The following is a 72089-nucleotide window of genomic DNA, read 5'->3' as shown; positions in this document are numbered from 1 at the left end:
AAACCAAAACGTCAATCTTTTCAGCTTCCTAGACGTCGGTTTCTGGAGCAACCGACGCCCCATTTCATTTTAAATAGACCACGGACTCTTCTCAAAATTCAGTTTCAATCTCGTCTTCATCTCTTCTCCTTTTTCTCTGCTTCTCCTCTACTGTTTATCTCTTGCTGCATTGCGATGTCGTTTCTCATAAAATCATTGTCTTCGTCCTCTCCTTTTTCTCTCTTTCATCCCAAGTGCGTGGTTTTTTTTTATGCTACCCGTTTAAACTTTCTTTTGTTTTTTATCGATTATCTTGCCGTTGAACTGATTAAAATTTGTTTTCTTTTATGTTGTGTTTTAGTGCAATTTTGATCCTCTCTTTGGGTAACATAGTGTAACATTCTCCATTTACTGGTTTCCTCAGAAGAAGAGTGGCGATCTTTTGAGTTCTCTAGTTCTTCCGACCCAAAACGGAACTTGGGTCCTTGTCTACTTCTCGACACCGTAATTTTTTTCTGTTGCGGTTGAATAATGGGAAGTAGCCATGGACCCAGGTTCGGTTTTGGGTTGAAAGAGCTAAAGGATTCAAAAGACGCAAGCTTTTTTTGTGGGGAAACCAGCGAGAGGAGAGTGTTATACAATGCTACCGAAAGCCTGGATCAAAACTGCACTGAAACACAAAATTGTTGTTAGACGTCGGTTAAAGCCATTTCCGACGTCTATAACAACATAGTCGTCGGTTAGTGTCATTTTAAACCTCTTTATATATTCATGTTGACGTCGGTTTAATCATAGATGGACGTCTATACAGAGTAATTAGACGTCGGTGTGTGTTTAAGCAGACGTCTATAACGTCGGTGGATATCTGTAACCGACGTTGAGTTGGACGTCGGTTCTGAGGAATTCCGACGTCACCCGTTCAGACGTCGGATGTGAAAGCGACGTTAAAAGCCCAAATTAACCGACGTTAAATAGCGTTTTTGCACTAGTGAATGGGAAAGAATGAAAAAATAAGGGGCTAATTGTGTTGAACTTTTTTTACTTGTTTTCCTATATTTAATTTGTTCTAAGGTTTTAAAAACAATAATTTGTATGAACATAAAGTAGTTGAATAGGCTCACTATTTTAGGAGTAGATTTATCAATTTGACCTTACTCACATGGTTTGGTCCTAACCCACATGGATTAAGGCTAGAAAAACTCACAAGGTAAAAAAAAACAATTGAAAAAAATTAATGGAGCTAAAATATCCACAAAAGCCTCGTGGGTCAAGGTTAGCCCACAGACTTTCTTTTCATAAGAAATATTCATTTTGAATATAAGAAAAAATACAATTAACTCTTAATCTTTTGCAAATCTAAGTACTTTTAGTTTGTCAAATAGTTATATACAAACATTTTAATTAGACTAACTTAAACTTTGTAAGAGGTGTCAATAAATTTGGTTACTTCTTATATAGAAAAATTACGCAACAACATAAGACGTTAAAAATCCTTGAGTGGCTAAATATATTAAATTTTTTTTTACTCACTACACATATTTTTAAAGTATATAAGATGGTCATTTAATTTGTTCTGCGAAAAAATAATCTAGATATGAATCAAAACTAAATAAAACATCTCAAGTTAAAAGTTTAAAATAATGAATTTATGAATAACTATTTTATGTAATTTTTTATTATATGTTGTTTTTTTTTATTGTATGACTTCAATTTATATTTAAACTCTACCAATTATTTATTTCTTTTTAATAATCAATATATATATATATATATATATATATATATAATATATATATATATATATAATATATATTAATTATAAAAAAAATAGGGTGAATTTATTAAAATTAATTCAATCTTCTCAAATTTAAACTAGATTTCATGTTCTTCTCGAGACTTTATCACAATATACTACCTACTGCTCATTAAGTACTATAAAATTTTATTCTTCAATAAATTGATAAAATTAATAAATAGATTATAATCATTAACTTTATTAAAATATAAATTATATATTTTGTTAATAACATAATAATGAGTATGATATAAAATTACTGATTTAAATATAATAAAGTTACTACATATTAAGCTATCTAATAAAATATATAATATGTTTAAATGAATGATTTATTTTTACATATTAGACTATTTAATAAAATATATAATATGTACAAATGATATTATTTCTAAGAGTTAATTAAGTATTGTAATAAGATCAAATTTATCTTAAATCTAACTCTAACTAGTTTGTGAGGAATTTTGGGATTGTGTGTTTGTTTTGACTCCCACTCGACGAAACTTCGTAAGAGTGGGCTTTTTCAAACGTGAGTTAGAATTAATCCATGAGTTATGAGTCAAATTGATAACTCTACTAGAAAACATTGAACAAATAAGTGGGTAACTATGTTGAGCTTTTTATACAACTTTTCTTTAATTTACTCCATTTTAACAACAATAGTTTTCTCTAGGTTTATTACCATTAGATAATGAACACATTTTCTACAAATTGAAATGAATTTCATTTAAATTTCAAATACAACTTTACATGTTGTACCTCATTAATATGTTCCAATAAATAGTAACGTACTTGTAACAAATAAATTTAAGTCTTAAAGTATTTTTTTCCTTTCCATAAGTAAATCTTTGATTAAGATGCAAAAGTTTGGAAACTGAGACAGAAAACATTACTATGAAAGCGCATTCATGGTCCTATCAACCAGATAACTCCCTGAATCCCAGCCCATCCATACCCCTAACATCTGTAACTCAATCATTCGCAATAATAGTAAAATAAAAACTATACTATGAAAAGATAACAAATTTCCGTTAGCGTTATATATTTGAATTTTTTTTCTTTTACATCAATTTAGAACTGATAAACTAATTGATTACAAAATTATAAGAAAATAAATTAATTTTATACATATCATAAAAATTACTCTTCTTTTTCCATTGATCGAACACTTTTATAAAACATTAGAGGTAACTAAATCCCAACATAAGAGGAACATTCCTTCTATTATTAATTATCTTTATTACTACAATAAAAAAAAGTGTAGTTGTCACAAGTTTTCAACACTAAAAAACTTCAAATTATCACTGTGATGAAGTAGCTAGTCACAATATAATCCAAAAATCTACCAATATTAATTTTTAATCATTTGTTACAAACATTAAAACTTAATCATAAAATTTAGTAATTACCTTGTCATAATATATTTCCTAAGATATTTATGATGGATTGATTCTGATTACAAACTCGTAACAATTTCTTGAGACATAATTAGTGTTGTTGCTATTAATTGGTATTTCATATTGACCGTTGGTCTAATTTCAAAGTTTATTTTAGCATTTCATATGAAACTTGATAAAGTTAAATGAAGAATTGCACTAGTCTTAAAAATAAGAAAGAATCTTAAAGATAATAAAAGCAAATTAAAAAAAGGCTTAAATAAAATGAGTGTTTTTTTTTTTAAGATAAACTTCACATCTTATTTTTATTCACTGACCATATCTTAACACACAAGTAACATAAAAAAAAAAAAAAAAGGGACAAGGACAACGGTGAAATGTGATATATAAACACTTAAATTATTAGAATTTAAGGTTTGATGAAATAGGAAGAGGATTGTAGGAAATGGGAACTAAGACCAGATCCGTTTTCCTAATTGGGATGGCTCCCAAAGCTTTAGTCATTTCCAAGTCTTTCTTGTTTCCATATGGAAGTTCCCAATTAAAATAGTAAAGTAGTTGTGCAAGACAAATTTCAATTATATTTATCCCAAAAGACATTCCAGGACAAATTCTCCTTCCAGCACCAAAGGGTATGAATTGATGATGGGACCCTTTAAAATCAATTGCACTGTTTGTTGGAACAATTTTCCAATAACTTAGGGAAACAAGATAAACAATAATGTAGACTTGATATATTCTTCTAGGCGTGAATACACACTTTCCTAAAAGTAATATTTCGTCCCTTATAAGAGTGGAGGAGATCACGAAATCCGCTTTTGAGATACAAAGAAGAACAACAACGATGATACTCACTCTTAGTATTACCGTTAAACAAGAATATGATTCTCAAGAATTGATTTGTGTGTTAAGAGAATGACTGAATGAATTTCAGTAGAGCACAGGATCCCTTTATATAGATGTTGATCACGCATCAATCCAAGAGATATCAGATTCTGATTAGTTGCATTTCTTCATGAAATATTGTAAGTTTTCATGAATAGCAACTCTTCATGAATAATTGTAATTCTTCATGAATGCTAACTCTTCATGAATGCTTGTAACTTTTCATGAATGGTAACTCTTCATTAATAATTGTAACTCTTCATGAATGGTAACTTTTCATGAATAATTGTAACTCTTCAAGAATCTGAAAATTGTCTCTAATACTCTTAAATTCCAACAATCCTCCGCCATTTGAGAGTATTGTATAATTACATAACACAAAAATCAATTTAATAATTGCAATCTTACACATAAATGAAAGTGTACATAGACTTGAACTTTCACTTAGTAGAATACACATTTCAGGAATTCGTATTTTATTGGTGTCGCAACGATTGAATCAACATAATACATCATGAATTCTTGAAGATACTCTACATATAAGATAAATTACATATTCTTGTTATACTTGACTCAATAGGGTCATGCGTCCATATCTATTCATAAGTGCAACGAAGTCATGCCCCCTTGACTTCTTGAAGCGGCCAAACTTCGCACTTACATAGGTTGATTTCTTAGGTAAACATGTTCCTATGACAAAACATAAATTCAAGAAATCAATTAAGAATTAGTCAACCTCCTAAGCATCATAGATCTAAAGCACTCTTGAAATAATTATATGTGCTTTCAATCATCAAATAAGAGATTTAATCTTATTGAACTTAAGACTTAATGTCATATTAAGTGTTAAGTTAAGATTCTCTTACTTGTGATTAATCGTGGGCTTCATTCCTATTCCAATTGTCATTCTGGAAATGGAATCTTTAGTCAATGCCTTAGTAAATCCATCAGCTAAATTAAACTTTGTTCGTACGAAATCTACTGTAATAACTCCATCTTTGATGAGTCCTTGGACATAACTATGTCTCACACCAATATGTCTTGATTTTCCATTGTATACTTGACTATAAGCCTTTGCCAATGTTGCAGCATTGTCACAATGTATTGCTATTGGTGATATTGGTTTTGGTAACAATGGAATTTCGAACATGAGATTCCTCAACCATTCGGCTTCCTTTCCTGCCGAGGCTAGAGCTATAAACTCAGAAGCCATAGTGGAATCTGTAATGCAAGTTTGTTTCTTGGACAACCAAGAAATCACACCTCCCCCCACGAGGAAAATCCAACCACTAGTTGAAGAATGATCTTCTGCATATGTAATCCAACTTGCATCAGAATATCCTTCCAAAACTGAAGGATAACCACTATATGTTAATCCATAAGTAATAGTTTTCTTTAAATACTTAAGTACTCGATGTACTGCTTGCCAATGTGATAGACTAGGGTTACTAGTATATCTACTCAATTTGCTTACTGCAAAAGCAATATCTGGCCTTGTACTTGTCATTGCATACATTAAACATCCTATTACCCTTGCATATTCCAGTTGTGAAACTGCTTTACCACCATTAGGTAATATCTTTAAACTAGGGTCCATATGAGTTGAAGCAAGAGAGCATTCATAATTGTTGAATTTCTTGAGTACTTTCTCAATGTAATGAGATTGAGACAAAATTAATTTCTCAATTTCTCTCTTAATCTTTATACCCAGTATAACATCTTCTTCTCCCATATCCTTCATAGAGAAATAAGATGATAGAAATGTTTTGGTCAAATTAACTTGATCTAAATTTGTTCCAAAAATTAGCATATCATCAACATATAAGCAGATTATGACATCATCACCGTTGTCATCAAATTTGCTATACACACACTTGTCTAAGTTATTTATCTTGAAACCATTTGATAACACAACATGATCAAACTTTTGGTGCCATTGTTTTGGCACTTGTTTCAACCCATACAAGGATTTAATCAATTTGCATACCTTGTGTTCTTGGTTTTTCATAACAAAACCTTCTGGTTGTGTCATATAAACTTCTTCTAATTCTCCATTCAAGAACGTTGTCTTGACATCCATTTGATGAATTACAAGTTTATGAATTGCTGCAAGAGCAATCAATAGCCTTATAGTGGAGATTCTAGCCATTGGTGCATATGTATCGAAATAATCGATTCCTAGTTTTTGTCTAAAACCTTGTGCCACTAAATGTGCCTTGAACTTATCAATAGTTCCATCAGCCTTCATTTTCCTTTTGAAAATCCATTTACATCCTATTGGCTTACACTTAGGAGGTAAGTTAACTAAGATCCGTGTGTTATTTCCCAGGATAGATTCCATCTCATCATTAATTGCTTCTTTCCAAAAAGCTGCATCTTGAGACCTTATGGCCTCTTGATATGTCAATGGATCTTCTTCTATATTATAACAATATGAGAACTTTGTTAAGATATCATCTCTTGTACCTTCAACTGAGGGACAAAAAATATACTTTATTTTGTACACGCGTATTTTTAAAAATATTAATTAGTTTTTACCTTCAATAAATTGAGGTACATCCTTTTCTAAGTGATATGTTTAAGTTTAAATCAACATTAACGATATCCTATTGAATAAATTATGGAGATATGCCAACGTATGAACTATATATTAGATATATTACCACGTTTTGCATTAGTGATAGAATATGTATTTACGGTGAAGTCAACACACCCTTACGTTCATGGTTTGATCGTTGACCTTAGCATGTTGTTTTGTTCGTTCACCTTAGTATGTTTTGTTCGTTGATCCTTACGCATTAACAAAGCAATGGTTTGAATCAGTTATTGTTGCTGAGTCATTATAGTTGGAAAAATTATATTTAAGTTGAACGAGACAGTAAAATTATATTTAAGTCAGAATGAAAAAAAAGAAAAAAAAAAAATATATATATATATATATATATATATATATATATATATATATATATATATATATTTCAAAATTGGCTTTAAGTTTTGGATAAGCAAACCCATGAACTATATTACGAGGTTTTACATTACTTAGTGATAGAATATGTACTTAGGGTGAAGTCAACACACCCTTAGATACATGGTTTGTTCGTTGACTTTAGGCATGATGATTTGTTCATTGGCTTGTTCATTAATTAGTGTATTTTGGAGAATGATTGGCTCTATTATTGTTCTCAATATATCTTACTAAATTCAGAACTTCTTTTTCTCTTATTGATCGAAATGATCTCACACGTCCGATGCTTAGAAGCTCTTGTGAGCATATTCTTCTTAGGCACAAGCTTTGTTCGTTGGCTTGTTCATTTACGAAACAATGGTTTGGATCAATTATTGTTGCTGTGAGTCATTAAAAAAGCAAAAAACAAAAACAGAAAAAAGAAAAAACTTTGAGCTCTGATGTGAAGATCAGAAGAGTGTCCATCACAGTAAACAGTTGAAATTATAGTTGGAGATTAATGAAAGATAATTTAAAAAATAAAAAAAATAAATAAAAAAAAAAAAAAACTTTGACGTCTGAACTCGACCTTCAGAGCTTTTCTTTACCATTTTGTTTCTTCCAATCTCAGTCTCTCGTCGCGCAGAGCACTTTTCGGTCTCATTCCATAGCATAGAACACACCGCGCTCCACGCCGCGCACTCTAGTCGGAGCATCCACGCCATTGGTACGCCTCCACGTCATCTCTGGTGGCCGTCGAGGATTGTGAGCTTCTGATCATCGATCTCGGCCGCTTAGAGGATAGAGACGAGACTGTGAGGGAAGAGTGCAAGTCGCACATTGCTACGGGATTGGGGTTTCTTTCAGGGGTCTCTCGCAGGTACGTCTCTTCACTCTGTATAAATTTGTATAACCTTCTTTGCAGTAAATGACATTTTGATGCTTTAGTTAGTGGAAAAGAGATCAACCCGTGGAAGTTTGGCATACCAAATGCTTCATTTTCTTTTCTGCACATTATGTGAAGCTGTAATTTATCTCATTTATAATCCTTTCACGTTTTCACTCTCAATTCCTTTTGTATAGTTGTTGGCCAATATTCCCTAATTACTTGTCATGGCCTTCTTTGAAGATTCTCACCTCTCAAATATGGTTGTAAATTATTCTTTTATGTTGAAAACATAATTTGAAACTTCTAACAGCAAACTAAGCACACGCATTGGCTTAAGTGGGTGGGAACCTGTACCAAAGCTTACTTTTCAAATTTTGACAATTAATTTGCCTTTTTCAAATAACAATTGTTTATTTGCTACTGGAGAGAAAAGCTAACTTCTGATGTAGTTTACTATTAATACCTTGAAATGAAACATCAAAAACTAATATATGTTTTATTGTTCTTGTTTGGTAACTTTGCAGTATGCTTTTAATATGCGTTGGTACCAAACAAACAAGCTAAATTTATATTTAGGTATTTAATCTTAACTAGTACTATAATCGAGATGTTGTTTTCCTACTGCTTTTAATCTTTTAACTATAGTACTGTCTGCACATTAAATGAGCTATGACAAACTCAATGAGAGCTCAAGTGCATGAGTTGTGACACCACTTTCAGTTTCAGAAATCTGTGCAGTAGTATGAATTTTGTGTGTCATTAGCAATTAAATTGGTGAATTGGATCTGTGTTTGAATGATTCAAATTGAGCTAGTACTTGATGTACACCATATAAGCACTGAATTGTTTCTACAAAAGGCTTGATAGCATCATTGGAAAGCTCACATTGCATCCAAATATGCAGTTGGCCGAACTGCATTGCTTTGCTTAGTCCATTGTTTTATTTTTAATTCTGTTTCAGTATCTAGATCATTACTGAACATCCTTGATTTAATTCCAGTGTGTTCAATAAGTTTTAAATGCTGTATATGGATACATTTCAGTGTCCAAAGGTCATTTGAATCTGTGCACTAAAATTTGGTTGGTTAAGTTACTCATTTTACTGCATAAAAAGGATTGAACTGGTCAAAATTTGTTATCATAAGTTTCTGCATCAAATTTCAATATCAACAAGTCTGTTTTGACTAATTAAACTTGGATATGCAAGATTTATATTTGTCTGTTGTGGTGAGAAGATGACCAGCTGAATCAGAGAGGAGCATTGGTTGTGACTGCAGTTTTGAAGAGAGTACTGTCTGTCATGTTGTAAAGATGCATGACGACGAAATTTCCACATTCAGTTATCTAAATCCAGAAGTAGTCTCAAATTTCTAATATATCACATTACTTGGACATTAATTCAGATATTACCTTTTCTAATATGTTCAAACACTAATAGCTTTTAGCTATAAAAATTAATAGATTCAAGGATACTTTTATTGAGGGTCAAAAAATTATTTTATTTATATTTGATTCATACAAATAATATGATAAGTTTAACAGATACGATAGATGATGATAATCTCCTAAATGACTCAAACAATAATTTATGAAGATAAACGGTATGTTTAACCCAATTAATTTTCTTAAAAAAATGAGTTTGTAAATTAAACTTTAGAACCCTTTATATATTCTCATCTCTTTGTATGATGTGAGATCACAACTTTAATTAACCTTGAAAATTCATCATTTTTTCTATATTTGTAAGAATTTACATTAATTTAATAATTAATATAAATATAAAGTATCCAAAACAACTAATATAAATAAAATGGAAAGGAAAGTTGGACTAAAAAGCCTTCTCAATGTTTGTATAATTTTTATTTTAGAAAATCATAATGTTAATCCATTTTTATTTCTATTATTTAATCTTAATACGACTGTAAAATTAAGTTAATTAAAATATAAGAATAAATATATGTAAAATTTGACATGTTTTATCTGTTTTGACGTTTAAAATTATTCTTGACATTAACTATTAAATAATGTTGGATTATTATTAGAACACACATTCAAACACCTAATTTTGTCATCACATTTTAATAGGTTTTAGTAGAGATTTACAATAAATCCATATCCAATTCAATGAATTAGTGATACAAGCCTATGAACTATATTAGATATTCATAATTTTGCATTCCGACTATTTGTTTTGTATCTTATTTTAGCTGGATATATGTAATGAAATCAAAGGATTGAATCATAAAAGTAATAAAGGATTTTTCCTGAAATCAATATCAGAATTTGAAGAGAAATTTTGACAATTCAAATGATTTATAGCAAGATCAAGAAATAAAATAATAAAAAAACAAATCTCTTCAAGACTCATTATGATATCAGAAGCTAGAAATTCCAAAAATATGAAGATCATAGCTTATAGTTTACTTATAGAATAGTTTTGAGTTATTTTGAATGGTTATAATTTTTTTTTACGTCTTGTAAGTTCATTGGGCGAACAAATTGTCATTGCGCAAGCAAGTTTTTCTAGTTTTGTAGATTAAAAAATTCGTTAGGCGAGCTACGCATTGCTAGGAAAGCATTCTCTCGGAGAGTTGTCTGTCGTTGGGCAAGCTTTACTTCTTTATTGTGTTTTCAGTTTTTATTTTGTATTTTTAGACTTTGGATTTTTTTAAGTTTTTAATTTTATTTATACATTTCTTAAAGACAATTGTAACACTAGTACAAAAATCATATTTTATGACGTATAAAAACGAATTATGACATACATAGTTTTGTACGTTATAATAGGTCTACATATTTTATGACGTAACAAAAATTTACGTAATAATAGTCTGAACATATTATGACGCAATTTCTAAAATCAGTCGATTTTTATTATATGAATATTGGAGAAAATTGTTCCGAATTGATATTGAGTAAAATTATCTATGTTCACATTCATTAGAGTTATTTCTTTTTTTATCATAATTTGTTAGATTTTATTGTCGTTTTTTATGAATGTCAACTTAAAATTTGTGTTGCTCCGAAGAAGAAGAAAGAATGTCAAGAAGAAAGAATGTCAAGAAGTCTATAAAAAAATGAAATGATTTTAGAAACTGCGTCATAATATGTTCAGGCTATCATGACGTAAATTTTTGCTACATCATAAAATGTGTAGACCTATTATTAGAGCTGTCAACATTTTTTATGGCCCCAAGGCCAACCCTGGCCTGTTTTTCAATTAGCCCATTATTTTTGACCCACCTTAGAGGAGGCTTTTCTGAAGCCCCTGGCCCCCACAGCCCCAGAAAATGGGTTGGGATTCAATTAGGGTCGGGTCAGCCCTAACCCCCAAATATTTCACTTTACTCTAAAGTCTCGTAGCCCCATCAAGCTATCCTTTTTCGAGATTGACTTATTCTCTGATCAAGCACTTGCTTAAGAGCTAGCAACCGCAACATAGGTCGACGTCAGACGGCAGTACAAAGTCGACGACGACGGCGCATGGTGGACGACATCACAAAGTAGAGAAAGGATACAAGCGGTAGCACACACTAAACGACAACATACAGTGAACGGCAACACACAGTGAACGACACTTGACGGCAGCGGTGGTACAAGCGGCGAAGAAGAATCAAGGTTAACTTCTTTCAAATACTTTTCATGTTTTTTCTAAGATTGTTGTAACCCAGTTCATCAATGATTCATAAGCTACCAAATCAATTCTCGAGACCCCTGAAGAAAATGCTATCCAATGTATTCTTAGAGAAAGGTTAAGGGCTTATTTGTTTATTGTTGAAGGAAAGTATGTAAAAAATTGTATGTATGCGTAGCATTCTTCATTTGCAACTTTAGTGCTTGGATATTAGGAAAGCAAGTGTGAAGAGGGATTAATTGAAGGCCTATTATTAGTTGCCCCTTTAGGATTTTGGTGAAAAAAATGGACCCACCAGCTATTTGTCCTTCATCTCTGCATTAAATCTTCTATGTGCTTCCTTTTCCACCATCTTAAGGACTTATTTGCATCACAATATGTAAACCATTTTAAGGGTAATTTTTGTTTATACATTATGCAGTGAATGAACACATAAGTAGAGTTTTCTTACTTCTTACAGTGATCACATAATTTACTTTACCTTGCTTTCGGCTGACACTGTTTCTTTGCAAGCTGAACTCAACATGTCCATAGTTTGCTTCGGATCCACTATTATTAAGCTTATTTATGCTTTCCTTTGCAGCATGTACCCTTGATGAATACCTGAATTTACTTAGGCTATTCATGATAGATGTTAAAATCAGAGGAATGGAGAATTAAGAATGAAACAGGCTTTTTATTGCTCCAGCTCAAAATACAATGACTAGAATTCTCTGCTAGTTCATTTTAGGAAACAGGCTTCTATCTGAATCATGTGTCTCATGCTTGTCTTGCCTTGCACGNCTAATATTCCAAAGTCAGCTTTGCTAGATACATTAATGCAATCTCATGTAGTTTGGAGGAATTGCGTCCTATACAATATATTATAAAGCATAGACTCTTCTTGATAGTGAAAAGTTTCAAATCACGGTTGTGATTGCTGTTTTGTTTGATCCTTGATGTTATGTTAAATTGCAAAGAAATGTGGCTTAGCTGTGGTGACTTTGGACCTTTCAAGCATGTGCTTGACATCGTATTTATCGTTGGATTCTGCGATGTGAGTGTGATTATAATTCTAATTGTGTTTTAAATGGTGGTTGTGTGTCTGCATATATAGGNTTAAGTGTGAACNGAGCCTGNGTTAATGTAGGCTTTGTGAAATGTTGATATTTGATAACACGTTTANTAGTGTGTGTNTAGGTTATTGGAGTTGATGGTATGGNTCTTGGTTTTNTTGAATGAACAGGCTGTGAGTGCAATCGCTTTTCCCTCTGGTTCAGATAAGCTGTATACTGGAAGCACTGACGAGACAGCAAGGATTTGGGACTGCCAGTCTNGAAAGGTGGTAACTATCAGTGTTTTGCTTTGTTTTGTAATGCCAATTGACTCAATTTTAAATTTACATACAACTTCTCTTTTCCCGTAGTTGTGAATAATAGATATAGAACATGGTGCCTGAGAGATATCTCTCAGAAGATCTAATTATTTATATAAATTAAGGGTCTGAACCAGAAGTACAAAAGGTAGACTACTCGTCAGTTATAATCAACAGGAATTTATGAAAGAGTTAACAATTTAGGGAATTTGTATATTCTCATAATCAATTTAGGGTAGTGTTTTTTGTACACTTAAGAAGTATAAAAACAAAGTTAATTATAGAACTAATAGACAATTTTTTTTAATACGAATATGAATATAAATTCCTTTCAGTACTGGCAGAAGTTTTATTCTGCCTTTTGTTTATTCTGCCTTTTGTTTTGGTTTTTGGTTTTTTTTTTTTGTTTTATTGAACTCTTGCTGTCTGCATTCTTTGTATTGAATGAGTGGGAAATTCTTTTTTATTTCTGATTAAGATAGCATTCCTTTTTTTTTCGTTTGAATTTATAAGCATCTNGTGTGTTTAGCTAAAAGATGAGCTATATATATTTATAAATTTATTTTTAGTTTTATAGGACTTACATTAATTTTTCATTTATCTATGCAGCTGTGTGCAATAGTTTTTAGATATGGACCACCTTAAGAGTAATCCCTTAACTTTGGTTGATGATCTTGCATCTGAAACTCCTGGTCCATCTGATAGTGCTACCACTAATAAAAAAGAAGTCTCAAATGTTTGGAATTTTTTCACAAAAATAGGAAAAGATGAGGATGGCATTGAAAAGGTTGCATGCAAGTATTGTGGCAATAATTACAAGGTTGGGAAACACCCTGTTACTAAAAATAATTATGGAACTTCACATATAAGTCGGCATGTAAATGTATGTAAAAGTATTTCAAACTTAGATGTGGATCTTTACCAAGAAGGAAAGTTTGGGACCCAAAAAATCAATCAAAAAGTTCATCGGAAGTTACTTGCAAGAGCCATAATCAAACATAGTCTTCCTTATAATTTTGTTGAATATGAAGGAATTAGAGAATGGATAAAGTACATCAATCCTAATNTTGATATGAAATGTAGGAACACTACAGTTTCAGATGTTGAAAAGGAATACCTTGAACAGAAGGATAAAGTTAAGCAAATAATGTCTAGGATTCCTAATAGAATTTGTTTAACCTNTNATGTTTGGACTGCAGTTACTTCTGAGGGATATATTTGCCTAACTGCACACTTTGTTGATGAAAATTGGAAATTAACAAGTAAGATTCTTAACTTTTGTNGAATGAAACCACCACATACAGGTGCTGAACTAGAAAGTGTGGTGTTTGATTGCCTAAAACAATGGGGTATTGATAAGAAAATTTTCTCAATTACCTTGGACAATGCTTCTGCCAATAATANTTTNCAAGACATTCTAAAANGCCATCTTCGAGTTCATAGAAATTTATTATGTGATGGTGAGTTTTTCCATGTACGATGTTGTGCTCATACTCTTAATTTGATAGTTCAAGATGGTTTAAAGGTGATTAACAAAGCACTCCATAGTATTAGAGAGAGTATTAAGTATGTGAGATCGTCAGATGGAAGAACTCTCAAATTCAAAGAATGTGTTAATGATCTTGGCATAAATACAAGCATGGGTTTAAGGTTAGATGTGACTACAAGATGGAATTCAACCTATTTAATGCTTGAAAGTGAAATCAAATATAAGGAAGCTTTTCTAATGCTCAAAGTGGTTGATAGAAATTATAAATATTGTCCATCTTTTGAGGAATGGGATAGGGGAGAAAAAATATGTCAATTCTTAGAACCATTTTATGAGACTACAAACATGATGTCTGGTTCATCTTATCCCACTTCAAACTTGTATTTTATGCAAATATGGAANATTCAACTTATCATTGAAGAGAATTTGTTGAATGAAGATGTGACCTTAAAGGATATGGCTATGAGTATGAAAGAAAAGTTTCAAAAGTATTGGAAGGAGTATAGTATTGGGTTAGCTTTTCGAGCTATTCTTGATCCACGACTAAAGGTTGATTTTATAACATATTGTTATAAAAAATTGGATCCTCTAACCTATGCAGAGAAAACAAAGAAAGTGTTAGAGAAGTTCAAGAGGTTATTTGAAGAATATGTAAAGAACTTTTCTACCTCTAGTGTTTCTCTTTCCCAATCACCTACTGAATCCATCTTGATGTCTCAGTCCAATACTNAAGGGAAAAAGTTTAAGAGATCAAGGATTATTTCGGTAAGCATTTTATTCCTAGTGTTCATTTTTTTTANAATTTTTCTAGTTTTGTTTTGATAATTAATATGTAATGCATTGTAGGATTTTAAAATGTATAAAAATGAATCAAAATCTATCATTGGAAGGAACGAGATAGATGCTTATTTAGATGAACCAGCAGTAGATGATGATGAAGACAATGAAGATTTTGATGTGCTCAAATATTGGAAGACTAATGAGAAAAAATTTGCCATATTGTCTAAAATGGCTCGAGATGTGTTTAGTATTCCCATCACTACAGTGGCATCAGAGTCAGCTTTCAGCAAAGGTGGGCGTGTACTTTCAAAATACAGAAGCTCCATCCTTCCTGAGCATGTGCAAATGTTGATTTGTACTCAAAATTGGCTATATGGATTTGCTGAAAATCCTAGCGGTGAGTGTATGTTATTATTTTTAAAATTACTTTACATTAAATTATTAATTATAGACTAGTTGTTTGATTGTATTTCAATTTCTTGTGATAGATGAAATTGTTGAAGATATTTTTGGTCATGAGAGAATTGATGAGTCTAAAGTTGTAGAAGATGTTGAAAGTCTTCAACATTAATGTTGAAGATATTTTTGGTCATCAGTGATCTGTATTCATTTGGTAAAGACAACGTAAGTTTAAACCTGTTGTTGATTTGTCATGCAGATTTTGAAACCAGCTTTTACAATAATCGTTGATCATGACATGAGATGCCTTTTGTTGTTGATTCGTGGCACACATAGTATCAAAGATACTCTAACAGCTGTTACAGGAAATGTGGTACCATTCCATCACACTGTTGTTCACCAAGGTGGGGTTAGAGATTTGGTTTTAGGTTATGCCCACTGTGGAATGGTTGTTGTTGCTAGATGGATTTCAAAGCTTGCAACTCCTTGTCTCCTTGAAGCACTTGGCCACTACCCTGATTATAAAGTCAAGGTAAAGATATTGATTTTTTTTATAATGTTCCATGCCCTTTGACTAAATAATCCTTCTAACACGGTTCCCTGTTAAACCATAACATCATTTAAATTTTATGAATATCATTCAAACATGCATGGCTAGCAGATTGTACTCATCACGTCATGGTTTTTCTTCCTTGTCTTCATTAATCTTGAATTTACAACAAAAGTTTTTATTAAATAGTTAGTAGATGTTTCTATTGTTTCTTGTATAAGTTTTAAAATTCATATTATGTAGATTGTTGGGCACTCTTTGGGTGGAGGTATTGCAGCAATTCTAACTTATGTGTTGAGAGAGAGAAAGGAACTGTCTGTCGCTGCATGTGTTACATTTGCTCCAGGTCAGTGTATCACGTTGTGTCAATATGATTCTTCAATTTATTTTCAAAGCGAGAGGGCAGTATTCTGGAGCACTTTGGAATTAATACTGGTTCATCATAATTAAATATCTTAATGTCATTAATTTTTTTTAAATAAATTGTTTGTTTGCAGATATTCAGTAAAAAAGTTCATGCTTGTTGTTGATTGCCTTAGTTGCTTTGCTTTATTTTTGAATTTTTTTTTCTGTGTCTTGTTATGCTCGAAAATAGAAAGTTGATGCCATCCTTTTACCATCGATTGTGTCCTTTTTGTTTCTATTTTAAAATGCTTCCTGCTTTGCATGTTTACTTTGTTCTTGATTCATAATAGGTTATATAGTTTTGCAACAAATTATTCTCAATCAGTGTTTATGTTAATGTGGTGGGGGCAACAGGACACAGGACAGGGGGATACTTAGCTTTATTACACTTTTGGTTCAGTTTATTATGGAAAAATACACACTCTTTGTTTAGGATTTAATAGGTTTATTTTATGGTTATGTTGGATCAGTTTTAAGGGGGCGTTGTGAACAGTATATGCGAATTTGTAATTCTATATGAGTTTACTATAAACTTTCTCTGGGTAGCTGATAAAGGGGATGAATTAAGTATGATTTGGCTATATGGTTTTGGAAAGGAAACAAATGGGGTAGTGATCTGGTTATGTTTTTTTCCACTAATTTTACTTAAACTGTACATTTATTTTTCCTTTGTTCTGTAGCTTTTTGGTATCATCCACCTTTCTTGCTTGTGTTTATTCTAGTTGCTGGTTTAGTTTATCTAAATTTAAATGACATTCTCATCATGCACAGGACCAAAGCATCTTTGCCAGGATTTANTGTTTATCTAAAAATCGCAGTGCCAGTTGGAGCAACAGAATGGAAAAGTTGGAGTGAGTTTGGGAATGAGATTGTTGAGAGGGAGAAGATAGCTCCTCTGATAACAATTTGAAAGATGTAATTCATGAAATGATTGAGTGTGTTATTACATTTGTTAAGCTTTAGTGTTTCCTTTGGTGTTGTTGTCTACTGTGTAGTTATTATATTGTTAAGTTTTAGTGTTTCCTTTAGAGGTTATTTACATTTGATTGTTTTAGAAATTTGGTAAAAAGAAAGGCCCACGGGCTGGCCCTAACCCATAGGGCTTTGGGGGTTTCTGGCCCTGTGGGCTTTTCCAATAAAATATTTTTTGGCCCTGTGGGCTTTCTTGGCCCCAACCCACATGGGCTAGGGCCAGGGTCTATCAAGTGGGCCAATTTGACAGCTCTACCTATTATAACGTACAAAAGTATGTACGTCATAGCTCGTTTTTGTACGTCATAAAATATGATTTTTGTACTAGTGTAAACACATTTAGGTAGTCATTTATGAAATTTGTTTTCATTTAAAAGAAGATTCTTTTAGTTCTTGTTATAAAACATAGGTTCTTATTAAAAATTGAGATCTCTATGGTGAATCTTTCTAAATTTATCAATTTGTTAGTTTGTGGTGTTTATTGATTGGTGATTTCGACAAGTGTACCGAATTGTTCAAACAATAGAAAATCGTAAGGCCAAATATAGTTTTCTCAAGAGACTCGTAAAACTATAAAATTATGCAATTAACAACTCAATTAGACTCAAGAACAACACATCAAATTTTCAAACAAGCACAAAGAAGATAAAATTACAAATAATTACAAGGTTGGACTTTGGTAGTGAATTAAGAATGGAGAAAGGTTAGCAAGGTTGGACTAAGGTTAGGTTTCACCACTTTCACTCTTGTGCATAAAAAAATTATCTCCTCTTCATCAATTACTAATGTCAACCATCAAAACTTATCTAGCCCTAATTCCTTAGGTGAAAGAGCCTAGATCTCCTATTAACAATCAACCTCATGATCAATTAATAATAAAACCAGCATTAAGAACTAAGATCTTAAGATAACCAATGAATCATGTTTCGTCCTACAATCCATGCCCACTGGGCCTCTTGTTTCAAATCTAGATCACAAGATACATTCCCACACCCCATGAATCCGTAAATTAAGCCATGAACGTTCCCATTACAGAAAGCATTAAGTTTGGAAACAAGAAACTAGCAATTGAAAGAACATGCATATATATAATCAAACCCTTTAACAAATACACAAGAATTCAATAGTTACATCTATTCATAACAAGATGAATTCAATTCTCAATTTCCATGGAAGAACCTAAAGCTTACAAACATAGATCGAAGAAAAAGGAGACTCAAGGAGGAGAAAAGGATGTTCCCACGTGCCCCAAGCCCTCCATGAGCTCTTGAAGTGAAGTCGTGCCTCCACACCTTCGTCCTTGAACTTTTGGTAGCATTTTGTCTTCTAAAACTCCCCATGAACTTCGTTCATGACACTTTTAATGAGAAATCATTTAGTGCCAAGTCATTGGGCGAGTCACTACAGCTCGCTGGGCGAATGCCCAAAAGTGTGGCTCCCTAGGCAAGCAAAAATCCATTAGCTAGGCGAGTAGCCAAAACTTGTTACTCGTTGGGCGAGCTATTCCACTTGTTGGGCGAGTAACTATTCACTATTCATCTGGCATTGTTCACGCATTGACCAGAACTGTTCACGTGTTAGCTAGCACTGTTTGTTGATAGGTGGAGCTATACCCACCTAAATATCTATGTTTTTTAAGATGAACAAAAGAATATTTTATGGTTTCTTGCACAACAAATGGCATAACAATTGCTTTATATTAATCATGTTTGTGCTTGAGATGTTTGATGTATGTATTCATCATGTGTAAATGAATCATAAGCTTATATAATCTGTTAAATACACTTTATATAAACTGTTAAATTTCTCTAGATATCAATATATGTTTAACAGGGGAAAAACAATTGTGTAGTAATCGATTACATTAGTTGTATAATCGATTAAAACACGTTAAGCCAACATGTGTTTGATAAGTGCAATGATATGTTTGGAATAGAAATTGATTTCAATATTTGCTTAAGTGTTGAACATAACCGATTACATAAGTTTCCTAATCGGTTAAATTGTTTATCTTGTGAAAATCAATTTCATTTAAAGCCTTAACTCTCTATAATAGTCATTTGAATTTGTTGTTGTCTTGTATGAATTACATAATCGATTGCATGCGCTGTTTAATCTGTTAAATCTTAAACAGATGCAAAACTGTTAAAGCAGAAGGAAAAGGTTAATAAATTACATTATTTACGTAATCAATTAAAGTGCGTCAGGATTCAAAATTCCTATAAATAATTGTCTTGCGCACTGTTTCAATACAATCTTATGAACTATCAATTTCATAACTAACATTTTGGTTGAGTATTGATTGCAGTAGTGTCTATGAATAGTCTTGGAAAATCAAATATCACATTTTGGTTAATCATCAAGGTTCTTGCAAGAAAGCTGAGCCGAAAGAGTTCTGATCAATTCTGCACTGCTAGTGTACTATTGTGAAGATCAGCTTCAACATTTCCAATCATAGGATTGTGTTCCTGTTCGATTTAGACAAGAGGAGAGAACAATGGTGTTCTTCATTGAGAGTTGGGATTGCTCTCTGTTTTTGTAAGATTGTGAGGGTGTTCACATCTTGTTGTTGTAAGTGATATTGAGTGGGTAAGGAGAGTGCATTGAGAGGGGATATCTCTGTATTCTTGCTTGTATACTCTATCATTAAAGTGGAATTCCTTCAACTATAAGGTTGTTGAACGAAGACTGGGTGTAGGCTTGGCCGAACCGGTATATATCATTGTGTTGATTTTTCTCTCCTTTCTCTTTTATTGTTGATTCATTATACTTGTTTATTGATTTCAAGAAAACTCAAATATTTTGAAAAGCTTTTGAAAAGAACAATTTTTTAAGCAAAATCCACTACACAATTTCTTCTTTTTGAGTAATGTTCCAGTATGGGGTCGAGTCAATTAATCCCTACACAATTTCCCTATGCGGTCGGTCGTTATTCCTCGCATCCACCTTGAATCTTGTTCTCCTGTTGTCAGTCGTCCTCTCCTTCGTCTTCTTCAGTTCAAATCCGTTAGGGAGGGTACCTGCCAAAGGTCCTCTGATGCTAAAGTCAGTACAATATTCGTTCGGTAATTCACAAGTTGTATTAAATGTGTAATTAATGAACCTGCCTACCTCTTACCTTTGACCTATATTTATAGGGCTGGTCATGGGCCTTGGATTAAGGAAACCTTAATCAGGGCCCAATAACCTCTTAATCTCCTTTTATCTTAATTGCATTTGGTAACCTACCTGGCATGACCGTCTCGTCTGTTGTGGCCACCCAGTCTTCCTAATGTTTGGAAACTGTTCGTACCGGACGGACGAGGTATCCCGATACAAGTAAGATTGGGAGAGAAGGAAGTTACAATTAACATGTTATAATTACTTCAAGTTTTTCTTGCTTGAAGTGAAAGTTCTGAGGCTAAAGTAACCTATTTACTCTGATAGATTTGTGACAGCATTTTTGTAACAGTTATAATTAAAGTAACAAAAAAAAATCATTAATTACTCGTATAATTTGTGATGTCTTTTAGTGAAAAATCTTAGCATCATATAATATAGTTATTATCGACTTGAATCACTAATATCATATAATATAGTTATTATCCTTAGTTTAAATTAGGTTTTATGATTGTGTTCTGCATTCTGCTTCCTTTCCTCATATTGCATCCGCGTGCCTGCTTGCCTCTTTGCATTTCCAAGGAAGATATTCAAAAATTTTCTCTCGACTAGGACACACACTGTAATATACTTCTAAAATCTCTTCCAGTTACCTCTTTTCAGTAGGGTTTTGGGTTTGGGATGAAATCAATTTTTGAGTTTGGTTTTCTTAGGGGTTTAGGTTACTTTGTGTGTTTGGGGGTTTCATAATGCCTGGAATATTTCCTTTGCAGCTGTAAAACTAGAAGAAACAGAGAATCAGTTGGGGGTTTTGTAGAGAAGAAACTCTTCTAGATCTTTTCTTTGGTCGAATTTGGACCACCCCTCAAAGAAATGTTCAATCTTGTTTAGATTTTAGTGGCGGGTTTCGCAATTGAAGCCCTGCAAGTTTAATAGCAGCTAGATTTTAACATGGGTACAATATGAGTCTATTCTGAGTTCAAAAATGGACAGTCTCCGAATTTTTCTGTTTTGTTTTGTTTTGGACTAAAATTTATGTTGATTCAGTACAACTTTGCTCATTTTTCACTATGAAAATTTCATGTCTGGTATTGTAGGTATGTGCTGAAGAAAATTCGCTTGTCCAAACAAGCTGACAAATCCAAAGTGACAGCACAACAAGAGGTTATTTCTTTCAATGCATATATTCAGTGTCTGCCAGCCGATTATTTATTTGGTGGTATTATTTTCTCATATAATTTTACTTTCTATCCAATTGATATGACTTGCTAATTTTTCGTGCAAATTATTAACATTGTTGTTTTTGGTTCTGCCTTTAACTTTTGTTGTTTCTTTTTTGAAATGGTTTTTAATTTGTCCCGTAACCAAAGAATACATAGTAATAATGATAGACCCATTTCTTACTTTCTTTTAATTTTTTAGTCTTCCATGTCGTTCAACTGAAACTAGTTAATTTTTTTTTTCTTTTTATCGACAAATGTTAATTGTTAGTAACTTGTGTTTCTCAATATCTTTTTCTATTTGTCATGATAATTTATGAACATGTCACAGTTGGTTATACTTCGTTTCTGCTATGCATAAACCGGTCATCTGAATGGAAGTAGCATACCTTGTGCACAGAATCAAAAAGCCTAGAAACGTACTAGTAGACTCAAATTAAATTTGGTTTCATTTTATGGAGTGTTGTAGGGCCTCTTCTACTGTTCTAGATGCACCTGATAGCTAAACTAAATTACCCTTATATTGTGGAGTACAAAGATGCTTGGGTGGAGAAGGTAAGATACAATCGTTCTTTCTTTTCCTTTCGTTTTCAGTTTTGAATTTTCAATTGCACTTTCTTATATTGCTAAAAAATAAGTTTGGAGTTCAATAGAATTTATAAGCTTAATTAAATGTTGATGAATCCTTACAAATGTTATTTTTATGTTACGAAGGAGGATTACATATGCATTATAACCGGCTATTGCGAAGGGGTTGACATGTAAGTATGGTTATATCTATTAGCAGCACAAATTGTTTCAAGCATAAATTAAGGATCTGACCTATTCATTATAATACCATGGTTATATCTATTAGCAGCACAAAATGTTTTAAGTATTATTTAGATTTTTTTTACAATTTAATTTGGATTTTTTTTATTTAAAAACTTATAAAATAATTTTTTTTAAATATTTGCGGGTTGAAAACAGGTATCTGCGGATCGAAAAAATCCACAAAATTTTTAAGACGGGTATCCAACGAATAGCGGGTCGAGTTGCAGGTTAGAGTTGTCAAAACGGGTAACCCAGTCCGACCCGGCCCGGCCCACCACGGGTTGGTCATTTAGTGAGCCAACCCAACCCAGCTCATTTATTAGCGAGCCAGAAAAACTTGAACCCGGACCAACCCACCACGGGTTGGTGGGTAAACGGGTTGGTTCACTAACCCATTTAATTACATTTTTTTAAAATAAAAAAAAATACAAACTTTCTGTAATTTAAATTTAAACAAATTTCACTCCCAAAAAATTATGTTAAAGACAATTCAAAATAATAATAAAAAGTACAATATAATCCAAATGTCATCCAAAAACAAACACAAAAAACATACAAATAAGTTTCTTATATTCATCATTTTTTGTTCCTTATTCAACAACATCAACAAAAAATTAATAGTTTAATCTGTAACATAATTTCTCAAATTCAAAGATATCAAAAAGAGTTTGTTCAAATAATATATACTCAAATTGTTTAAATAAAATGAATAAAATCTGATACAAGCATGTCAGAACATGAAAAAAATCATTCAATGTCTTCAAATCCCCCAGAACAAGAAACAAATTCGCAAACCCCTATTTTTGTCATTATAGGGTTTTTGAAAAAAAAAAACAAAAAGAGAAGTTAGAAAACAAAAATGTGGAGAAAAGAGAAGCAAAAAGGAAGAGTGTTTTACCTGCTCCTCCTTGAAGAATTTGAGTGAAGTGAGAGTGAGAGCACCGTCAGATGAGAGCAAGTACCGTGACAGTGATTTGTGAGAGCAGAGATTACTTCTTTGGTATACATAGTGATTGAAAAAAGTATTTTATTTTTTAGGGTTTCATAAATAAAATAATAAATTAAAAAAATAAAATTATGTAGGTGGGTTGGTGGGCCAACCCGGCTCACCACGGGTTCAACCCGCATGAGCCGGGTCTAAATGAGCCGGGTTGAAATCTGACCCGCATATAGGTGGGTTGTATTTTTCAAACCCAATCCGGGCCAAACCCGTGACGGACGGGGTTGGCCCGCGGGTTGTGACCCATTTTGACGGCTCTATTGCAGGTAGACACTATTCGTACCTGACCCGACTTGACCCATTTCCATTCCTATATACTTCAATATTTTTATAACAATTGTTATGATGAACTAGTTAGGAACAATAATTGATTTCATTTTAAGATTCATTAATATTATTTACTAATTATTACTTTTCATAAACTTTAGAATTTTGTCATAGGTGAAAGTTTGTCAGAGAGATTATTGTTGTAAATTCATCACAATTGTTTTAGTCATAATTAAGTTGTTTTGGTATTAATTGGTATTCCATAATTGTTATTTGTCTACTTCCCAAAATTTATACTAACATTACATATAACACTTGACAAGGTTAAATAAAGAAGTTTACTAGTCATTTTATAAAGATGATAAATACATGAGAGAATAATAAAATTTCACATTAAAATACAACAAATGAAACAAGGAGATCAAGGTTCTAATATAGAGCATATTTTCTGTAAAGATAAACTTCACATCTTATTCCACTGTCGCACAATACCTTTAACACACAAGTTATATAAAAAAAAAAAACGAACAACGACAACGGTGAAATATGATATAAAAACCGTAATCACACAATTTATTGTACAAAAACATTTTTTTCGCACATTATAATGACTAAAATTTAATTAAGGTTTGATGAAATAGGAAGAGGATTATGAGAAACGGGAACTAAGACTAGATCTGTTTTCCTTCTTGAGAAGGCTCCCAAGTATTCCTTGTTTCCATGTGGAATTTCCCAATTAAATAGTAAAGTAGATGTGCAAGACAAAGTTCAATGATATTTATCTCAAAAGAAATTCCAGGACACGTTCTCCTTCCAACACCGGGTATATGCAAAATTATCAAACTCGCGAGTTTACATAAATTTGTGAGAGTCGAGTAAACTCGATTCGTAAACTCGTAAGAATTTACTTCAGATGAATACTATATAAATAATATCTTAATTTAAATAAGTCTACAAAATTATATAACTTTAAATAAATAAAATTTATAGATATATAGTTCATAAAAATAAATGTTGTAAAACATAAATACTTGGATTATTGTCATTAATTTTGATGCATTTCATTAAATATATAATAAAAAAAGACCAAACGGCCTTGTTTCTCTTAATTTTTTTCCTTTCAAGCTTGTAGAATCGCTCTGATCTCACAATTAATTCTAGCGAATTTATGCAGAAAAGAGTTTACTTCTGAATTAACTCGGCATGTCACGTAAACTCGTAAGAGTTTAAGAGTTAACTCGAGAGTTTAAGAGTTAACTCGAGAGTTTGAGAAACATGGGTATATGAATTCATGATGGAAGCCTTTATAATCGATTTCACTGTTCATGAATCTCTCGGGATAAAACTTATCTGGATCATTCCAATTATCAGGGTCTCCTGTGTTGCCCATGCATTTACTATCACTTTGGTCCCAGCAGGCATTGTATACCCTTTCACCTCACAAGTTTCTCTACATTCCCTTGGAAGAAGAAGAGGGGTAAGAGGGTACAATCTTCACAGGTACCATGTTTTTTAGCAAGTTCTCTGAAGCGATGATGTGGCAGAGAGCCAACTAAGTGGTGTAAGCTTCCAATGACAGGAAGCTTCCATGGCCCTGGGGGAAGCTTCAATCCTTTCACTGAGGTTTTGGATCTGTTTCTCACTTTTAGAAACTGTGAAACAAAAAGGATGAAACTCGGTAAATATAGAAAAAAAGGGTAAGAATGAGATCAAGTGATCATACATTATGAATTTCTATGGCAACTGAACATTATGAGAGTGAAAGGTTTATATAGAACTTTTGCTCCACACTATAGTATCATCAATAATTTGTTGTTTAAGATATTAAAAATACTTTAGCTTCTATTTGTTTCCTTCATAATTTTGTTTTCCTATTTAAAATATATATCATTACAACTTCCTTTCTTAAACTTTAAGTCAAATATTATCTATTGCAATATATTCAAGTAAAAGAAAATTCTCTCACCAATACTTTTAGGTTTGAAAAATATTCAATAAATAAATTATACTACTTGAAAAAACTAGAAACAAATGATGAAAAACTTAACTTGGATAGAAGGTTGTCTGTTTAGGAAAATGTATAACGAGATAGTTAAATGCAGCAGGAATTTTATGTGGTGATTATTATGAGCAAGAACAAAAACAAGAGAGAAAAAACCAAACTAAAAGGAAATAGAGTGTGAAACTTAATAAATAGATTGAATAGAGAGGATGATACTTTTAAAAAGCATAAACAAATTTAAAACTTGATATCAGAAAAAAAAAAAAAAGACAAAATAAAAGAATAGGTCGAAGGAAAAAAATGGTAGACAAAGAAAGAGCCAAAATGGTAGTGTATTTACTGCTATAGACATTTCACACCAAATTTAAGGTTAAAAGCTTACTCAGTTGGAATTTGACACTGAGGGTATCTTTTTCTTAGAAACTTTGCAAGTGTGATAGATCTCAATTTACTAAATAAATAATAAAACTCATTCTGACTAAGAAGGAAGATAATTAAACGGTATCGTAAACTTCAAAAGATGAAAAAAAACTGAGAGCTCAGATGTGTTAACATTCGTCTGAAAGGTTCAGAGATGTGTGGTAGACCCATCTATCACAGTAAACACAATGTCGTCACAGCTCAACGGAGTGCACCAGCCGGGAATCGAACCCGGGTCTGTACCGTGGCAGGGTACTATTCTACCACTAGACCACTGGTGCTTTTGAATGATAAATTCAAATGAAGCAACTAATTAAATAGTATACAGTGATGATAAAATAGTATCATATCATTTGTTGAAAATTTTCCCAATCTTCACCAAATCTATCTCACTCACACTTATACTAACTTTCTCTCTCCCATAACACCTAAAATCTTTATCATACTTTTTTTTTTCAATTTTCTCAAACTTGGGTTTTTTTTTTCACCTTCATTTCAAGATTTGTTTTTCTTAGTGTAGTCAAAATTGTCATTCTATCCAACCCAACTCGGTCCACTGTGGGACTAGTTTACTTAAGGTTTAAACCTTTTTTTGGTCCCTAAGTTATAAGCGGATGTTCAGTTTAGTCCTCGTTTTTAAAAATGTAAATCTTTGGTCCCTAAGTTATAAAAAAATGTATCAAATGAGTCCTTTTTTGACTTGAAATACTGTTTTTGGTTGTTTCTTAACAACTGCTACATCTTTAGATTGCTCTGATTTGTTTCTTAATAATAATAGCACTTTAGATTGCTCTTTATACTTTGACCATGAACATAAAAAAAGGACTCATTTGATACATTTTTTTATAACTTAGGAATCAAAGGTTTACATTTTTAAAAGCGGGGACTAAACTGAACATCCACTCATAACTTAGGGACCAAAAAGAGGTTTAAACCTTTACTTAATTACAATTTTTTTTAAATAAAAAAATTACAAACTTTTTATAATTCAAATTTAAATAATTTTCACTCCCAAAATGATGTTAAATTCAAGACAATTCAAAATAATAATAAAAAGCACAAAATAATCTTTTTTGGTATACAATCACGGTAAGTGAGGATAGTATTTTTTAGGATTTTATAAGATAATGAATTAATAAAATAAAATTAGGTGGATTGGTGAGCCAACCCGACTTACCACAAATTCAACCTAGATGAGCTGAGTTTAAATGAGTCGGGTTGAAAATTAACCCTATAAAAAATACATTTTTTTCTTAACCTAATTCGACTCGAACCCGTGGTGGGCCTGTTGGCCCGTGAGTTGTAACCCATTTTGATATAGTTTTTGGTTTAATCATTTCGGACATCCCTACTGGATCATGTCAAATAGGTCCTTGTATGGTAAATGGTCTCAATTAGGTCCCTTATTGTGAAAAATTGAATCAATTTAGATCTCGTTGTTAGTTTCATACTAACACCGTTAAAGGAGGTGACACGTGCCACTTCGTGGTTTTTTTGAATTTTTTAATTATTTTTAATTAATTTTAGGCTTAATACCTCCCTTGGTCCTCGTATTTGTGTGAAAATCTCAGTTTGGTCCTCAAGTTTTGAACTGTCTCAATTGGGTCATAATTTTTGTAAAAATGCACACATTTTACCCCAACCGTTAACTGATCTCAAACAACGTTAAGTTTAGCTGACGTGGTATGCTGACGTGTTGGCTTAATCCCTTCTTGGTCCTCGTATTATGTGAAAATCTCAGTTCGGTCCTCAAGTTTTGAACTGTCTCAATTGGGACATAATTTTTGTAAAAATGCACACATTTTACCCCAATCGCTAACTGATCTCACTGTGCCACATGAAACACTGCTTATTTTAAAAAATAATTCATATAATTAAATAATACACGTTAGCATGTACTCTGGCTACCACATCAGCTAAACTTAACGTCGTTTGAGATCAGTTAACGATTAGGGTAAAATGTGTGCATTTTTACAAAAATCATGACCCAATTGAGACAGTTCAAAACTTGAGGACCGAACTGAGATTTTCACACAAATACGAGGACCAAGAAGGGATTAAACCAACACGTCAGCATACCACGTCAGCTAAACTTAACGCCGTTTGAGATCAGTTAACGGTTGGGGTAAAATGTGTGCATTTTTACAAAAATTATGACCCAATTGAGACAGTTCAAAACTTAGGACCGAACTGAAATTTTCACACAAATACGAGAACCAAGGGAGGTATTAAGACTTAATTTTATTTATTTTTATTTTTTAAAATAAAATTAAAAAAGGCCATGTGTCAAACTGATATTGTGCCACGTGGCAATGACAGTGTGACATGCCACTAACAGTGTCACATGTCATTGCATTAGTCTCAATTTTGTCCCTGTATTTTTATTATGTCTCAATTTGATCCTGTATTTTTATTTTGTCTCAATTTAATCTTAATTTTTAAAATTAAACAATTTTGTCCCTCCTCAAATTCAAACAAAATTTAAAATTTATATAAATCTTATATATTTTTATTAAAATTGATATTTTTATTAAATATTTTTAACAAGATGTATTCACACTTAAGGGTGGTGTGATTACATGGAGATCAGCCAGGCAAACTATTATTGCAAGATCAACAATGGAATCTGAGTTTGTTGCTCTTGAGATGGCTGTTAATGAGGCTGAGTGGTTGAAAAACTTTTTAGCGAACATTCCACTAGGAATGAAACCAACCCCATCAGTATCAATACACTGTAATTGCCAATCGGCAATAGCTATAGCTAAAAACAAGAATTACAATGGAAAGAATAAACATATACAATTGAGACACAATTTGGTGAAGCAGCTACTAAAGAGTGGAACTATTTTCATTGATTATGTGAAGTCAGAACGGAATCTAGCGGATCCTCTGACAAAACCCTTGGGAAGACAAATGATATTAGAAACATTGAGGGGAATGAGACTTAAGCCACTTGCAAACAAACAAGTGATTGGAGATCCCATGAATAAGGTTCATATGGGTAAAAACAAGTCACTTGTTAGTTCTAATAACACTAAATTGATTTTAATCAATTATGTCCCTTCCTATGGTGTGTGTGAAAGTGTTAGAGACTGCATTATTGAGAGGCTAAACTTTTTCATTAAAATTCTATGCGGTGAAAGAATTTTAGCTTAAACAAAGTTTTTAATGATTTTCATATCCCTTATGGGTGGTGTATGATTTGCAACATACATTTGATGAAATCACCTATATGAGTGTCAAGTGGGACCGCTTGCATGAGATCTTAGCATGATCTCTAGAGCACTCATGAATATCAGGCACGTGCATGGCCTAGTAAGCGCAACACAGCGATAACAACAAGGATTGTGGGGGTGTATTGTGATTGATAAACCTCTAACACACGTCAAGTGTCTTTGGTTCATATAGCTTGCTATACCAACTACACTGTGTGTTAAGTATCTCAATCTAAGACTGGTTCATATAGCTTGCTATACCAGCTTTGATGCATTACATCCTATGAAACCCAGAATAAAAGTTTTTTTTTTTTATGTTTGAACTATTTGAGTCAAATACTTTCTCTCAACTTCTTTTGCAATATGTGGGGGATTGTTGTAATATTGCAAAAGATACGTTGGTTTTAGAACGTTTCACAACGTTCATATTCTTTTATTAATTGGCAAATGATAATGTTAATATGTCAACGTTCAAAAATGTTAATGTGAATTAATTTTCCAATGTTAAAATCACTAATTGTTTTTAATTTCTTTTATTTCTTTTATTCTTTCCTAGCTCTATAAATAGAGAGCTCTACATCCATTCCAAAACACACCAAATTCATTCTTTCTCATTCTTCTCTTTTATGAGTTTCTTTTATTAGTTCTTTTCCTCTTCTAAAATTATTCTGGGTTATTTTTATACTTTGTTTAGAGTTCTTTGCTAGTTCTGAGATCCTCAGAAATTCTGAGAAGTTCCTGTTGTATTCTGGGGGACTTGCGCAACACACCGCGGATAAGTTCTTAAGGACAGTGACTTTACACGCCTCAGGAAATATTATTTTGTCAGTTTTTTACAACACTCTTAATTTGACTGAACAATATATACAATATATAATGTAAAACCAAGAAGAAGCTGGCCTGTGGTTAGAGTTGGAAGACTACAAAAAGAATACCCAATAGGGTTAGTTATAAATGGCTAGAATATGAAATAATAATTAGAGGTTTTAATCATAAATGATCAAGTGTTAATAAATACTTGGTAGGAAAAACCACGAATAATTATAACTCAAAAAAAACTTGTGTGTACTTCGCATCAATAATCTACCTTGGTTAATAGTTAGAGGTAATTTATGGTATTAAATAAACTAGTATAAAAATATTTAGTTATCCTTTCTCTTATCTTGTTAAAATTGCATGTTATTAAATTGTACTAATTTAAACAAAGAGAAATGTCTCTAAACTTTGTTTGTGAAGATCCTTGTCAAACTATCTAATTAATATAAGTCTATCATCATATTACACACCAAATGATACTCGTAGAAAACTAGTAAAAGTTTTTAAAACACAATTTAACTTTATCTTATTATGCTTTACTCATTTTCTACAAGTTATAATCATGTCTAAATGAGTGTAACAACAACCCTCTTAACCTATGGTTTGGGTTTGAACACCATGGTGACAACTAAGATGTCTTTTTCTAAATGAGTTGTTGGAAAAGTGTAATCTTTTGAGTTGAATTGTATATGAAGGATGAACTTTGCAAGAATTTCAAATGGAAATTCACTTGTAAAAAAATTTATGACACATAAATGAGAAAAAAATTCAATTATGAGATTATTGTCAGGGAAGACAAACAAACTCACACTCACATATGTTTAAACCTATCTTGATTTGGAAAGAAAATATCTCGATTGCTTAATCACATATATGAATAATACTCAACATTTTAAATTAAACATGATAGAAAAACGAGTTTAAATATTTATCTAGTTTTTATTTAGATAATCATTTATGCTTCGATAATTTACTTTCCTTTTATAATTTACTTGACATTTATATAATTATTATTCTATAATCTACTTAAAAAATATTATGTAACTTTAATTATTCCTTTTTTTATATAGAAGGAAAGAAAATAAAACTTCTTTTGATATTTAGTTCATGATTGTTTTATCAGCAAAATAAATTTATAATATCATATTTTTATTGTATTATCTTTATGAGAAAATTAATTGTAGAGTTAAAATATGAGAATATTCATTATTTAAAAAATGAAGATAACATACAAGTTTCATATACTTATAAAATATTGTAAACAAATATATGTATGAATTTATATATCAGGTATGAAAATAGATATACACAAATCCATATCTCACACTGTAAGGTTACAATATCTAACCATAGAATTATAAATATTATTATGTAAACTTTTGAACATTCACACATAAATATAATCTTAAAATAACGAATGAGGATTGAACTGTTAAATTATGATTTATTAAATTAACATATAGTATTAAGTAATGAATGAGTTGTGCTTTAAATATAATAACATCCGTCGATTATTTTTGGTTTGTATTGATAAATATATAAATATAATAATGTACAAGAGTGAAACAAATGTTTTAATATTTATTAAAAACTAAAAACCCATGAATATGAAGTTCTTTTGTATGCTAATAAAAGCATTAATGGGGGATTGATGAGTTTGAAAAATAGAATAAAAAAATTGCTAAGAGAAAACGCCACTGTAGTAATAGCAGTATTGGTATCAACATGACACACGCACAAAGAATGAACGGTCACGATCACTTGTTCTGTGTTTGTAGGGAATCAATGAGTGGCGTTGGATGCATCTGCATGGGGATCCATGATTTCGAAAGAAACCAAACAAGTAGTAACAACCTCGCGTGCATATTATTGCTTTATGGTTTCATTGTTTTCTTCAAACTTCGTTTTTGGTACTGGTTTGCGCGTGTCCCTTCCTGCTCTGCATGTACATTTACACGCACACCTTTTCTCTCTCTCCATTTCCTCTGAGAAAATCTTTCATTTTTTTTGAAACGGTACAGATTAAGATTCCCTTTCCTGCTTCTTACACCTTTCCCAAACACCCAAAATAATAATAAAATAACATGGTAATAATGAATAAACAATGACTTTCTCGCGTTTCGCACGAAGCAAACACACACTTATGAATGTGTATTCGCTCAAGTTTCAAACTTTCATATGTCAGACAGAAGATGGTGCCAACAAACACTGAACTCCAACTGAGAGAACTTGCAACCTTGTACTGTTCATCACTATTCCTCCCACTACACTTCCACATTCTGGTTAGGTTTTGGTTCTGCCTTCTTTCTTTCCTTTGAAACTCAAATGGGTTTTGGCTCTTTCTTTTAGTGGCGTTTTTAATTGTGTTGTGTTGTGAAGTTTGAATACAGCAATGAGGTTTTTTAGGTGTTGAAATGTGACTTGGGAAACATTTAGGCTTTATGTTTGATATTTAAAATTTTTAAATAAACAGATTTTCTTACATTCTTTAATCTGGGATCCTACTTGCCACCACTACCTGGTGTTTGTGCCCGGAATCTTGGCTCTGGCTGAGTTATTAAGTGTTTGCTATGTGGTTAGAAAACCACATTTCATTAAATGCGCTTTGAGTGAGTGTTTTGCTTCTTTTTATCTGGATTTGGTGAAGTGCTTACTTGTTTGTTGAAGCAAGGATCACTGCTGGATCTATTTGTATGAGCTCAAGGTTTGATCTTTTTTACCATGGAATGCTCAGATACTAAGCCAGTGAAACCCAACTCAAATAACATATCAGAAATGGTCTGCAAGTTTGCCAAAGTTTGTAGATTGAAGTCTATTGGGGTGTTTTCCTCTGAAATCCCCAATCTCCCTCACTTGCACAGACCCATTTGCAATGAGACTCCTTTGAGTGAAAACAGTAATGAAGAGAGCAAATGCTATCACCAGAAAGTGCACCCCCACCCCATTGAACTGCCAGCCAAGGAGAAGGCTTGTGCTGGTTTGGAGGTCACGAGGAAGATATTTGATGCTGTTTCAGCTCTGAAATTGGCATACCTTCAGCTTCAGCAGGCGCATATCCCTTATGACCCTCTGAAAATAGTTGCTGCTGATGACCTGGTTGTTGCTGAGCTTGAGAAGATTTGCAAGTTCAAGCGCGAATACACACAGAAACATTGCAAGAAAGCAAGGTTCAATGCCTCTCGTTCTGCTGCCATAATGGCTGAGATTGTGGCCAAGGAAGCACTGTTGGGGAAGCTTAAGTCTCAAAACAGTGCCAAAGATTCTGAGATTGTCCGGTTGCGGCGCCAGCTGCTGGATTTAGAGATAGGGAATAAAAATCTCACAGAGAAGATCAAGCAGATAAGTTTGGAGAAAAGGAGGGCAGGTTTTTTTAGTGTTACTGAGTTTCAGGATATCTTCAAGGCTGCTTCAAAGTCCATTCATGATTTTGCAAAACCAATGATTAGCTTGATGAAAGCTTCGGGTTGGGACCTTGATAGGGCTGCAAGTTCTATTGAGAATGGTGTTGTTTATTCCAAAAGGTGTGACAAGAAGTATGCTTTTGAGTCATACATTGCTCGCAGAATGTTTCATGGTGCTGCTTTAACATCTTATGATGTGAGTGATATTATGAAGTTTGATGACCCTTTTGATGCACTGATGGAGAATCCACATTCACATTTTGCCAAATTTTCTCAAGAAAAATACCTTCTCGTTGTGCATCCCAAAATGGAAGAGTCATTCTTCGGCAATTTGGATCACCGGACGTTTATAATGAGTGGCAAGCACCCTAGAACTGAGTTCTATCAATTGTTTGCTAAGATGGCAAAATGGGTTTGGGTTTTACTTGGATCTGCTCGGTCTATAGATTCTGCAGCAACCCTATTTTCCGTGAACAGAGGAAGTGCGTTCTCCAACTTGTACATGGAATCTGTTGAAGAAGAAAAGGAGAGTGCAATGGTTTCAGATGAAGAAAGAACGACCCACAAAGTTCAATTCATGATCATGCCAGGGTTTAAAATTGGAAAGATGGTGGTGAAGTCCCGAGTTTATGTGTCAAAATGTTCAAGCTAAATGGTGGCCTTTTTAACTGGTAATTCAGCTAACAGAACCACTTAAATTTTGTACTAGAGTTATTTGAATGGTACCTTAGCTAGTCAAGATAACCATGACTACTAGGTAATGCTAGAACCTTAAACCATCAGCTCTGTGTTGTAATCTTTTCTATTAATTAGAGACCTGATATTGCTAGTAGCTACAGTGGTCTTAAATTTCCTTACTGCTCTGTATTTTTCGTTTTAACCTTTCAAATTTCTCTATAAACTGTAAATAGGTGTTCATGTAAAACTGCTTTTCATGAATGCACTTTATTTTATTCGTAACATAGTGACAGTATGCTGTTATTGGTTTATTTAGGATCATAATGTGTTTTCATAGTTAAAATGCCATCATACTAGAGATTCATAATGGCCATACAAGTCTTTTTTACATTTTCATCCTAAAATGCTAATCTTGATTATTGCCAAAAGACAAGAAGCAAGAATTCAGTTTTTTCAAACAAAATCAAGAGTCTGAACTATGTAACACCATAGGTGTTGAGATTTTGGGATAGTCTTATTTCATCAAAACTGAGATAAATAAGTCAAGATGGATCATTTCATAAAAACTACTACACTTATAGATTGCACACATCCAATTTTGTGGGAACACTCAATTGAAAATTAATAAATCAATATCTATTTACTCTCGCACTCTCTCCTTATGCCTTCACTGGGAACTGTTACTGTCCCCAGTGCCAGGAGAAAACAAGTCCTTACAAAGCTCTCCATAAAATCTACTAACCAAATCAATGTAGACAGGACACTTAAGGTTCTTCCAACAATACAAAAGTTCCTCCACATCCATCAAGTCCCTGGTCTTCCCTTCTTCCACAATCATCTCCACCAAATAATTCTCAAAACTCCTGCAGGCATCTTCCACCTCTTGTCTCGAACCTTCTTCACTTTTCTCCACTTCACAAGCCTTTGTACAAGCCGGTGTAAGCGGCGAAGGAAAGAGTGGAGTTTCATGAACATTGGAGGGACTCCTGAGTCCTTGCACTGTGTTTGTGTGCTTAGATTTCTTTGGAGAACGAAACACTGATTGCAACAAAGAAGACATAGTTGTTGGTCTTTTGGGGAAGGCCTTAGGGAATGAGGACTTATGAGCTCGGAACTTGAGAGCTCTTATAAACACAGGCTTCTTGGGTTTAAGTCTGAAGAAGAATAGTAGCCTTTTGCATGGGTTGAGAAGCTTGGATTTAAAGACACCCAATGCTTTCCCTTTCATCTCTAACAAGCAAGAGAGGAGTGTTGTTGAAGAAAGTAGAGTGCTTTAGTGCACTACTACTATAGGATGGTGGCTTTTGTTGCTTGTGATCACTGTTATAGGTGGATGTTATGTTTGTTGGAACCTAAGCTGTTGTTAACTCGGAGAGATTGAGGTTGTGGTGTTGGTTAGAGAGAAAGAGGAGCAGTCTATTGGTGCGTTGAGAGGGTGTGAGGTCTTTAACAAGTTGTGCTTATTGTGTAGTTAGCTGGTGTGTGTGGGGTTCACGTCTTTCAGTGATGTGGCATTGGATAGAAATGGCATAGCAGTAGCATGAATATGTTACCACACAACTTACGCGTTAAGGGAATGAAGCAGTGCTGTCTTTAGCTGTACTATGAACATTCATTTGAGGAAAAATAACATTTTGATGATATTTTGACAACACTTTTTGACAACTTTTTTCACAACATTTTTTGACAACTTTTATGACAACGAGACACGTGTCATAACTTTAGTGGTCTATTTGAATTTATGTTCAAAAAATATTAAAAACGGACCAATTATAAACACGTATGCATTCTCAAAAAATTGTTAAAAAAGTGTTGTTAAAAGATGTTTTTCTTTTATTTATCTTCATGCTCATTCTAATATCTCTCATGTACTTAGTGTTAATTAGTAGGATTCTCCATTGTTCTGACTTCTAGGATAATATAAGCAAACATGGGAAAAATTTTAGATAAAGACAATGTTTTACGTCAAAAGCAAATTTGTAAAGATTTGATTCAAAATGGACAATATCTCATCAGTGTAGAAATTTATGTGTATATTGTATCTCTCTACAAAAATAGTCTTAACAAGATATATTGGTTTGATTGAAAGAAATTCTAAAAAAACTTAAACAAACGCATTCGTGCTTGTAATGATATGCTTGGCTGTTATAGCTAAGGATATTAGGTGATGGATTATTAGAGTTAGTGGAGTTGGTGGGTAAAGGGAATTTCGGCTGTGTCTTCAGTGTTGTCTGTTATTTTATTTTCCTGGCATTTTGTTGATCGATGAACAAAAAGAGACAAGTGAAATAAATTATTATATGTAACGAACGCTACTTTTTAGTAGTTTTGGAAATCATCAAAAGGTTAATTATGCTGAAATCAGGAAGGTTTTACTTCCTGTACCATGTACACTTTAATTTATTTTTATTTTTTTTTAAGAAATGACTCGTTTACTTTGTAAAAGTGATTTTTGGATAACATATTTTGGAAAAGTTTCGAAACAAACTTTTTAAAATAAGACTTTTAGAATAAAATTTCCACAACTCATTAAATAATTTTTGGAAAAAAAAAAACAAAGTAGGATTTTCAGAACAAAATTTTCGGAATGTGTGAAATATACTTCGGAAAACAAATTTCGAAATAAAAGTTTTGGAATGAACTTTTTGAAATGCGTATAATGTTTTTCTGGAACAGTTTTTAGGAATATTCTACATGAAATGTGTTTTGGAAAGAATTTTCTAAAACGCATAAAATACCTTATAGGAAAGTGTTTTTCTCAATTTTCTCTCTTGTACTTCATTTGCAAGTGTTTTTTTCTCTTTTTTTTTAGGGACGATGAAAGCGACAATGCCGGGAGTGGTGAGAATAGCGATAATGGTACTCTAGTTTTTTTTAGTGTGGTGGTGCAGTTATTGTGGGGGTGTTAAATTATAAAATTGGAACCATTTACAATCTTATTGGGCTTGAAATAAACTGTTTAAGGGGTCTGTTATTGGCACTCGGAATTTACAATTTGAATTTTCCCAATGGTTTGTTCTTATTTTCTTTGGACGTTTCATCTGCAATTCCAAGGATTTTATCTTGCATTTCCAATTTCTAGAAATGCCGTCATAATTAATGAGATTATTGTACTTTAAAAAATTTTGACCGAAGGAATTCAATGTGCAATGAATGAACAAATGTTGAATATATACTTCAGTTTCCACTCTCATCCATGTACCTATTTCATTTCAAAGAGATTGAGAGAGATTTGAGAGTGTTTTTGAGAGGTTGTTCGTGTTCGACGCAACTGGAGTGCTAGTGTTGTGTTGGTGGTTGGCATAGAGAGTTTTTTTTTTTTCTTTTTTAATATTCTTGCATCAGGTGTATGAATTTATAATAAAACTCTCATCGGATATTAAAATCCAATTAACAAGTAATCGGATGTTGAAATCCGATCGGTATTAAAATTTGATTTTTTTCTTTATTGGATTTTGATATATAATCGAGTGCGAATTAGATGTCAACATTCGAAGAAGAGCGAATTGAATTTGAAGAAAAAATATATTATGGGATATGAAAATCCAAAAGAGATAAAATTGAATCTTGAAATCGGATTCTCGATGTCAAAAAAAAAAAAAAAGAATAGTCAATCTATTATGTGTGTAAAAAAAACCTCCACTATATTTAGCTTATGCTAAAAATATAATAAAAAAAAATTATGAGTTACATGGGAGTCTATTGGTGCATGAGCAACGAATGACAGGGGTATAAAAAGGAAGAACATGTACGCAAAGTAACCCATGAGCACACCAGTAGCAAAAGCACTCAAGAGGAGAAGCCTAACAGAGGTAGAGGTCGTGGTGGGTTTAGAGGCAATCATGGCAGAGGAAGAGGAAGACAACCATTCAACAAGGCCACCATTAAGTGTTTCAAGTGTCATAGGCTAGAGAATTTCCAATATGAATGCCTTGATTGGGACAATAAAGTTAACTATGCTGAATTTAATGATGAAGAGGAAATTCTCCTAATGGCACACGAGGAGCAACAAATGCAAGAGGATGAACGGTGGTATTTTGATTCTGGTGGTAGCAATCATATGACAGGAAACAAAGCATGGTTTCTGAATTTGGAAGAAGAACATTCCAAGACAGTAAAACTTGGCAATGATACTCATATGACAATGGAAACAAAAGGTAGTATTCGGATGCATGTTAATGACATCGCCTAGGTACTAACTGAAGTATATTATATTCCTGAACTTAAAAATAATTTGCCGAGTACTAGACAACTACAAGAAAAAGGTTTAGCTATTTTAATTTCAGATGGCTCCTGCAAGGTGTTTCATTCTACAAGGGGTTTGATTATGAAAACCCATATGAGTGGGAATATAATGTTCTATTTTACAACATTTATGACTCAAACACAATCATTGTTTCTCCAATCAGAAACCAGTGAAGCTTATTAATGGAATTGTCGTTTTGCCCACCTAAATTACAAAGCATTGAGTATCTTGGCTGAAAAAGAAATGGTAATAGGCCTACCTGCTTTAGTCCATCAGCAGAAAATATGTTCTACATGTTTGGCTGGAAAACAATCCAGAAGTTCGTTTCCAAGTTACAGTACCAGGAGAGCATCTCAACGACTACAACTAGTATATTCATATATATATATATATATATATATATATATATATATATATATATATATATATGTGTGTGTGTGTGTGTGTGTGTGTGTGTGTGGGCTTATCCAACCAGTTTCACACAACAGTAAAAGGTACTTTCTAACATTCATTGATGATTTTACTAGGAAGACTTGGGTATATTTTTTGCATGAAAAATCAGAAGCATTAGCAAAGTTCAAGATGTTCAAGGCACAAGTTGAGAGAGAAGCAAGACTTCCTATACTCTCTTACGTACAAACTGAGGTGGAGAGTTTCTCTCTAATGAGTTTGAAGAATTTTGTCACACGAAAGGCATAGAAGACAATTAACAACACCTTATCATCCTCAGCAAAATGGTGTAATCGAACAAAAGAATAAAGCGATTATGAATGCAGTTCGTTCTATGTTAAATGAGAAGCATGTTCCCAAGGTGATTTGGCCAAAACCTGTCAAATGGTGTGTGCATATTCAAAACAGATGCCCAATAGCTGTTGTAGAGGATGTTACTCTAGAAGAAACCTGGAGCGGTAGGAAACCAGTAGTGAAACATTTCAGAATTTTTGGGTGTGTGGCCCATGCACATATCCCAGACCAGAAAAGAGTGAAGCTGGATGAAAAAAACAGAAAATGTATTTTTCTGGGCATTAGTGATGAGTCTAAAGCTTGGAGATTATGATGATCCAGCCACAAAAACTGTGATCATTAGCAAAGATGTTTTTTTAGGAAAAAGAAAGTTGGAACTGGAGCAGTTTGAAGATAGAAACTCAATAAGAAGAGATAATTTATGAAGTAGTAAATGACAGTGCAACAGAAAAAATAGCATTTGATGTTGATACCAGTGAAAACAGTGAAGAAGGCAGCAGTGCAAACCTGGACAATACCCCAACATGTTCATCTCAAGGAAGGAGTGCACGAGTAAGAAGAGCACTTAGGTGGTTGGTAGACTATGATACAAGTGCAAGTTTGCTAGAAGAAGAAAATTTGGCAGCCATGTTGCTGACTGAAATTGACCCAATGTCATTTGAAGAAGCAGTTAGAAGTACACATTGGAAAAATGCTACGATGAAAGAAATAGAAGCTATAAAGAAGAATCATACATGGGAACTCACATCACTACCAAGAGGAGTTACACAAATTGGAGTTAAATGGTTTTTAAAACTAAATTAAATGCAGAAGGGATGGTAGAAAAACACAAGGCAAGGCTTGTAGCAAAAGGATATGCACAAAGACATGGGATTGACTATACTGAAGTATTTGCTCCTGTTGCTAGAATGGATACCATTAGATTAATTTTGGCAACAGCTGCTCACTTTAGTTGGAAGGTTTTTCAACTTGAAGTCAATAATGCCTTTCTTCATGGAGAGTTAAAAGAAGATGTCTTTGTTCTACAACCAGAAGGTTTTTTTTAAAAAGGGAGAAGAAGAGAAGGTATATCGATTGAAGAAAGCTTTGTATGGCCTTAAACAATCACCCCACGCATGGTACCACAAAATTGAGACCTACTTTGCACAAGAAAAATTCGAGAAATATCCTAATGAACACACTTTGTTCACTCGATCACAAGGAGATAAAATTTTAATTGTTAGTTTATATGTTGATGATTTGATATTCACTGGAAATGATGAAATTATGAGTGAGGAATTTAAGCAATCCATGATGACTCATTTTAACATGTCTGATTTAGGTATAATGAGTCACTTTCTTGGCATTGAGGCCAAACAATATTCTATTGGAATATTTATTTGTCAGAGGAGATATGCATTGGAAATTTTATCACGTTTTGGAATGCAGAACAACAAGGTTGTGAAAAATCCCATAGTGTTAGGAACTCGTCTAACAAAGAAAACAGAGAAACAGAGTGTTTAAGAAACTTTGTTTAAGCAACTAGTTGGAAGTCTGATCTATTTGACTGCCACTAGATTAGATTTAATGTACACAATGAGTTTACTCAGCAGATTCATGACTAATCCCACTACAACACATTGGCTGGCAACAAAACGCATTATGAGGTATATCCAAGGAACAACTAGTCTTGGAATTTGGTACAAGAAGGGAACTAACATTTTAAGACTATTAGCTTTTTCAGATAGTGATTATGCTGAAGACTTTGATGGTAGAAGAAGCACTTATGGGTATGTGTTTATGCTAGGGACAAGGACAATTTCGTGGGCATCCAAGAAGCAAAATGTGGTAGCTTTATCTACAATAGAAGTAGAATATATACCAGTAGCTCTATGTGTTTGTCAGTGTATTTTGCTTAACAGATTGTTAGAACAGATTGTGCTTAAAAATGAGACTGAAGTTGAGATTTTGTGTGATATTAGCTGCACAATACAACTACCCAAACACCCAATATTTCATGGAAAAAGTAAACACATAGATATAAAGTTTCACTTTCTTCGAGACTTGGTGAATGATGGAGTAGTTTGGTAAGCATACTAAATCGTTCAAGTAGTAAAACCGGTAAGACTGCATATCGTTTTCCACGAGACTCGGTTAATACTTTACAGTCGTATAAATATCTAACTAAGACTAAAGAATAATCCCTTTAATGTGAATTTGTGCAGTGAAACTAAACATAATGCATAAATGATAAAGTGAACTTCTTGGGGTCAAAACTCTTGAGAATGAAATGATTTGAGATAATATGGAATGGATATGTTGGAGAATGATTTCAACTATTACACTCCTATGCAAATGCACAATCACTTCTTCTTCAATTAATTGCTCTTGTCAACTTGCTAAGTTACTTAAACCCAATCCCTTGGTGAGAAAGCCTAGATTTACTTATTAAATCTCAATCCTTTAGCAACCTAACAAGTTCATCCCCATTAAGAAAAGAAGTTTAAGACAACCAAAGGTCCTAGCTCTATCCCTAGACACTATTTCCTTTAGGTGTTTAGTCCAGTTCAAGGTTCACACAACATTTCCCAATATTAAGAAAACCCTAACATCATGTTATGGTTGATCAAGTCATAACAAGCTTTAAGCAAAGAACATAAACACTAGAAAGTAATGAAAGAAGCATATTTTCATTGAAACCAAGTGCATTTACAAGTGAGTTTTATAGTTTACATCATTCCCCAACAGAAACGAACTTAGCTCTCCATAGTCATGGAGAAATTGAGCTTACAATGGAAGAAAATGGAGTAGATAGAGACCTAAGGAGGAAGAATGAAGAGTTCTCACAGCCCAAAACCAGCTCCTAAAGGCCCAAAAAATGTGTTTCTGAGCTTCGGCTGGTAAGAAGATGGCACCCTCGTTGAATGTGAGCCTTTTATAGGTCTAGGGTGCCATGTCAGCAAAAAGTCGCGCTCAGCCCCCTTTCCTGGGGCGCCCGGACGCCATAATTAAGCACCAACAGTGAATCAAGGGGCGCCCAAGCGCCAGATTTTGGGAAAAACAGTGAACTAAAGGGCGCCCAGGAGTGGAGATTTAGCTGCAACAGCGAGTTGAAGGGCGCCCAGGCACCATTTTTGCAAAGACACATCTTCAAAACTTCCTTTTTTAGCTATTTCTTGGCTCCCCACTCTTGATAGTTTGGATTTCCTTCCAAAGCACACAGTTCTTACAAAATTTGAGGAATTAGTGATGAAACTAGATGTGTGTGTAACCTAAGCTGAAGTTATTTACAAAGTTAGATTAAAGAGAGGATTAAGCATGTTTCAAACTTCAAGAGAGTTGATTTGGTAAGAAAATTGCACCATATATAATGGTAAGAATTACCGTTATCAAGTAGTCAAGCTAAGCTTTTGCAGCTCTCAAGATCAGTTAGCAGACATTATGACGAAACCCCTAAAGTTGGACTAGTTTGAGAGGCTTCGTAATTTGATTGGAATAACTAGTGTAGATGCATTAGTTTAAGAAAGGAATTATCCGGTTTTTTAAAGGATTTTTTTTATCTGTTTATTTGTTATGTTTTTAGTTGTTGCATAACTTTCTCCTATTTTATATGGTAGTTTCAATAAATTAGAGATCACAATCTAACGTGTGATCCAACCGTGTTTTGATTAAATGTAAATGAATATAAACACTCTTTTTTATTATTTGAATGATAAGTTTTGTGTGTTTTATCTCTTCAAACATCCTATCTATTTTTACCTTTTAAGTTAACACTGAAATTGTATTTGGGGAAATAAAAGAAAACAAAAAAAGAGAACTTGAAATTCGAAAGAGAAACAACCATTTTCAAAGAAAGAAAAAGTTGTTAAAAAGTGAACGTTATTAAAATAATATGGTAAAAAATTCTTCTTTTTTTTATTAAAAATTAATAATATTTTAATTACTTTTAATTAGGAATACAATCTTGCTTTTTGAAATATTTGAAGATATAGGATGAAATCCCCATTTTCTTTACTTGTTTAGTTTGGTCAATATGAGTGATTCTTCCTTCCCAGTAAGTCAATTAATCTTTACATCTGTTGTTACGATGATCTTTTGATAACAAAGTAGGAGAAAAAACTATAGATAAATAAACAAAGAAAGAAGAGGCAAATCTCCCCTATTCATATAAAAATAAATTAATGAAGCAAAATACCTTTTTTCTATAATAGAAGATATGTGAAAGACTTCTTTCTATTTAATATCGTTCATCCCTTAATTAGATAAAATCCTTAATTAGATAAAATGATTAAATATATTTTTAATTTCATAACTTTATAAAAATTAAAATTGTTTTTCTTTTAAATTTTGATGTAATTTTTAACTGATAAAATGTATTAATTTAGTTATTTTAATCAAATTTTATTAAATTTGTTTAAAATTTCAAAATACATTTTTTTATCTAATATATCGAATGAAATAAACAACTTAAATTTTATTGTGAAACATTTAAAATTTCAAAAAAATCTAATAAAATTTAGTTAAAAAAATTAAATTTATACACTTTAAAATTAAAAAATTAACTTAAATTAAAGTTTTAAGAGGAAATTAATTTTAATTTTAAAAGTTAAGGAATGAAAATTATATTTAATTATAAATAAAAATAACAGTAGATTGTAACTATTAAGGCTGATAAAATTAAAAAGAAAAAAATAAATTGTCCCAAACTATACAAAAAAAAAAAAGTTGTTTCAAACTGAAAATATAATTTTAATTTTTCTGAATTTTACTAAACTGTTTTTAAACTTTTTCGGAAAAATAAATTGCACCCATTCTTCCAGTCATAGTATGTGTAGCATGGTCTGTTCTCTTCAAATTCCCATGGTAGGTGCTCAAAACAAGGGTTATTACTCGTGCACCCTACTTTTTTCTTCTTGCACCCCATAGAATAAAAAATTCTCAAGTTATCTATGAAGAAGAAGGAAAAAAAGGAATATCCTTTGCAAGTTATCTATGTTTTGGTTCCTTATTGAGATAAAATATCCATGTGAGGAGATGAAGAAGCTGTTGAGAGGAGATGGATGGAGGCGCAGAAGGGCGGAGAGAGAGAAGAAGGAACAATTAGGTTAGGGTTTTTAATATATTTCAATAAAGATTAAAATTGGATTTATCTAATGTTTCTTATGCTACTGCTCATACTGAAAACTTTTATTTTGTAATGACACAAATATATCTAAGTAATGGAGCTAGCAGAGGATACAATGGTATCACAATTAATTTCATGAATGTCTTAAATATATTCTATAAACTAATCTAATCAAATATCCCACTTTCCTAAACTACATGCACATATTGGGCCTGTAAGAGATGGACATAGACATGAAATGATGCAGCTATTTTCATTACAAAAACCAGAAGAAAAATGAAATAATTTGAGAGATGGTTAAGGAAGCACTGTGTATGCATGTGGTGGGGGTTGTGGATAAAAAGGCACAGAATGCCATCATTGATAAAGCCAAGAATTGAGGGATAAATGAGTGAAGAGAGCACTAATAAGAGAAATGGTTGTCATGATTAGTTGTTCAAGGTCAAACATATATATATATATATATATATATATATATATATATATATATATATATACACACACACCCCAGACAGAGCGTGGAGAAGCAGATCATGAAATTCAATCCTTCAACTCCCACCAAAAATTGATGCTGCTATCTCACACCATTTCACACAAACACAAAGGAAAAAGAAAATAGATAATCGTAAGCAAACATGAAAGCAGTGTTGTTGCATAGTAATGACTGATACAAAGTGTGTAGAGACTTCAACCTCCCACGTCCAACAATATTAGTCACATTATGAATCATACATACACACTTTTACCATGCAACTTTTTAACACACTACGTATCTTGTAATTAAGTACTTTGTTTCTTTGCTTTGGATCAACTATCAACACGTTGAAAAGTTGAAAATTTAAGAATGAGTCTAAATTTTATATTGAATAGAAATTGTTTCGAACATAGAGGAGTCGAGCATATTCACAAAACACTCCTTTACACTTTTCTTCCAGTTAGCTTAGGTTATTATGCGTATACTTAGATAAAATCCTTCCTTGTTCACGTCCCAAATCGTTCGGTTGTACCTGTCAAAGATATTTCGACGTTCAAGTCAGTGATTAATTCTATCGGAAGTCATAGTAAATTTTTAAATTTGCGATAAATACAATCACCTACTTTCTTATATTTGACTTCTATTTATAGATTTTAAAATAGACTTATGATTAAGGGACTTCTAATCACGATCCATTGGCTAATAAAGAGTGTTTATCAATAATCTTGATTAGATGATGCTTAATGGTATCAATTACTCATTGCTTTTAGATATTGAGTTGAAGATAATATTAATCTTTTATGTGAATTGAACTCATGTTTAATTGGTGTTGTATATCTTTAATGAATCTTTTCGAAAAAAAACCATTAGTTCTTTGTTAATATTTTACCACAGATCATTTGGAATTCTTGAGGTTTCTGAATTCCACTATTCAGGTTGTTGATTAAGTGTAATGGCTTTTTGCAGAAGGAGGATATTTTTATTATTTTTTCTAATTCGTGATTTTTTTTTTGTACGATTTTAAGACTCCAAATATAATTTTTAATTTGAATTATGATTGATGTTAAGACTTTCACTCCCTAAACTAAATAGAAATGAATATATTCTGTTCATGTCTTTTTTTCATAATGATGAATAGTGTGCTTTACGGAATGTTTATCATACAACTATATTGCAGTTGTTATAATAGAATTGATAGCTTAGACGAGCGTGAATACAGAAAACCAATAATGTTGTAGTAATAGAAACAGTACGAGCTTTGTGCATGTTTGCTGGTAAGCAATGATGAGAGAAAGTAATTTGGTGGACAAACTTGGTCCCCTTGCTTTCATGCTGGACACTTTTGGACCACCAATTTCAATTTTTTTCTTTTTCTCCTGTTATAAACCAACCTTTCTTCCTTTATTCATCTTCCATTCTATCTCATATCTCAATTGGAAACATATCAAAGATAGAGAGCTAGAGTGGTATTTTTGTATCTGTGTCTGTGTTTCTGATGGGGAACAACAGGTTTAAGTTGTCAGATATGATGCCAAATGCTTGGTTTTACAAGCTCAAAGATATGAGCAGATCAAGAAAGAGAAATGGTTCTCATGTAATGAAGAGTAAAGTATCTTCACCAACAACATCTCAAAGGTCGGTGCCAACATATTCACACTATTTCTCCTCTGAGCCGATCAGAGCTGGTAAGCTATACAACACTCCCATTCACACCAGAGACTTGGACATGCCATTCACTGATTCACCTAGAAGGTCATCCAAGAGAAGGACTAGGAGAAAAACCATTTACAAGCCTTCTCCCACTGTTGTTTCTTCGTCTTTCGTACCAACTTCCAACTATGATTCCACCAATCATTGGATCAAATCATACCAAGATCAGTCACCAGATTACGATGTGTCTTCAGTTGAAAGCTCTTCTGAATCTGATCTCCATCAATATGCTTATTCTGAGTCTGAATGTGACAGTTTTTCTGTTCCTGATTTACTTAATGGAATGGCCCCTAATGGCAGCTGCAGAGTTAGCTCTTCCACTAATGACATAATCATTGACATGAACAACGACTCCTTCCTTGGGAACTCTGAAAACCAAGATGGGTTTGATGCAATTTCACAGCTGGGTCTTGCTCCAATATTGACAAAGCCAGTGAAGTTTGATGACAAGATCATTGAAGCCACTGAGTCGAGAAGTTCAACTGAATGGGATGAGCTGCAGGATGATGAGTCTTTCTCAATTGAAATTAACAAAGAGGAAGGCAACAGAACTCAAAGGAGGAGAAAAAGCAGTCACAGAAAGCCCTTCGCTAATTCTTCTGGCATAAGGCTTAGAATCAATTCTCCAAAACTTGCTAGCAGAAAAATTCAAGCCTGTGCAAGAAGGAGTGTGTCATCCACTGCAAGCAGAACCTCAAGGGGCACAGGCTTTCCTGATGGCTTTGCTGTTGTGAAGTCCTCATTCGATCCTCAGAGTGACTTCAGGGAATCAATGGTGGAGATGATTGTGGAGAACAATATCCGAGCATCCAAAGATTTGGAGGACCTACTTGCCTGCTACCTTTCCCTCAATTCAAGTGAATATCATGATCTCATTGTTAAAGCATTTGAGCAAATTTGGTTTGACTTGGCTCAACTTAGAATGTAAATATCTTATTGTTATCCAATTCATGTTTATAGTCTTGTAAATTTGGTATCCTCATATTAACAACATCCTCAAGTTTTGACAACCTGGAATATGCCAGGAAACGTTGAATTTATCTTAAGAATCAATTGAGATTCTTGCTTGGTTTTTGAATTTTCCTATGCAATGTGATAAACATATATCTAGCTGCTGATGCCTAAAAAACACTCGTGGAATTCCCTTTCCATTTCCTTATCAATGTTGTCACTATCTCAGCTGTTTTCGATCTTGCATGTCATCAAATGTAGTAAATGCCCTCTTTGTAACAGATGCAAGCGATGATACAGTCATGGATATATGAAATGCACTAGATCACATAGCAATGATGTTGGCAATTCTGCATCTAGAATAGAAAGATCTTGTAAGAAGATATAGAAATATTGTCTTTAGCCTCCCTTTAATTTTGTTAGAATATATAAGCATTTTAATGTAATAAAAATAATTGTAAAAGTAACGTTTTTTTATCTTCTCATTTATTCCATTCCATATGAGAACAGTTCTAAACTACCGGCAACAATGATCCCTGCTCTAAAACATCATTATTCAACTGCAATCCACCATTATAAAGCTTCAGGATCAAGGGACATATAACTAGCACTGAAGTTATGTTTACATTTGCATATATCTACAATCATGGCTATGAAAATAACGCCATGCTGCATCTAACAACAAATGAGACAAGCAATGGTGATACACCTCCACACCTTTCAAAAATGGGGTCCATCATTATAAAGCTTGTTTCCTTTTCATGAAGCTCATTTTACCATAACTGAATTCTTAAGTAGTAGACAGATAAAAATGTTCAAAGGAAGGATGCCACACTTTGGATCCAAATTGAAGATTCATAATGTTTAGTTTCTCAGTCATAGTTATATAACATCTATTGCCCAAGTGGTTTGAAATCAATCAAGTTATATCATTTTTAAAATGGACAATGATATTTTAACACCATTTTTTGACACTATTTTGACACTGTACACGTGTCAAGCTGTGATTGGACGATTTCAAATTAAAAAAGTTGAGGCAGGGGTATATTTGGAAGAGAAAAACCAAAGTTTGTTTTTTAATTTGAAATCGTCCAACCACATTTTGACACGTGTGCAGTGTCAAAATGGTGTCAAAAAATGGTGTTAAAATTTTATTTTCCTTTTAAAATAGTTACATCAATTAGTTTCATTTTCATCTACAGAACAGAAATAGTACAACACGTTGGACCAGCATTATGAGAAGACTTTCATCCCCAAAAATCATTTATTTTTGCTAAGCACGCTCCATGTACATCTATAAACTTAATCACATTCATCTGAACCTAACTCATCCAAACAGTGCAATTATTTTTGCCTATGCTAGTGGCCAAACTTTAGTATTGACATTTCCTTCGTTGGAAATCTGATAATTAACCCGATATTTAATCAACAAGATAATTTCTCAACCTTATATAACACAAAAGGCTATGCATTCCATTTATTTATTGTTCAATGTTCAAGAGACACATGTAAATGTTTTCATCTCTTATTTTTGTCCCCCTTGCCCCTCCTTGAACAGTTCTCATTCCTAGCAGCAGATACATGATGTGACCTTTTTGTTGTAACATCACAAGGTGCCTGAAATCCAATATTTTCCACAGCACCAACTGTCTTGAACAACCTTCTTTTGTTGACCTCCTCAACCAGTGATCGGTGTAATAGTTGGCTCCTTATATCAATCAATGACCTGTTCCTTGTTAACCTTTGATTGTTCATCATCATCTTACTTTTACTAGTAAAAGGAACCTGTGATCCTGCCATGAATTTACATTGGTTGAAATTGCTCAAGTCTTCGCCAGGGGAAACCTTTTTGCCCTTGCAGTGACTCTTCATGATGGGAAGTTTATCTTTTCTCAAAGAAGGCATATTGTACTGATCCTGATGATCATCCACAGAAGAGTAATTCAGGTTGGAATATGTCCCCTGTGAAGAGCATCGTGAACTGGTATCATCATGTGAATCATCTGCAACAATAGTTTCTCATGTTACTGTAGTTAAACCAACAATAGATTACATATTTTTCAAAAAAACATAAATAATCCTATCCAAAAGAAGCCTGATATTTAATACAGCTATATATAGTTGACCAAAATAAAAAAATCAGCTTTAAAAATTAAGAGGAGTAGATAAAGTCATATATCACAGTTTGAATCACTCTCTGACACGTATTTATGTACATTGTATTTAGGTACAACAACATTTTTAGAGAATTGTTTAGTTTCATAGAAGTAAACTAAAACATTAGTTTACACAAAAATTAAAAGTTAAATATTAGAGAACATAATAGAAAATAACTCCAACAAATTAGCTTCCGTGTAAGCAAATTTTAGCTTTAAGCTTATGAAAAAGTTTTTTCTAAGTAGACTAATTGTGAATTGCTAAAGAGGTCTTTTACTAGTCCAAGACCATCCCATATTCGTAGTCTTGATGAATTCCTGATACATGTAGTTGAATTTTTCCAATTTATAAGAAAAAGTTAATAACATTGTCATGTGAAGATTAGTTCCAACCATAGTAGTCTTAGACTATGGCTATTTGAAGTATCTAACATTTCTTCCTAGTGTGAAGGTGGTCTACAATTCAATATATGGAGCTATTATACAAGACATTCACAATATCAGTAAGGAGAAGGACCAAGTACACATACCATGGAGCCAATAATATCCACTTGATATTTCCTCAGCTTTACTGACAAAATCTGGCATTGATTCTTGGAATGATGAACTTGAAGAGAAGGAGCGAAAATGATGATGAGGTGCATCATTATCATCACAATCATCATCATCTATATAACTGAATGTGTGGAAGGCATCTGAACAGCTAGTTTGCCTCTTCTGAGGTAGCAGAGCAGATATCTCTCTATCAATCATATTTGCAATCTCAAAAGGTTCCCAATCAGAAATCTCCAACTCTTTCACCATCTCAGTTGCAACATCAATAGGGGTGTCATTGAAAATGTCAAAGGGAAAGAATACATTCCTAACAGAACCTGCAGAAACAGGCAGCAAAAAAAATTATTGTTACTTTAATATGATGATGTTTACTTATAAAGTTTAGCTAATAAAAGACTGAAATTCATTAACAAAACATATGCAATTGTTTAAAGGTCAAATGGAAAAAAGCATGTAATTCAGAGTCTTAAGTAACATTAAGAGAAGTTTCCTTAAAATCAACAAACTGGATATTGAATTGAGAAAAAGATTACGAACCATTCTTATCAGAAATTTGTACTTTGAGAAAGATAGTATCATCTTCAGGATTCAGTTTTCCTATCACTTTCATTCCAGTCCTCGGAAGATCATCATTTAATTGTAGTTTCTCCATCTCAGTGGCATTTAAAAATGGCTTCTGAATTGCAAATTTCGTTGTTGATGATGGATCATCAGATGCAAGAAACAGGTCAAGCAACAATTCTTTTGCCGAAGGCCTCTTTTCTGCAGGTAGCAAGCATTTTCCAATAAACCTTTGTGCTTCCATGTCTTCAATCCGGAAAAACGCCATTGGTAGTTTTCCCTGAAATATGAAATATCCTTTCTAAATAAAACAACCAGCTATACATATCTCTAGAAACTTAGACCAGAATTCGAAATTACCGATGTCACTTTCTTGTAGATTTGGGCTGGATTAGAACATTCACTATATGGATATTCCGATGTAAGCATTTCCAACACACACATGCCAAATGAGTACACATCAGCAAGTTCATTGTATTCTTCCTCGTACAACTCTGGTGCCATGAACTCAGGAGTACCTAGCATAAAAGGAGAAAATTTTAAATGACAATGACAAATAATAGTATCTGTTCTATGTGAAGCAGTCCTTGGAGAAAAAGTGAATACCTATGACACTGTGTGCTGATTGGGATCCACGAAGAATTGCAGCAAGTCCCAGGTCACCAATTTTTACTTGTCCAAGATGACCATTAACAAATATGTTATCACATTTAAGGTCCCTGTGGATAACTGGTGGATCATGGCCATGTAGATAAACAAGACCTTGTAAGATTTGGCGAGCCCAATTCTTTATAGCTTGTATGCTGACACGCTCATATTTCTTCCTGTATCTGCATATGCAAGAAAATCATCAATTAATTCTCTAATGAATTCGGTATTCTCCCACCAGAAGTTAAGTACTGATCATTCAAAATACTGAAAATAAATCAGTGCATGAAATGTAAATTGCAACTTTATGTTCTTATATGCTTTTCATATACAGCATAAAGTTACAGCATACATTTATGCTCATGATTGTAATCTCATAATTGTTAAAAGTTCCAATAGCCTCTTTAGTATCAAAAGTAATCCTTGTGATGACTGTTAGTCTTAGGTTGCTCAATTTTGTGATGAACTACATAATGGGACTGAGTAATTGCCTAATTTATAGTTGGAAAGGAAGTTTAGTTACTCTCTAAGTGACCCTGATGTGAACAATTCTGTGATAAAGTTGAAGGCCCTGTTATCAACATCAATCCAAGAAGTGTAGAATCTTATGATGGACTGATGCTTGAGGGTACTGAGGAGATGAACCTCTGAGTAAAGCCTCTGCAAATCTTCAGGAGTGCGAAGGGCCTCGTTGAGTCTGACTTGGTTCCATGCTACCTCAATTCCAAGAACCTCATCAATTGCTTTGTACACAGTCTTCATTGCCCCTTTTCCAAGAACGTCTCCAAACTAATAATCAATAACAAACATCCCATATCAATCATTTATAATTGATAGTACACAGTTTTATAAACAAAGTATTTCCTCTCTATAACTTCATACAAATATGTGATTACCTATGGAAGACTAATAATAACTAAATAGTCCTCACAGATTAAACTTTCATACAAAACTAACCATGTTGGTCAAAGTATGTCTCATCTAAAACAACAAAACCATACTTATTATGCACAAAAACAAGGATTGAAATATATTTTTAACCCTAACATAATAAATGACTAAAGAAATGGAATAACATACAGTGAAAGATAAACAGGGGATTAGAGCTTACCCTGCCATAACGACCAGTTGGGTCGGTTTCCACATAACAATGTTCTGCCATGATCGATAGTTATCTATATGTACTAACTTGACAACAGCCTCTTATATTTGCTGAAACACTATCTCTTACGGGCTGCAGCTTTCTTTGTGCAGAAAATAAGAAAGGGATAGAACAAGATTGTCTTATGGTATTATCCTAGATTCGAGGCTTTCCTTCATGATTTACGTGAGAGAAGACCCCAAAAAATAACCAGAAAAGTGTAGAATAGTCAATGCTCTGCATGATTTTGCCCATGTTGAGAACCGTACATGTTAAGTGGTTATAGTCCTTAGCAACCATTTGATTTTTCTAGTTTCTGTTCTATTTGAAAACCAAAGTTTCAAGGATGAGAAAGTGGGGCAAGGTGTGGGTGATTGGATGGGAGAATAAGGAGGTACTATTTGACAAGGAAAGTGACAGGTTGGTGTCAAAGTACTTCCTTTGGATGCAGGGGACTTGTGGCAGATAAGGGTTGAGCACAGGGTCAGTTTTGGGCATTCACAGGGCACAAAGAATGGTTGGCATAGATAAGGGAATGCACTAAAGCACGGAACTTGAAGAATCTGTGGACCCGCTTTGGTGTAATCATTGGTGAGTAACAGGGGAAGACCAATGAAACAGAGCAAGAAGAGAAAAACAGAGTGGGATAATGCAGAGAGGGAACTATTACAGAGAGGAGATGAAGTTGAGAAGGTGAGAATTTTGGGTGGTTTCAGGCTTTGTAGAGTAAATTTATAATGAACAATGGTTGGTGAAAAACATGTTGTTATAATATTAATGATAATGATAAAGAGAGTAAAACCAGAGGATGAAATGAAGTTAGGATGGAAGTGGGTTTGGTGGTGAAACCCCTTTTGAATAACTTGACAGCATTGTTGCTGTGTTGTTCTGTGTGCCAAAGGGTGGGGTCACTGAGTGGAGAAAGACAACTTGTAAAGTGCTCTGTCAGCAATAAATTTGTCTACTTTTGCTTTTGGATTATATGGCTTCTCTCAATTGATTTTATGTATGTGTATACATATATTAATGTTAGGGTATAATTGTACTTCTATTACCTCTTTTGATCATGTTCAATGATATGAATTTAATTTAATACAAAATTTTATAATGTTTTAATGTTTCTTTAAGTATAATATGTTGCTTTATATTATCATTCAATCAACTTTCTAAGATTGATTTATTGGTGAAAGAGTTAAAAAGGATGTAGAAGATTTTAAATTTTTATCTTGTTATTAAAGTTGTATACACAAAAAAAAGGTATCATGGTTTAATTGTGATAAGTAATTAGTTTTAAAAAATTGTATTCAATATGACATTTAATTGATTATAAATATTTACTTATATATAATGACACTATTTAAAATACACTAAGAATGTTTACTTATTCAAAGTAGTCTTTTAATTATTTTTAGAACTCTTACTTTGTGTTTGATTTTCTTATAAATTTTATTATTAATGCATATTTTTTATTTTATCACATTAATAAAATCATTCATGAACATTTCTATTTCTTTTTCATTTTTATTTTTCACTAGTTTAAGCAGTCACATTTTTACTTTATTCCTCTCCTTTTTTTTTCATTTTTCATTCTCTACTTTTAATTCTTTTATCCAAACACAACTTTAGAAAAAAGAAAACACAAATTTTAGAATCAGAAAAAGAAGTATAAATTATGTATAAATCTAAATGTGAAGTAAATTCTACATAAAATATTTTCTTACAGTATCCATAAATGAAAATCATAGATGTAGGAAATACATAAATAATAATGATACTTAGATAATATTTTTTGAACAATATTTGAATATCATTTACGTATGTCATTTTGTGATTGGTTCAAAATTATTTCACAATCAATAATAATAATCATAAATATTATTATTTATCAATCATAAAATGACACGTAAATAATGTTAAAATATTGTCAAAAAATGTTATCTAAGTATACAGATAAGAAGAATGCAATTTTTGTGTGATGAGAATTGAGAAAGTTAATTTTAGTGAGTGGAATGAGGAATAATATTGCCCCACCAAACCACTATCTCTCCCTACTCCTATTCCCATCATACTTTCATGGTAGGTATGGTGTGTGTCTCTCTGTTATTCATCTTCTCATGTTTTAGTTTGGTGGATTCAGTATGTAAATTGTAATTTAATATAAAACCAAATATCTTTTTCTTTATGTAAAATTAGTAAAAGAAAATTCACATTATCTCTAAAATAGTTTTCTTATATTAAATGACATGTAATGTAATGGGTCTTTTATGGTATTTAAGATATAATATGTTTTTCTATTTTATTTATTTTAAAATCAATTAAGGAGTAAAGATAATAAATTAAAATTTTAGAAAGATAAAAATATAAAACAAAATTTACTCATCTTATAACATCATAAATAAATATTTCAAATTAGAAAATATTAAAAAAAAAACACTTGAAATATGATGACTAACATAGTAAAAATACCTTTAGCTTTTTAATATAAGAAAATTTATCTGATATATCTCAGCATATGTTTTTGGATATTATAGTCTTCGATTCTCTCAAGGACGTTATTCGAGTAAAGGCAGATTTTGCGTAAAGGTAGAGTTATGCTATAGTTGGGAATATTTTATTTTCTTTTTACTACTTTTATATATTTTATAATTTAATTATCATTTTGCAAATTAATTATTTATATCTTTTTATTGGTGATATTTTTTTCTAAAAATAAAACAATCTCTTAAAAAAAAACTGCTGTTGTAATCCTCTTATTATGCATAGAAGCTAAAATTTGTGTTATGTTAAAGATAAAAGTTAGAAGATTATAGTTGTTATATATTGGTATCATTCTAGAAGCAAAACTAGAAATATAAATAAGTAATCGATTTAAATATAATTTTTAGTTTATGTAAATATAATTTTATTTTTCTTAATAACATGAAAAATATTTATTAATTTTAAATTTATGATATTTTTTAACTGTGTCTTTAATCTTTATCCCTATCGATGTGTAGTTAAAATTTAAAAATAAAAAAATACAATTAAGATAAAAAAAAAAATATATATATATATATATATATATATATATATATTTCAAATTAAGAGAATTATGTACACGGAAAAATATGATTATATTAATTTCGCTTTAAACTAATCATGACTTACAAAGGACTAGAAAAAAATCATAAAATAAATGACATTTAAAACTAACAATTAAAAAATCTAAAAAAATAAAATAAAACTAAGAAATATTGTTGCATGGGTTAAAAGAGACAAATCATATTTGCAGAGACTTAATGTATTTTAAGCTTAAATAATATATATCATAAATAATTTTTTATATTATAGAAATGAAACCTTAAATTTGAATGAGTAGCAATATCTATAATACTTCATATTGTTAAGTATATGATAAACATTTTAATTAAATATAATAGTTATAACATTTAAAATTTAAAAATTAATTAGAAAATAACATGAAGAACATTAGTTTTATAATATGATATTGAAGTTTTTGTCCTTTTTGTATTAACTAGATGATAAAATGATAAACTTAATTAATGCAATTTGTTTGATATTTGAGATAGTTAAAAATGTTGAAGGTATGAATTGATGTGAATGAGAGTGTGGTACGAAAATTGATCCTTTTAACTTTTGGTTATGAGCAAAGTTAATTATGGTCCCAACCCAAGTGGTAAGAAATGTATTTACAAATAAAGTAAGAGTTGAATGTGTTGTAAAGTTTCATGGAACATCAAATTTCATTCATATATATCATAAGATGCCCTATCATGTTATCATGCTTTTGGATAACTGATGGGTCAAGATCCGATTATCCACCTCCTAGATACCATTTTAAAAAGCCTATTCCAATAACTTAATAAGATCTTACAGATTTGCTTTCCTTCTAAAGGAAATTAAGAATAATGGTCTTTCTTTCTCACTCGAATAAAAACTCACGGAGATTTTTATCAATCAAATGGCTCAAGTAATATTTAGCATAATTCAACCAAAGACAAAAACAAAGGAAGGAGTCAAATATTAATTAAAAATATATATTCATATTAAAGAATTTTAATATAATATAAAGAGTTGAGTCATTGACATATTCGCCTTCAGATAAAGTTTCATTCAACATTTCTTCAATTTCATCATTTTTACTAACTTTTCAAATTTCATCATCTGTAGATTCATCTGTAGATGTTGAATCATCGTCTCTTAAAAAACCTCCAGGCCAATTACCAATTTCTTCTTATTTCATTATGCTTGTGAAAATTAGATAAGACAAAAATTATAAAATGAAAACTCATTATAAAATCATTTTTTGTAAATTGTTTAACAACGAGTGTTTCTAATTTTTTTTCCAGGCCAATTACCAATTCCTTTGATGTCATGCTTGTGAAAATTAGATAAAATTAGATAAGACAAAAAATATAAAAAGGAAAACTCATTATAAAATCATTTTTGTAAGAAATGGTTTATTAGTGAGTGTTTATGATTTTTTTTTCTAGGCGAATTACCAATTCCTTCATATGTCATTATGCTTGTGAAAATTAGATAAAATTAGATAAGACAAAAATTATAAAATGAAAACTCATTATAAGATATCTTTTTTTAAGAAATTGTTTAACAGCTAGAGATGACAGAGGAAAAGTTAGAGTGAGAGAGATGAAAGAGAAATGATTGAGAGGAATGAGCAAGGTGAGGTGAGTAAGGGTGTGGAGTTTCTTGTTTTTTTTTTTTTTTTTAAGTTTTGAGAATGAAAGTTATTCGAATACCCTCGACTTTAAAACTTAGAATCGATAATATATGAGGATATATTTGTCTACTATAACCCGATACACAATGCTAAAATGTACCAACTGAAAAAAGGCGTACGAGCGTTAACAAATTATATATATAATTAAACCTGTTAAGGTATTGTTGTTCTATTAATCTTTTCAATTACTTTGTGATGTGAACTTTAAGGAGGGTTGAGAAGAGAAGAAATTGCATCAAATTTAAAAATTAAGAGGGGAAATTAAAATGTGTTATGATGAATGAAAGAAATTTAGAGAAAATAAATAATTTAAGGCTTTTATTTGTCAGCGTGTTTCGGTTCGTTAGCAAATAGGGTTAAACAAATTAAACAATTAAAGAAAGTATCGGAAAGAACAGTAATGTTATTGTGTTTTATATTTCAAGAGACTCCATTTTTAGGTCAAAAGAGGAAGAACAAAGAAGGATGATTTATTAAGTTGGAGAACTTCTGAAAGGGATCTTCAACTATAATAACTTAATCATAGAACGTGTACGGAACATATGCCTTTTGTTTGTCTCTTGTTACTTTCAAGGAATATATTTGTTAATCATAGTTGAAAGTATGCATCCAAATATACCATAGCTTTTCTCCTCCTATATATAAAAAAGTTTAATTTATTTTTATTGGAGTTAATTTACTTTCAAATAATGCTCATTATTTTACGAGATCTTAGTTTGTCAACGAAGGGGAAATATTATTAATAAATTTTAGGATATACGACAACCTTGGCTTGCCTTCGTGTCCAAAAATTATTGATTGTTTATTATGATTGATATACAAAACAATAGCTTTATCAAAATGAATCCACACGTTGTTGTGACAAAACTAACTATGAATTTCAAAGTTAAATGTGTTGATTTTCTAACAAAATTCTCGATTGACTGATATAATTTCAGTTGATCTCAACCATATAATTATTTCGACTAACATCGATCAAAATTATTTTTACACTATTAGTGATCGGATTTGCCAACTTTTTTATTAATTTTGTTTGAAAAATTCTTCCAATTAAAATCGATACAAAACATTCATAGTTATTGACAGAAAGTTTTCCAAGCTAACAAAAGAAAAATAAAATCCACAAACTATTCATAATTAATAACATTAGTATTAATGATCAAAAAAAATCACAAACATCGATTGAAAAAATTCATTTCACATTGGAAAACAAAAATAGCAATGGTTTACATAAAAAATAATTTTAACAATTTTTAACGAAAGAAATCTAACTTATAACAACTAAAAAGTAATTATCCGAAGAATGGTTGAACCTTAGATAAGCCAATAATTCTCCTGTATTTTCATTTACCAACTCTTCTTTTACACTATTTGTTGCAGACCTAATCATACAATCACCTCAAATAACTTAATTCGAGTGGAAGATTATTTTTTTGTTAAATATATCTTTTAGTCCTCATATTTGTTCTTCATTCTCAATTAGGTCCTCATGTTTTTTTTTTGTCCCAATTGCATCCTAATATTTGTAAATTTGAGGAATTAAGCCCTCTCTGTTTTTTTTTTGTCCCAATTGCATCCTAATATTTGTAATTTGAGACAATTAAGCCCTCTCCCTTTTTTTTGTCCCAATTGCATCCTAATATTTGTAATTTGAGGCAATTAAGCCCTCTCCGTTTTTTTTGTCCCAATTGCATCCTAATATTTGTAAATTTGAGACAATTAAGCCCTCTCAATTGGCCTACGACGTTAGTTCCACTTAACGGAGAGGGCTTAATTGTCTCAAATTTACAAATATTAGGATGCAATTGGGACAAAAAAAAACATGAGGACCTAATTGAGAATGAGAAACAAATATGAGGACTAAAACATATATTTAACCTATTTTTTTTATATCAGGACACATTTTTACATTTATTAAATATAAAATATAAGAAGTAAAATGGTCATAAAAGTGTAAACATTTATATTTTTTCAAAAAAAGTAAAAAAAAAAGGATAATATCAAATAAATATAAAAAATTTAAGTGTGTCAAATACTATTTTTCATATGAGAAATGATTCTTTGATATATTTAACTTTTTTATATTCATTTGACATCATTCTTTTTTATATTTTACTTTCTTTTTTCTTGAAAAAATACAAAACTTTACATTTTCATGACAATTTTATTTTTGTACTTTGTGTCAAATGTGTTGGGATAAACTTAAATTTAGAGATTTATTATTTTGTTAGTTTTGAGTCTAGTAATATTTGGTTTGATTTGATAGAGATAAAAGAGAAATAAGTAGTTATGATTTTGATTTATCTAGGTAGAATATTATTTTGTGATAGAATAAAGAGATTTTATTTTTAAGTGAATTGATATTTTATTGTCAGTTTTTATTATTTGTAATTGGCCCAAAGCCCTATTTGCACCTATTTAAAGGTTGTCAAAGTTTAATGAAAACAACCCACCATGGATTGAAGAGTAATATTATTTGTGTGGGTCAAACCCACAATGGATTGAAGAGTAAAATTATTTGTGTGTGTCGCGTTATGATATGTAAAGGGAGATTTTCCCAATAAAATGAATGTAAAATTCATGTAAAAAAAATTGTAAGACAATTGCTCTTTTCATGTACTTAAAAAAAAGTAAGACAAGCCCGTTAAGTAAAATTAAACCTCCAAAGAAAATTGTAAGAATGTAAATATTGCAAAATAATTTCAAAACTCTACCTAGTTATACCCACCATTTCTCATTTGTTTTACGGGGAAATAATGTTTAATCGATATTTAATTGTTAATAATTTGATGTGATGTATGAACTGGGAATTTTCAACAATGGTGATGCCCTTATGACTGTATAAAAAAAAATGTATAAAATGCATATGGTGTTTTGTCATCGATGATATCACTTCTTACTTGCACAAACATAAACATGTCCTTATTCGCGGAATGAGAACAACCAAAATAACACTTCTCAAACACAGATAATGTTTCTTTTTTTTTGTTGGACCATCCCTAGCACACGCCAAAAATTAAATCATTACCAAATACCTGAATATTTACCAAGACAAATATATATATATATATATATATATATATATATATATATATATATATATATATATTTTTGTATTTTTATTTTTTTTTCTACGTCGTCTTCCAAATCATTAACAATTTAGTGTCTCTCAAGTATAAAAGCGGATATTTTCATTAAGTCTTAAGTCTTTATAGATTATTTTAGTAACAAGTTTGATACATATGATTTGTATACACTAGTTTGAGGGGGAGTGTTAGATATATTATCTTTATTTTATATTTATCTTTTATCTTTTAGTTAGTTTGTTATTATTTTTTATTTGTATTTTGGACTTAACCTATATTTCTTCTATTATAAATAGAGAATTTATGTGTATTTGACAGACACATTCACTTCATATATTCATATGTAGGTTTGACAAATATATTAAATGATGTCATGGTTTTTAAAATATATTCCCATTTTTTTTTGTTGTAGGAAAAATATTAGTGATTAAATTAGTGTAATCTGTATATTTATTTATCATTCCTTTTAGTCTTTATAATTTTCACATATATATGTATATATATTAAAAAGAAATTTCGCGCACTTAATTAGTATTAGTTAAATGATAGTGGTATGGTATAATTTGAGAAAAAATAACACTGCTTTTAAACTTGTGTATAAAAACAGATTAAAAAACTAAGTTGAAAATGATTAAAAATGATAGAATCTGCAGTTCCTTATGCAGTGTTTTTCCACTTGCTAGTAATTATTTAATTTGAAGAAAAAAAGAGAGTAGTGGGTTGGTTTCAATAATAGAAGTAATAGGCATTGATTTGAAGGAAAAAGATGGAAATAATTAGAAAAGTCATAATTGATGCATTTCGAACAGTGCATGCATTATATTTCAGGATATCCAATCTTCCTTGAAAGTGTTACGTGTTGCTTTGGTTTTTACTATTCTCCTTTTTCTTTGAAAATAATAAAACGAAAGTGCACGATTTAACGTTCATATAAAAAAAAGAATAGTTAAGAACTACAAGATATATAGGCTTGGAATTATATGTGGCGTAGCTTTTTCTTCTTCTTGCTACAAGTGAATAACCAAAATTCATGCATATAAATATTGTAAAATGAAATATCAGTATTTTTATATTCAACAATTTTATTTCAATGTTTGGTTAATTATTATATATATGCAATTAGAGTATTACTTATCATCGAATCATATATTATCTTGTAGCTGAGAAAATTGACTTTTGTAACAATTGTTTTAAAAAGTCGTGTATGGAATAAATTTGTATCTACTAACATTTTCATTTATTTACACTGATGTATAAGAATTAAACTCCTGAAATTTTATAAATTTGGCAGAATTATTAATGACGTGTTGGAAATTTCTGGGAAATTTATGAAGGTTGTTTTGAATCGAATTCTTAAAGATAAAATTTGACGAGGTCTTTATGGTTGATTGAAAGGGTCTATAAGGTTACCTCTAGAGAATCTTCCTTTTTTGAGTTCTTAGTGGTTTTGGGTGCGATTACCTTAATAATGATATATTAATATGAGATTAGAAAGAAAAGCAATAGGTAGTGATTATTGGTAGAATATGGCAGCCATGCATGCACATGCTTTACAGAGAGGATTTTGTTGGTTGACCTTCTTCATTATGTTGCCTTAGTGGCAGACCACAATCATAATACTTGGAGGGAGATTAATGCAACAAAAATTCAAATAAAGAAAAACCAAAAATAAAAAAAGCTTTGAGCTCGGATGTGTCACTGTTCGTCTGAAAGATCAGAAGAGTGTGATAGACCCATCCATCACAGAGGACACAGTTTCGTCACAGCCCACCAGCCGGGAATCGAACCCGGGTCTGTACCGTGGCAGGGTACTATTCTACCACTAGACCACTGGTGCTTGATGATAATTTATAATGTTTCTTTTATATTGAATATTGATTAATTTAGCTTTGGCAGGTCAACATTTGTCAAAAGAATCCTCAGATATTGTATTAAATTGTGTTACCATTAGAAAATTTAAAATTTAAAAAAATTTAAGGTTTCAATCTGAAAGAATTTCATTTCAATCCTTTTACGTTTATTTGAATATAAAAATCCAATTTTATTTTAAATTTAAAATTTTTAATTTGGGTAAAATAAGAAAAACTAAACCTAATATGAGAAGGAAGATAAAGAAAGTTCCCTTCTAAACATGTTTGTAGGGGTTAGGGGCTCTTCATCCTCCCCTCTTCACAGAGAATTTGACCATGAATTTTTAAAGCCTTTTTTTTTTATTGAGTTTAACTTCATTTGAGGAAGTAATTTTCCTTCCTCTCTTAAGGTTTTTCCCAATCTTTACTCTTGAAGCAATTTCCTAACCTTGAATAAGTTATCTTTCCTCTCTTTGTAGTTATGCTTTTGTCCTCCTCTTTTGACTAGGAAAAAGAAAGAAGAATATGAATGGGGTACATATCTTACCTTAGGGTGTTCTTTCTGTAGGCAAGTAACATTTTGGGGGAAGCTTACCCTTTTTTTTTTCTTTCTTTTTCTTCTTTTCTCTTTTCTTTTTCATTTTATGTTGGTCCTTGTTAATCTCTTAAGGTGATAAAGGTGCTAAATTGATCTTCTTACCATGAGAGTGAAATGAAAACTTGTTGGTATGGCCACCAAGTAGGGTGTGTTTATCAAATTGTCATGGCGTACCAAGTATTAAATGTGTGGCTTCCATGGGAACAACATCACAAAACACTTAATCTTGGTAGATTTCTGTGGAGAAGTTAATTAGGACTTACTTATTAACATGAATTTTTCTTCCTTACTTATCTAAGTAATGTTGCAGGTCTCGACATGAGGAATAGTTTCTTAGTCAAGATTGTCCACCACCCTTGTGCTAGCCACAATTGCAATACTTCTCTATCAATGATTAAAGAGCAAACCCTATTGTTAGGCATCTACTATGAAAATGTTTTCTATTTAAGTTGCATTATTGTACACAAAACATTTTATGAGAGGTAAAAAGAGCTCATTATGGCAACATAGTTGCATGTGACATAAAAAATGTGTTATTTCTATGACTCCTCCAAAACCTGACATAGAAAGTTTGACTTACTATGTTAACTATTCAAGTAACACTCATACTAAGTCCAATTTACTATGATATGGGTTGACGATATGATAGACTTCTTTAGAAAAGAAATCAATCTCACTATCACTCAGCCCTCGCACACATAGATTACTGAAAAAAAACTGTCTATATATTGCTCTGGTAAACAAGATTATACTGTACACTTCCCAAAACAAACAAGGGAACACTTTCCCTTCACAAGATACAAGATATCCTGATTGTACACAAAGAATTAACAAAAGTTAACCTTCTAATAAGGTCCCTTTGTCTTCTTATAAAGGCAACCCCACCAGCTAAGCAACTGCTAACAATACAAACACCCTCTAACCGCCTAACCACCCTATTAATTTATTTTTCTCTTCTTATATACTCTTAAAACTCTATCACAATACTGACACAATAAATGGACCTATTATGAAATATTTTCAAAAATCTGTCATAATAAATGCGCTTACTATTACAGATATTAATGAGTCCATCATGTAAGTTTAAAGTAAATCGAACTTATCATGATGACAAGTAAATTTTGACATAATATATAATTATAATAAGTTTTACTTTAACAGTTAATATAGAACTATTATAATAAATTAGATTTCTTTTTATAATTTTTTTTTTTACCATTTTCCTCTCTATTCAATTCATTTGCAAATACATTTCATGTAATTAAGTTGTCCAATAAATTCTCAATAATCAATTCTATATAACTAAGTCATCCAACAAACTTTAAAACATATGGTATATACATAACCTTGTAACTTGACAATTTTTACAAATACTCTCCAAATATATACAGTACTGTAAACCTTTGGGAGAGTATACAAATATACAAATTTTACAAACTGTGTTCAAACTGCCTAAGTACTCCAAACTGTGTTAAAAATTTCTCAAGTTCCATGCTTGAATCTGAGCCCTTCTTTTACAAGCTTCTTTAAAGAGATGACAAACTTCGCCTTGGAAGATGAAAAAAAAACTCAGAGCTCAGATGTGTTAACATTCGTCTGAAAGGTTCAGAGTTGTGTGGTAGACCCATCTATCACAGTAAACACAATGTCATCACAGCTCAACGGAGTGCACCAGCCGGGAATCGAACCCGGGTCTGTACCGTGGCAGGGTACTATTCTACCACTAGACCACTGGTGCTTTTGTTGTTACCAAGCAACAGTTTATTATATTTATTACATATTTTAATGTGTTTTAGATTTATATTTTATTTTTGCCATATTTGAAATATAAAACCATAAAAGAAATTCATAGATTAAAGAATAAAGAGATTAAAATTGTAATTTTTCCTCTACATTTCGTAGGATATTTTATAAATCAGGCCTTATTATTAATATGTATTTTGAATACGGTTGATAGTGTGGTGCATGTCATCTTTAGCGAAAAACTTTGCAGTGGATTTTATGTTTGAGGAATGACATTAAATATTTTTTTCTTCCAAATATACTCTCGTCCCTTGCGTCTTTGAGCTAACATGCTTATATACAGTCGTAAATAATTCAAATTGGTTTCAATAGCTAGAAATAAATTTTCAGGCAAAATAAATTAGAAAACAAAATGACTTTAGTTGCAAAAAGATTTCAAGAAATCAGAATTAGAACTTCCCATAAAATTTAATTTTTATTTTATCATTTATTCTCTAAAATAGCAGTATTTTACTTTGATACTTCCTGATATACGTTTTTGTACCTCAGTTTAAAATTGCTTTTACTCCATCTAGTTTTAGCATTTCTTAGAACTTGGAATTTTTACGAAGTAAGTTACAGAAAAACCTACATGCAAAGATTTAATGTAACGTTTGTCTTTACGAAATTGTATATAATATTAATAAAAAGCTTTTATATTATGTATACGTAACCAAACTTGCATTTAAGAAGAAAAGACATCTGAAATATTTTATTAAAATACAAAAAAAGAAAAAAAAAAGTGCCCTTATCTGAAAGTAATTAAAATTTTCTATAAAAACGGTTAAATAATATAGGCCGATATAAAAACTAAATATTAGATTTTTCAAATAAAAAAATCTTGCCACATTCGACTTATTATTAAATCAATTAAATAAAAACCATTAATATATAAAAAGTAAATACATAATTAACATAATAACTATTTTAAATATTCTAAACTTGGTGATGTGCTGCAATGTTATTTTATTATTATTATAACTTAAAAAGAATAACAATTATAATATTTGGTAAAAATCTTTACTTCATATATCAAAAAGTAAATTGTAAATAAGGTAAAAAAAATAATTGAAAAATAAATACATAAATTTTAAAAGTAATTGTAAATAAGGTAAAAAATCAAATAAATTATAAATTTCTAAATAATACTAGATATTAAATTGTATGATTTTCTTATTTATTAAGTTAATATTTTATTTGATTGAATTGTGTACTTAACAACGATATAATTTTCTCAATTTATTATCATTCCATATCTTAAAAATTTCCATTTTGTTAATCAAATTAACATTTAAGTAATTAAGTAAAGATACAAAGAAGAAAATTATTTTAAATCTAAATGTAAAAAGTATATACAGGGACTAAAAAAATCAATAATCTTTGAATTTTAAGATATTCATTTAAAAAAAGTTTAGAAAATGACACATTTTAGTTGTACTAAAAAACAAGTAGACAACAAAAACAGTACAACGCAATTCTACTCGGGTTTCTCTTGGCACCAAATAGCCTGATGAAACATCCTACAATGATAAGACTACTTAATGTACAACGATAAAATCTTCACTAGTGTAAAAATACAACTCACATTCAAACAAAAAATCATGCTAATTCTTCTATTTGAATCCTGCTTTTGGCTGGATTATATTCAATCAAGCCTACGTCTATTCACAAAATCTTATCATTATGAGCTACACATGATGATTACTACCACGAATTTTTCTGGGGGGCGTCATCAAGGCAATTCGAATGGCCAAGAACTCCACCAGAGACACTGCTGCCATGAACAAAAATAAGTATAAAATATCATATAAATTGAACAATGTTTTGTCTTAATTTATATAAAATTAAAGACAACATATTGCTAGGAAATTCATCAGCCACGTATCAAGCATCTATATTCAGATACAGTAATATCTGGGCTGGGTTAATCTCACCAAGTGAAATCACAAAATGAACCAAATAAAGTCACTGTACTAAAAAGACTACATTCACGAAAGACCAAAAAAAAACACTTGAAGGTCCTTTGTAATGCTTCTATTGAAGCATTCTTCAATCCTCTTCCAACTCTTTCCAGATTTCAATAAACTCTTACTGTTTTCTTTTCACATAAAGACTAAACAATCTTAAGAGAGACTCCGCCATCTTTTCCTCAGTACACTACTTCAGATTTCATATATCCCTGCTGATTAATAAAACACAATTCAACACCCAATCTATCATATTGCATCGACCATGTTCAACAGGAAGCAAACAAAAACGACCAATAAAGATTTAGGTGAATCACTGATTTCTCCGGTGCCTCTCCTCACTGACAGCATTTCAGCCATTCAGGCCTTTCAATTTTGTGATCATCAAGCAAGGTCATGAATAAAATCATGGGCGAACACCCAAATGCCAAGGAAAATACCTAAATATAATTTCTGAAACTGAGAAAATTTTGGGTATCCATTTCAGTAAGATATCTAAACCTTCAGTTGTACACTTCAAAGCTACAAACAACAGAACAGAACTATAAACTCAACCTCAGGAAATCACCTGATATATACATCCCTAAATAATGAAAAATAAAAACGGATGTAAGAGGCAAAAAAGAAACCAGAATATACATGCACCTTTTGTACAAAGGACCAAATGAAGAAAAGAGGGAACACGGATAACATAACACTCCATCTAGTTTAGTCTATTTCGTTAGTTTCTAATAAGGCTACTCCCAGCAGTTTTCTACTTATTTGGTACTCTCATTTCTATCTGTTCTCCAATCTCTAGAAGAGACCCAGTGTCGAGGGAAGCTATCTTCTTTTTTGAGACGAATGCACATTGTTCTTACTTCTTACAAAATCGCCATCCTTTGGTAGCACCTGCTGAAAGGTAGGCAAGTCATAATAGTTTCCATGTATTGACCATTACTGCTAATGCTATTACATATTCACCATCCTTCACTGGCACTCAGTGGGAAAGTGGAGGAAAGTCATCTTCATTCTTCAAATGATAAGCTTGATCGTCAATCCTGAATCTCAAACCAACACCCCCTTTAAAGAAGATGAAAACTAGGAGTACAAACTATAATTTTAGTGCTTTAATCTCTAATGAAAGTTGCTATCATTTAACATCATAAATAATCTCAGTAGCAACAAAATAATCAACACTGGAAGAATTATATTACCTTTTGGAATCAACTACAGACAATGAATTAGGCTTCTCCTCTGTCACCACCCCCGTGTTAGGCACAGTGCCCCTAGATGTAGAAATCCCAGAGTCTGGGTAATTGCTCATGTCAGTTCTTGAGGCTACACGAAGCTGAGGGACCACAGATCCAGATTCATGTTTCTCAGATGAGTGAAGGAAACCGTTGGTATAATGTGACCCCCATGTAGAAGGTTGAGGGAAATAGGTTTCAGGTGATCTTGCTTTGGTGCTACCAATAGCAGAGTATCCTTCTAGAGAATATTCAAAGTTTCCTTCCGGAGACAAATTCATTTCTTGTGGAGCTAGGGCCAAGCCATTGTTACGAGTGTGTCTCTGCAGATGCCCCTGAGAACTTTGTGCTTGGCCCCTTCCCCTTCCTGGAATTGGCCTATTATCCCTGTAAGGACGAGAAGTCTGCAAAATTAAAAACTTAACAATTATTAGATGATGACTCAATCACTGGAAAGTATGCGTATGCATATATTAGAGGTGTCTGTCTAGTTTTAATAACTAAAAACTTTAAATACCATGTTAGGAAAGTATGCGCCTGTTCCTCGAATTTTCCTTTTTTCTTCTGAAGCAAAAGTTGTCATTGGAAGTGTGGGATGATTTATGACGTAAACTTGTTGCCCAATAACACAATTTGAGTTTGCCTGAGATCGAAGACTGTGATTAATTTGTACACATTGACGAACAGTTTCCCATGGATTCCTATTTTTTGGGAACTTCGGAGATCTAGGAGGGCTAGGCACAACAGGAGAGACAGTATAACCATTACACATCTGACCATATTGTAAGTTTCCGATGTGACTGTCATAATCCCCAGTAAGGTCCAACAACGACATTGAAGCTTCAGTAACCCCAGAAACACTAGTGGTGGATCTATCACCATGAAAGAAATTATTTTCAAGGATATTAGCATATGTTGAAACAGCTGAACCATAAGATGCCATATTCTTTTCATCAGTATGTGATCTGGGAGAATTGCTCACTATACCTTCATCAATAACAGTATTTAGAGCAGATTCACTGCTTGAAATATTACTTTCAATTCGCCCATTTGAACAATATGACAAATCATTAGCGCTTGCTATATCCAATACCCCAGATGTTGCAAAATCCCTAGAATCTTCACTAAGTTTATAACTTGCGACTGCATTTCCATCCCCAGAGGAATCAAGGAACTCCCCTGCCAAAGAGGAGTCATCTTGGATTTCCTCTCTGCTTTCATAATTATGTTGATTTCCAGGTCCTGCATCCCTTTTGGATGCTGTAGATGAGCTCAAAACTGACTTGTCTACATTTACCTGAGTGCTTCCATGCCTTTCCAGGGTGTTTGCAAAGAACCTAATAAGCTCATCTGCTATTCTATCGTCTGGTAACATAAGAATCCAGCCAAGTTTACGGGCACCATACTTAAAAGCACTGCGTATTCGGAAAAAGTTCCCTGAAAGAGAAAAAATAATGCAATCATCAGGAAGAGACATTGAACAAAAGCATTTTTTTATACTTCTTTGTGTCCATGGACACTATATCAAACAAAGCATACACAGTCTCAGTACTGTTGCAGTGACAATGATTGTAAAGGTAGTACAATACTATTACTGATTTATAGTACAGAGGAAGGATATAGATTAGGGAAGTTTGCTGATTTACTTCCTGCACTATAGCATATAATAATGTATATTACATAAACATAATTTGGTTACAATGCTCTTGATGCCAGAGTGTCTTAACAACTTTACCTAATCATAAGTTTAAAATAGGTTTAAATACATCTTTTATTCCTGTAATTTACCTTGATTTTGGTTTCTATACCTTAAAATGATAGCTTTTAGTCTCTAGGTTCATTCTGTGACCTTTTATTAGAAAGTGGGCTTTAGTCTCTAAGTTTGCACTCCCCTTATATATTATAAATTAATCTTATCTCTAGTCGATGTAAGACTTCCAACACACATCTTTCACGCCGAGGTATAAACATCTCGAACGTGAGAGTAGAAATTAATGGATGGTCCAATATTGGCCCGAAAACTGGTGAAACAAAATGCCCACATATCTCGTTAGGATAAGCTTCAATCATGGTTCTGATACCATATTAGAAAGTGTGCTTTAAGGCTAACTCAACTCCACAAAACCGGCCTGTCTTATTTCTAGTCGATGTGAGACTTTCAACATCTTTTAATTCTATAGTTTTGCAACATTTCGTTCTTATAGTTCACCAAATTTATCTTGATGGTTCTCTCGTACATCTAGTGGCAAATTATTGGTGGCAGGGACAAACCTAACAAAACAAAACTATAGGGGCCAAAACCAAAAATTATAAAGCATGAGAAAAAAGTGGAGGTAAAATCAAGGGCCCTGTTAGAACAAAAAATCTTTCATAGGATTTATTGTAAGGTATTTTGTGCTTTGTGCTAGACATAGTTCCTAAAAGTATCTATTATAATTCTCGTCTATTTCCTCTCATTCATTGTATCTGATGTATCCCAAGCCATTATAAATATGAAACTGAGAAGGGAAGATACACTCTCAAATTCACTCTAATCCCTCTGCGTTTTTCTCGAGTGTACCCAAAAATGTATTTCAACCTTAACATATAATAACATTGATTTTATCCATACATAACTCTTCTTACTTTCCTTCGGAAAAAAACTGGATGAAAGGAAAACATAAGTGCATTAATATAACATACACAAAAAGCATGATGTAGATGCATCAAGACCATAAAATATGGTTAAGCTTCTTTTCTTATATCAACTTCTAATAGATGCTAAAATGACATCACAAACCATTGATGGACAAAACTTTTACCAATTATCATTTCTTCTAACAAGTACCTCCGTAAGAATTATGCTAGTGTGACTTGACAGAATTGTCTACACTGCATTTTCACTCTGAAGGGTGTCTAAAAGGAAAAGCCTACCTTCCGAAAAGCCATTCCAGGGAAGGCTAAAGATCTCAACACATGGTAGGAGCTATGAATATCTGATTTAATGGTGCTTTCAGATAGCATTTCTTACCAAAAATGAGGGGGTGATACGGATAGCATGTGAGATTCAATGAAGGATGACAACATCACCAAAGGAATTAAGACTAGGTTTTAAAAGCAAAGCATTAAACTATAGCACCTAAAGATATCGTATTTGATCAGAGAGACATTTCAAAAGAATTGAGTCAGATTATTCAAGTAAAATATTTACAAGGCCCTGTGTAGAATTTTGGACAGTCAACTTGAGTGTAATAAGAACCTTGGGAGAGCAAGAACACAAAAGCAAGCCACTATACTGTAATAAGAACCTTTGACTAGGACCAGCAAGTACGGTAATGCTGGCATCACCACCCACACCACTTGTCAGCAGAAGATAGACAAGGTAGAAGGCCCAGGTATCGATGGATAAGGACCCAAAGAGAACCACAATATAAAAGCTAGCTATAGTAGTTGGAAAGCACAATGACTTACAAACCCCACATAGAATCCCATACTTCCAAAGTGGGACTCGAGTCTCATACCTTGTAATTGAATCCTAACTAAATCCTAAACGAAGTGCTTAAGCAAGTAGAGCATGACAAACTCAACAAACATGATTCATGAAATGCTTAAAAAGGAAATGAGCATGTGGGGTCTTGATAAATCATTAAAACTGCTAAGGACCAAACCCAAAATTGTTGATCTCTACTCTGGAGCTTGTAAATAAAAATTAAATTACTTAATATTACACATAAATTCATAAATAAAAATTATTCACAACTACAGGCATTTGCATAATTAATAATTATTAGGCATAACTAAAAAGCAAGTGAATAACAGAAGTCAAATAGAGGGGAACGTCTGAAAGCAGTGCCTCCGATTCAGCTGTATGAAAGGGTTTTTGTTAGGACGTGGAGGGTGTATGAAAGAAGGAAGAGAGTAGGGAAGTGAGAAAGTACACTTAACTGCTGGACAGTTAAGGGGGGCGGGAAAAGGTCTATATAAGGGATCTCTTTTGTAGTTCAGTTAGTTAGTTACTACTTTCTTTTTAGTTGACTGGTTTTGAACCAAGTGAAGGAGGTTAAGCTCCTGGTATCCGGATTGTATTCTTGATTCTTTTCCTGTGAATACTATACATCCTTTACTCAATTCTTGTCTTGTGATTACCAGCTTGTGTAAGA

General features: G+C 32.1%; 6 protein-coding genes and 3 non-coding genes across 17 annotated transcripts in view; 3 read left to right on the top strand and 6 right to left on the bottom strand.

Moving 5' to 3' along the window:
• The first annotated feature begins 15763 nt into the window (after positions 1-15763).
• Positions 15764-17413, top strand: LOC111241855 (sn1-specific diacylglycerol lipase beta-like). Its single transcript, XM_022782180.1, has 3 exons — positions 15764-16080; positions 16342-16450; positions 17184-17413. Exons 1-3 carry the CDS (start codon positions 15802-15804, stop codon positions 17411-17413), a joined length of 618 nt encoding a protein of 205 aa, XP_022637901.1. The 5' UTR covers positions 15764-15801.
• A 9093-nt stretch (positions 17414-26506) lies between these two features.
• On the bottom strand, positions 26507-26577 carry TRNAG-GCC. The gene has a single exon. It is a non-coding gene; the product is annotated as a tRNA-Gly (tRNA).
• Positions 26578-32234: 5657 nt separating this feature from the next.
• Positions 32235-34653, top strand: LOC106764203 (protein GRAVITROPIC IN THE LIGHT 1). The gene is made up of 2 exons (XM_022782041.1): positions 32235-32609; positions 33062-34653. The coding sequence occupies exon 2, from the start codon at positions 33103-33105 to the stop codon at positions 34378-34380; it is 1278 nt and encodes a 425-aa protein (XP_022637762.1). The 5' UTR covers positions 32235-32609; positions 33062-33102; the 3' UTR covers positions 34381-34653.
• Positions 34654-34887: 234 nt separating this feature from the next.
• LOC106764441 (transcription repressor OFP17-like) lies at positions 34888-36021 on the bottom strand. Its single transcript, XM_014648725.2, has one exon. It carries the CDS (start codon positions 35632-35634, stop codon positions 35074-35076), a length of 561 nt encoding a protein of 186 aa, XP_014504211.1. The 5' UTR covers positions 35635-36021; the 3' UTR covers positions 34888-35073.
• A 10102-nt stretch (positions 36022-46123) lies between these two features.
• LOC106764209 (transcription repressor OFP1) lies at positions 46124-47654 on the top strand. Its single transcript, XM_014648452.2, has one exon. The coding sequence runs from the start codon at positions 46471-46473 to the stop codon at positions 47611-47613; it is 1143 nt and encodes a 380-aa protein (XP_014503938.1). The 5' UTR covers positions 46124-46470; the 3' UTR covers positions 47614-47654.
• A 1434-nt stretch (positions 47655-49088) lies between these two features.
• Positions 49089-53493, bottom strand: LOC106765052 (probable serine/threonine-protein kinase WNK4). Its single transcript, XM_014649540.2, has 7 exons — positions 52668-53493; positions 52080-52345; positions 51515-51738; positions 51269-51426; positions 50885-51188; positions 50323-50664; positions 49089-49639 (listed from the first exon to the last, which is right to left on the bottom strand). Exons 1-7 carry the CDS (start codon positions 52716-52718, stop codon positions 49155-49157), a joined length of 1830 nt encoding a protein of 609 aa, XP_014505026.1. The 5' UTR covers positions 52719-53493; the 3' UTR covers positions 49089-49154.
• Positions 53494-62290: 8797 nt separating this feature from the next.
• TRNAG-GCC lies at positions 62291-62361 on the bottom strand. The gene has a single exon. It is a non-coding gene; the product is annotated as a tRNA-Gly (tRNA).
• Positions 62362-64639: 2278 nt separating this feature from the next.
• On the bottom strand, positions 64640-64710 carry TRNAG-GCC. Its single transcript has one exon. It is a non-coding gene; the product is annotated as a tRNA-Gly (tRNA).
• A 1582-nt stretch (positions 64711-66292) lies between these two features.
• The window catches only part of LOC106764797, a 14299-nt gene continuing 8502 nt past the window's right edge, over positions 66293-72089 (bottom strand). For 2 of the 9 annotated variants that reach the window (XM_022782034.1, XM_022782040.1), the window contains 3 exons: positions 68468-69387; positions 67918-68354; positions 66293-66528 (listed from right to left, as the gene is read on the bottom strand). In XM_022782034.1, coding sequence (XP_022637755.1) covers positions 66459-66528; positions 67918-68354; positions 68468-69387 — 1427 coding nt within the window. In that variant the 3' untranslated portion in view covers positions 66293-66458. Of the gene's footprint in view, positions 66529-66566; positions 67762-67917; positions 68355-68467; positions 69388-72089 lie in introns of those variants that run through there. The other 7 variants (XR_002668153.1, XR_002668152.1, XM_022782037.1 and 4 more) reach the window with 7 other exon arrangements.

The sequence above is a fragment of the Vigna radiata genome, chromosome 6 (assembly GCF_000741045.1).
Source record: "Vigna radiata var. radiata cultivar VC1973A chromosome 6, Vradiata_ver6, whole genome shotgun sequence".
NCBI lineage: Eukaryota > Viridiplantae > Streptophyta > Magnoliopsida > Fabales > Fabaceae > Vigna > Vigna radiata.
This window is presented reverse-complemented; position numbering and strand designations above follow the sequence as displayed.

Bases quoted from the DNA above. Each gene is read 5' to 3' on its own strand.
- LOC106764209 (XM_014648452.2), top strand. From the start codon at position 46,471: ATGGGGAACAACAGGTTTAAGTTGTCAGATATGATGCCAAATGCTTGG.
- LOC106764203 (XM_022782041.1), top strand. From the start codon at position 33,103: ATGGTCTGCAAGTTTGCCAAAGTTTGTAGATTGAAGTCTATTGGGGTG.
- LOC106764441 (XM_014648725.2), bottom strand. From the start codon at position 35,634: ATGAAAGGGAAAGCATTGGGTGTCTTTAAATCCAAGCTTCTCAACCCA.
- LOC106765052 (XM_014649540.2), bottom strand. From the start codon at position 52,718: ATGGCAGAACATTGTTATGTGGAAACCGACCCAACTGGTCGTTATGGC. The intron at 52,346-52,667 runs GTAAGCTCTAAT...ATTGATTATTAG, and splicing joins CAACTGGTCGTTATGGCAGG to TTTGGAGACGTTCTTGGAAA. The intron at 49,640-50,322 runs GTATGTGTACTT...CTATTGTTGCAG, and splicing joins TGGATATTATTGGCTCCATG to ATGATTCACATGATGATACC.